The 72,089-nt window shown below is 44.0% G+C and overlaps 2 protein-coding genes and 1 pseudogene across 3 annotated transcripts in view; all 3 read right to left on the reverse strand.

Moving 5' to 3' along the window:
- Positions 1–3,367: 3,367 nt before the first annotated feature.
- LOC310783753 (solute carrier family 2, facilitated glucose transporter member 1-like) lies at positions 3,368–9,359 on the reverse strand (the record flags this gene model as incomplete). The annotated part of the gene is made up of 6 exons (XM_083644661.1): positions 3,368–3,930; positions 4,302–4,499; positions 5,195–5,296; positions 5,652–5,756; positions 8,662–8,800; positions 9,118–9,359. The coding sequence occupies 6 exons, from the start codon at positions 9,357–9,359 to the stop codon at positions 3,700–3,702; spliced, it is 1,017 nt and encodes a 338-aa protein (XP_083500787.1). The 3' UTR covers positions 3,368–3,699.
- A 13,055-nt stretch (positions 9,360–22,414) lies between these two features.
- Positions 22,415–40,776, reverse strand: LOC310783754 (protein-arginine deiminase type-2-like; the record flags this gene model as incomplete). The annotated part of the gene is made up of 8 exons (XM_083644662.1): positions 40,517–40,776; positions 38,235–38,406; positions 37,122–37,191; positions 36,313–36,374; positions 34,700–34,817; positions 30,946–31,098; positions 26,357–26,547; positions 22,415–22,513 (listed from the first exon to the last, which is right to left on the reverse strand). Exons 1-8 carry the CDS (start codon positions 40,696–40,698, stop codon positions 22,415–22,417), a joined length of 1,047 nt encoding a protein of 348 aa, XP_083500788.1. The 5' UTR covers positions 40,699–40,776.
- Positions 40,777–69,875: 29,099 nt separating this feature from the next.
- LOC310783755 (solute carrier family 2, facilitated glucose transporter member 1-like) overlaps positions 69,876–72,089 on the reverse strand; it is an 8,014-nt pseudogene continuing 5,800 nt past the window's right edge. The window contains exon 7 of the transcript in view: positions 69,876–70,004. The product of the transcript in view is annotated as a solute carrier family 2, facilitated glucose transporter member 1-like (transcript). The remainder of the gene's footprint in view (positions 70,005–72,089) is intronic.

Genomic DNA, 72,089 nt, shown 5'->3' on the forward strand with positions numbered 1-72,089 from the left:
ATGACTGATGTCCACCTCTACAAAAATACAACCATCTATTACTCTCCAGGCCTACGCTTGCCTACACAACATAGCCCATTCTTTGATTATTTTAAACAGTGCAATAATTCTTTACATAGGCTTATCAAATAAAAATAGACATACTGTACAAGAGAATAGATAACTACTATTAAGAATAGCTGAGTGGTTGCCAAAGTGGGGTTGGGACCCCGACTTTGGGGGGGGGGGGGGGGGGGGGGGGGGGGTCGCGGGACACTGATGGGTGGGTCGCAAGGACAGAATGTGTGAAGTACATGTCAATACATAATGTCAAAACTATTAAAAATAGCACATTTTAACCATAATTGTGAGGTTTTTGTTTGTTTTGTTGACTCTATTTGGTGCATGTGCGCACAAACGTTTGTATCCTTCAACAGCACCTCTGAGGATAGTGGGGGTCGCGAGCCTCTGGCACCGTTATTTGGGGGGTCGGGGACTGAAAAGTTTGGGAACCCTTGGAATAGATCACTACTACGCCCATAGGCTGCGCTATTAAAAGCCAAAATGATCACTGAAAAAAATCCTGATTTGCACTGTAGTGAGTAGTTGCTATATGGGGGTCTATGAGCCTAGCCTTTGAATTCGAGTCTGTAAGGGAGTTAAGGGTTCAGGTATGTAAGTGATGTGTGAGTAGGTCCTGGGTGTCTAGCTTAGGGTAGAGCTAGGGTCAAAGGTTAGGTTTAGGCAAGTCCTACAGTAGCAGTGGATTGGATTGGATTTATTTGATCATTATAAAAAGATAACATATACATCTGCCCAGCAGGAATACATACAGAATCATCGAGGTTAAAAAGACAATAAAGCCAAAAGGCTTACTTCCATTGTGCACCTCTGGGGATAGGGAGTGGGGTGGGGAGAAGGGAGTGGATGGGGTAAGATTGATTTAAGATTTTGTGTGTGGATTATTTGATTTATTATACTATCAATACAACTCATCTTTCATGACAACAAAACATATTGGCACTTTTATTTGACAAAGTTATTACACATCCCTCTTAAAGCATAGATTCATATTTTTGCCCTTTGTCTGCAGTAAACGACCCTTCTTTAACACATCATGCTCACTCAGGAAAGCATTGGCTCAGTATTGAGTAACTGTAAGTAAGTAGGCTACATGCACAGACCTTTACTGTTCAATGCATGAGCTGTCTCTGCAAAACAGGCCTGTAAACACTATAGATAAACTTCTGAAAAATATGATATAATACATCTATATCTCTTATGATTGTTACCCGTACAGTGTTTGTTTAGTAGGAAAAGAGAAGCAACTACAAAAGTACATTCTTCAAACAAAACCAAATCAGTGCACGGATGTTAGTGTGCAGGGTCAAATTCCATCCTTAACTCAAAGAATACATGATATCAATAATAGATTGGATTTATATATATAGCGCTTTTCTAAACACTCAAAGAAGCTTAATAAACACACCCCATAATAATCTCCTTTAGGTGCAGAAATATCAGTTGATTATATTAATACTTAATATGATAAACAGATTAAACCCTTTTCTGAAAATCTTACACTCCAGTGCCATTCAATATTGCACATGATTACCTGAATTAAAATAATAAATAATTCACAGGGATACTCATACCCAGGAATGTATTTAATTTTGTCACCCGCATATCTATATATATATATATATATATAAAGATGACTGACCACAGGAATCACACTGTTTGGATTCCATCAGTAGAGCCATGGTGAAGTCAGTGTTTCAGAACCAGTGTTGGGAGTAACTAGTTACTAAGTAACTAGTTACTGTAACTTAACTACTTTTTTCAGTAACTAGTAATCTAATTACTTTTTCAAATTCAGTAACTCAGTTACAGTTACTAAAATAGTAACTGGGCTAGTTACTAGTTACTTTAGGACATGAAAATAATGGACAACTTCAGAGGATTACCCAGTTTCTGATCCTCAGACCTAGTCCGGGGAGAGAGCTGCAGCCAGAGCCCCAGAGGCTAATGACCTTGATAGGCTATAAGCCTCCCCAATAAGCGAATGTTCAACGCCACACTGTGGCACAGCAACACTAACATAATGTGTGCATTAATAACAATCGAAGCAGACTTTTAAAAGTAACGCAAAAGTTACTTTCCCTAGTAACTAATTACTTTGAAGTAACTGGTAACTTTAAAGTAATTAAATTACCTTTTGAGAGAAGTAACTAGTAACTGTAACTAATTACCAATTTTCAGTAACTTTCCCAACACGGTTAAGAACCAGTATGTGAAAAACTGAGCTGAATTTAAAGAGTGACGATCGATCATCAATACCAGCTGAACAAATGCACTCGTGTTTCTCAGTAAAGTGACTAGATTATGAGGAGGCCATTCGGGACTTAATGACAAATGTGTCATTGGAATTTCTCACAACAGAAAATTAATGACAACCTAAGACAAGTTTACAAATTTGTGTCCTGTCATTAAGTGGACTACCTTATGAAACAAATAACTTAATAAATTGGTCACTACAAAATGATATATATCACCTTGATAGATGGTGATAATACGTTTAAAATTTCCTGAAATGTATTCATACATTTATGAATAGATTCATGTTGACAGTTCATATTATTGTTTCTTATTAGATGAATGTAAGATGGCATTTGTACAAGCCAAGTCAGGTAATAAAACATTTCATAAAGCAACAGAAAATACACTTAAAATAAATTATGTTTCTTAATCATTTAAAAGAACTGACACTGGAAATGTGGAATGTATATCTAAGCAAAAGACATTTTAGACTCTTACATAAACTTATTACAGCTGATTGATATAATTTATTTGAGGCAGATCTGAGGTAGTCTAGCTCAACTTCAAATTGAACACAGGCTAATTTTTGGTGAACCAAATCGTGATGAATAGCTCTCTATAAACAGTCTTGTGTCTACCTGAGACCAGGTGTGGCTCAAACAAAAACCTGGTGGACACTGGCCTTCGAGGACTGGAACTGACGATCACGGCACAAGGCATCAATGTTTCCAAAGGCCTATGATTGGTGTGGAAATCAGACTTCTTGGACTTCAAACTCCGCCCATAGGAAACAGTGACATCCTCAGTGCATACAATACACCTATTTTTACAATCCGTCAATAATATTTAAATGTAAAATGCCACTGTATCCATATGACAGAGCAAGGACACATTGCTGTACGCGGGTGTATGTGTGTTAAAGCCCCAATATGTAACTTTATGCTGCGCAGCACCAACAGCTGCCTCTGCTACCACAAGTGGTAATTACAGATGCTAATAATTACTACACTTCCACGTTTCTACGTTCAGATATCAGCCTTATTTGACTGTTTCTGCTTGTACTCTCTACCTTGTTCCCCTTTCTGCAGTTTTTAAACTGATTCGCTGCAAAGAAAGTAGCTCCAAATATCCCCAAATGTTGTTTCAATAAAACAAGTCACGCTAAAATCACGCTTTCACTTCCTATACGTTCTTCACAATAAAGCCTCCCGTTAGTTTGCTAGTGGAAAGCTTTTATTGTGATGGAGCCGCAGCAGGAAATGGACTTACATGCCGGCAACTTTCATGCTCTGGGACGGAGCCTCAAAGTTACATGGCGCAGTAACAGGCGTTCAGGGTGCAGAGTGGGAATGATAGAGGCGCCATTGTCCCTATTAGAAGTCAGTGTAGCATCAACATGATTTAAAAGCTGGTAAAACAAAAGTGACATAGTGGAGCTTTAAAGTGAGGAGTCGGCTCTTGTGAGGGTGTTGAACTCCTCAGGGGCAGAGTACTTGTCACAGAGGACTGACCGGCCGCCTGACGGAAGCCCGCTGAGATGTCGTCGAAGGTGCGGCCCCTGGTCTCTGGCACCTTGAAGTAGGTGAAGACGAAGAAGCCCAGCAGCAGGACGGTGAACAAGATGAACAGTTTCTACAGGCAAGGTCACAGGCAAAGGACAACCACTGTTACACTTTTGGGTAGGGCTGGGCAATATATCAATATGATATCAATATTGTGATATGAGACTCGATATTGTCTTAGATTTGGGATATTATCATATATGGTGATATGGCATAAATGTTGTCTTTTCCTCATTTTAAAAGCTGCATTACAGCAAAGTGTTGTAACCATTGTTCTAGCTGTTCTATTATTGGCCGTTACCCACTTAGTCATTATAATATCATTATATCCACAAAACAAGTTAGAGTACATGAGAATTAGAGTTGCAGTCCACCTGGTTATGATCAAATATATAAAAAAGATATACATATATTTCAGACTTGACCCTTGCGCCTCCTTACCTCAACGTACTGGAAGCCCATGCCCACTGTGAAGTTGGCAGAGCAGTTGGAGAAGCCAGCGAGTGCGATGGCTGCCGGCCGCGGGCCCTGGCTGAAGAGCTCGGCTACGATGAACCAGGGGATGGGGCCGATTTCAAAGAAGGCTATGAAGCAGAAGATGGCTACGATGCTGACGTAGGACATCCAACTGAACTGGTCCTGAGGAGGGCAGAAACAACAGTGATGCCTTCAGCCACTTGATATGAAGGGCTTGATTCAAATCAAAGTAGTTTGTATTTATCCATTTATTTGCGATAAATACTCGATGCTCAAAAAGGATATCGATAATTACATCCTTTAAAGCAGAGGTGTCCAAACTTTTTTTTGAATGGGGGACAGATTAGATCATGTGAAAATGCCGGGGGGCCAGGTGCTTCTCACATCATATGGGTTATAAATAAAATAAAATAAAAAATCACATACAAATGTACTCTTTAAAGATTGTGTTTACCATCTGAAAACATTAGTTCTGCATGTGCTGTTCCTACTTGGTGCTTGTTGTACAAACTGTATGATAGTGCTGTCATTGTTAGGTGAAGGGAGAAAATGCAAATTGAACTTGCTTGATTAACCAATACTGTGTGGAGGAGGAGCCACATAGAGTATATTTTGAGAGACAAGCCGAGGGCCACTTAAAATCTGTCCGTGGGCCGCAATTGGCCCCTGGGCCGGACTTTGGACATGCCTGATCTAAAGTGTTTGTAATTTGGAAAGTATATATACTAGCCCTCTAAGGGGAAATTCATGCTATATCATCTATTAGAGATTCACACGGCAGCAGCACAGTGTGACTTAATTTGATGCATATTTTGGCACATAATGCTGTCGTCTTACCTCCACTGTCACACACTTACCAACAATGCCAAGGCAACGGTCATGAGGACTGCTGACCCAGCCATTCCTAATAGACCAATGAGCTGGAGGGACCTCCTGCCTGCACGCTCCACCACAAACAACTGGACACACAGAGAGGGAGAAATTAGCATTTTAAAATGGAGAAGTGAAATGTTTAACGTATTTTATACCTCAAATGTCAACATCTTTTTTTGCCATGTTTTTAGCCGGGGGGGTTCCTATCTGGAGGAAACCCCAGGGGAGCACGGGGAGAACATGCAAACTCCACACAGAAAGACCCTTTTGACGAGCCCACCTGGGCAGTAGGCACTGAGGACATGGGGATGGGGACACATCCTCAGTGCCTACAGCATCCCAGGCGGGAATCGAACCCAGGACCTTCTTGCTGTGAGGCGACATCGCTACCACTGCGCCACCGTGCCCCTTAAATGTCAACATCTTCCTTCTTCGACTTACAGAAACCACAGTGAAGGCGATGTTGACCACGCCGAGCCCGATGGCGGCATAGACAGGCTGAGACACTCCTGCTCGCTCAAAGATCCCAGTGGAGTAGTAGATGACCTACAGCCGACCACAGAGACAACTCGTTTAGTTTCAGAACAAAACTGAAAGACTCAAACACGTTCTTGTGATTGTGTACATTGTCTGGCTCTCATTCATCTGGCATTGAAGATGTAACAGTTTCCAACCCTAGAGAGGCCATTTACACCTGGCATTAACATGCGTTTTCTGTCATCAGATTGCAATCTGATGGCAACACGAAGGCAGCTGGTTGCCTGCGGCTCACTGAGCTCCGCTCCTCTCGTCAAAAGGCTCTTCCCGAGGGGAGCGCCACACAACACACTGAATCCCACTCGATTTGGAGGCGGAACACGCCAGGATTGGCCAAAGCCCAATCCAGTCCCCAGAGTTGTCAAATAAAATCATCGACATGATACTATGACCCGCCTCTCAACCTGTCATCTTAGACAAACTATGTTTTCAGTCTGAAACGGACTCATTATGCACGTGATGAACAGGTTCAGTTCGACTTTAATATTTGATGATATATTTACCAGCCGTGACAGTGTGTGTCTGGTATTGTTTTCACCTTGTGAATCTGTGTGTGTGTATCTGTGTGTGTGTGTGTGTGTGTGTGTGTGTGTGTGTGTGTGTGTGTGTGTGTGTGTGTGATCGATCAGGGTAAAATGTGGTCCTGGAGATACCTGTAGTGGGAATGAACAGAAGCGGTTTTGAGTATTGTGCCAGGTGTTTATATGTCTCTCTCTCTGTCCATTTGTCTGTGGAGTGTGGACAGATTTGTTTTTAGCATGATAGCATCAAAACCGTGCAAGATGCAGTCACAAAACTAAGTCACGGCTGGTGTGATCCCATCGCAAGCTTCGCTAAGACTGGGAGCAGGGAAAAAAGTAAAAAACAAACACAGGATTTCAACATGGTCATAATCATAATGCCATAACACAGGTGTGTCGAACTCAATTTCATCCTGGGCCACATCAGCATTATGGTTGTCCTCAAAGGGCCGGTCGTAAATATAACGCGATATAATTGTATCTAGCCTACATATTTCATATTGCCTCTGATTCGATTATTATTGTTCATTAGTAATAACTGAATTAATTAATAACTTAAATTAATAACTTAACTCGCTTTAAAAGCAGAATTATAGGGAAAACAATGGCAAATGACAACTAGTAGCCTAAAATTTTATTTAATTTAATTTAACAATCGCTATTTTTAGCTGTATTGTGGAGAATTGTATTGTGCAAATTTCTGTGCAAAGCTCTCGCGGGCCACATAAAATGAGGTGCCGGGCCGGATTTGGCCCCCGGGCCTTGAGTTTGACACGTGCCATAACACAAGAACCAGAGTGGCCAGCTGCTCAGGTATAACAGCAAAGGGTGAATTTCTTAACACAGGTGCAAAACAGTTCTTGGTTGGTTGGTTCTCCTTCTGTTTGTGGGCTCACAATTACCTGTCCAATGTTCCCACACTTTTTCAGCTTGGGAGCTACTTTTAAAATGACCAAGTCAAAGTGATCTACCAAACATATTTATTTATATATATACACTGAGTATACAGTGAAAAACAGTGGAAACAGTGGAAAAACAGTGGAAACAGTGGAAAAACAGTAAAAAAAAAAAAAAAAAAAAATCCCCCTCAATGCCATGCGATCGACCACACTACATTCGTATTGGGCACCCCTGATGTGGTGTGTCCAAGTTGGTGGTCCTGTAGCACCTGGACTGGGTAGTGATTTCCTTCAATGACCTGCCCATGGATGAGGCTGGAGACCTAGCCTTGGTGCTGCATGGATTTGATCTGAACTCTTCTGGCCCTGTGACACTAAACCAGGCAGCTTCTCTCTGAGGCCATTTACACCTGGCGCTAACATGCATTTTCTGTGATCAGATTGCAATCAGATTGTATTTTATCACTTCAGCCTGATTCCATTTACACCTGGCGTTAACATGCATTTTCTGCAATCTGATTACAATCAGATTGCAGAAATGGTTGTCCTCTCAATTCGCATAAAGTTGCTGTATCCAGATTGAGAGGACACATTGCATGTGTTCAATGTGTACACAATGCATCCCTGACCACCTCCGGAGGTGGTTTGGCCGATCAGATTGCAATCCTTCTTCAATGCGTTTTGGGTGCGTTTACACCTGGCATTTCAAGTGATAAAACACAATCTGATTGCAATCTAATCACAGAAAACGCATGTTAGCGCCAGGTGTAAATGGCCTCTCTCTCTCCTCTCAGTCCAGTACTTTACAGTAGGGATGCACAATATTATATCCGATATGCTATTGCCAATATTTTCCAATGCTTTTCAAAGTGTACACATTCACTGGGCAAAGTAAGAAAACTACTTCAACTTAAGTTATGTAAAACATAATATATTTTTAATGTAAAAAAAAAGAAAAAAAGATTAAAGATTAAAAAACTAAGATTCAAGCATTGAGTCAAGCATCAAGCATTTGGGCATAATGAAAGAGTCATTTTATCAGCCTGTCATATCGGCAGAAACGTTCGTTTTGGGCCGATGCCGTCCGATATGTCATTTTAAAGCCTTTATTATCGGCCGATGTTAGTGTGAGAAAATGTAAGTGATACAGATCACTGACCTAGTTGGTGGTCATCATGTCATGCAAATATCTGATTGAACATGGACAAATGTTCAAATCCACCCAAGAATGTAAAGTCTGCCAAAAGCCCTCACAGCTTATGTGAATATTATTATTAACAATAATAATAATAATAATAATAATAATAATAATAATACATTTTAATTGTAATCTTTTCACAATTCTAAGCCACTTTACATAAACTGCACTACTACTGCACTACTAAATGCAAAATAAGAGTGAAGAAACAACTAAATAACTGATGAAGTGAATTGCAGATTAAAAGTAATGCTGCACAATTTATTTTTTATTTTTTATTGTTTTGTGAAGCTCACCTCACGGTACTTCACAGGCCGAGCCGTCTCTGCCAGGGCTTCTGGGATACACGCCTCCTCCTCCTCCTCCTCCTCCTCCTCGCACTCTTTCACCAGGGTGCGTTTTAATGCTGATACCCACAGCCAGGCCGCCCGCTGCCTTCAGAGATACAACAGGACACACATTATATCAGCTGTGAGTTCATTTCACCCCCTGGCTGATATGGCCGGGTGGGACGGCGTGGTGGACTCACCAGGTTGTCCAGTAGTCCCAGGCAGGACGGCGTGGTGGACTCACCAGGTTGTCCAGTAGTCCCAGGCAGGACGGCGTGGTGGACTCACCACCAGGTTGTCCAGTAGTCCCGGGTAGGTCTGCTTGGTGGACTCACCAGGTTGTCCAGTAGTCCCCGGTAGGTCTGCTTGGTGGACTCACCAGGTTGTCCAGTAGTCCCGGGCAGGACGGCGTGGTGGACTCACCAGGTTGTCCAGTCGTCCCGGGCAGGACGGCGTGGTGGACTCACCAGGTTGTCCAGTAGTCCCGGGTAGGTCTGCTTGGTGGACTCACCAGGTTGTCCAGTAGTCCCGGGTAGGTCTGCTTGGTGGAGGAGCACCGGGCCAGCCACATGCTGAGCTCCCCGCTCTCGTGCACACTGCACAGTGTATCCGTTGATGTGGACTCTGTACCGCTTCACCCCCAGAAAAGACCTGTTCAGTGGCATGACTGTTGGCTCACGCAACACTAACCAGGACAATATTGTGAGTGTACTTTATGTTCATAATCGGTACTAAGATACGTACTTGTGGCAGCTCTTTCCATCCACATCAAAGGAGGGTCACAGAACCTTGGCATTACTTCATATTTCTGCAAGCAGAGATTGTTGAAAGATGTCGATTGTAGTTGAGGTTATGCTTCACTTTGTTACAACTATCTTGCACGGTGACGATCAGGGTTGAACACTGGATAGAATTGAGAATGCAATGCAACGCAAATCCAATGACATTTCTGGAGTTGGAATTGGAATGTCACTCAAATGTAAGGAAACAAAATTGGGATTGAACTCGAATACGCTGTCATTCCAAATTCTATGAAATTACATTTCATAAGAGAGGTTGTCTTGACCATAAATCAAACATTATGAATCAAATAAAAGACAATCAAAGATCAAACACATTCAATCATAATGTATGTATTATGGAGCTTGCGGAGTTACGCCATGTTTGTTGAATACCCTATGCTGAGAATAGCCTGAGGGAGCCCCATATTTGTTGAATACCCGCCTATGCTGAGAGCAATGCATGACGCCAACTCTGCAAGCTCTATTACGTTATTATGATATGATTACGTTATATGCATAAAATACCAGCTGAACAGTACCTTTAAAGTCGAGCTGAACCCAAGAATTACTTTTCTTTTAGTTCAAATACCTGGGTATGCAGTGCACCTATTTAATAATGTATGCAAAACAAATCACAACAATCTAATTTCTTTAGTTTTTCACACTTTTTCACATCAAAAGTTCGTTTTTCAAGATTTCATTGATAACAGTAATTTACAGTTTGCTGACATCACCCAGGCCAGTACTATCAAATTTCTACCCCATTTCAACCAATCATATCACAAAATGCAGCTGTCAATCAAATCTTCATTTCAGGATAATTTTCTCTTCCAAATGAAGTAGAAAATGGCACCTAGTGCCTGTCATCTGGCAGAATTCCTATCCCATAAACTAACTACTAACTTGGCCAATTGTTAGAAACATGAACAAAAAACAAAAACTATAATCTCTAAGAATGCAAAGAAATATAACTGGCTCGTTAAAACGCGCATTCCAGGGATATCGTATCGTTACAGCAGCGATAATGGCGCGCGCATCCGAGAGCTTGGTTGTCAGGGGTCGCACTTCGGAGATTCCAGGCCGACGTGCTGCACTCTCCGCTCGGCAACACGAAGGCAGCTGGCTGCCTGCGGCTCACTGAGCTCCGCTCCTCTCGTCAAAAGGCTCTTCCCGAGGGGAGCGCCACACAACACACTGAATCCCACTCGATTTGGAGGCGGAACACGCCAGGATTGGCCAAAGCCCAATCCAGTCCCCAGAATTGTCAAATAAAATCAGCGACATGATACTATGACCCGCCTCTCAACCTGTCATCTTAGACAAACTATGTTTTCAGTCTGAAACGGACTCATTATGTACGTGACCAACAGGTTCAGTTCCACTTTAACATTTGATGATATATTTACCAGCCGTGACAGTGTGTGTCTGGTATTGTTTTCACCTTGTGAATCTGTGTGTGTGTGTGTGTGTGTGTGTGTGTGTGTGTGTGTGTGAGTGATCGATCAGGGTAAAATGTGGTCCTGGAGATACCTGTAGTGGGAATGAACAGAAGCGGTTTTGAGTATTGTGCCAGGTGTTTATATGTCTCTCTCTCTGTCCATTTGTCTGTGGAGTGTGGACAGATTTGTTTTTAGCATGATAGCATCAAAACCGTGCAAGATGCAGTCACAAAACTAAGTCACGGCTGGTGTGATCCCATCGCAAGATGGTCTCTAGTCAGTATTGATAATCTCAGATATGTATTAAAAACACAAAAATAATACACAGAATTAAATTAAACTTCCTGATATTCCTGTTCAATTCCAATTCTGTCTCCTGTAGACCCCCCCCCCCCCCACAAGTCCAAGTCATCTGTTTAAATTGATGAGTTCATTCATGAATTGCCTCCACCCCTGCATGCTGACCTCATCTCTCCATCCTCTGAGGCAGCTCTCAGTGAGGCTTCTTGTCTCACAGTCTGCAGCACAGCATCCACAGCCTCTGAAAGATGGGCCGAACACCAAACTGCAAACTGGGGAGGAATCCAACCCACTTGTCGTCCGGCGACCTCAAAGCGACAACAGCTGGCACGACAGGAGCCTGTGGAGAGTGACGGGCAGAACAGTTAAGGACAGACGCTAATCTTGTGACACTTACTCCTGTGTCTGTTTTATCTGTCTTGCTTTATGTGGTCGTGCTACAACACTCATTGGTACAAATTATATGTTCGATTTGATTGAACTGTAAAATGTATGAATGATCGGTGCATGAACAGCATCTCCCATATAAATGAGATGATATGAGAAATTACCTTTGATTATTTGATTCATTGTAGTTTGGAAACATTAACGTTTTCTCCAAAATGGTTATGGCTTCTAAGAATGAGTTTATGACTGTATAACAACCCAATAAAGAACACTATTGATCACTACTTAAAATGTGTAGTCTTGCTGTAGTGTTGTGACCACTATACAAACAATAGTAGGCTATCTAGTAAAGCAGTAGTGTTTTGACAGCTTCTTCCACTAACAACAAGCAGCAAAACTCTGCTTGAGTACTACTGGAAACTACTGTTTTGTGACAGAACTGTCATGAGTACCACAGGAGTAGCATACTTTTTAATGCGGGTGTCAGGCCTACATCCATCCGCCTACCTGGTGAATAGAAGTGATTCATTCTGCGGAGAAGTTGCAGCATCTTCTCTGACCAGACAAGCTGCTGGTCATTTGGACTGGCTGCTGCTGCAGGCAGACAACTGCTTATCTGTGAACAAGCGAGTTACTAGTCCAGAATTGCCCAATAAGTCCAAGTCAGTGGATGAGTTGACTCGACTGATAGTTACACACTGACACAACAAGAGCAAAAGCATCCCTCAGTATTTTATCGATCTCTGTTTTGCTAACGCTAGCTAGCTTCCTGCTCCAGTAATAAAATCCTTCCGGGTTCAGCTGACGTAAGACGTCTGGTCTGATCCGATTGGTCTGACCAGACGCGACTTATTGGTCGGTTCCCGCTCTGGTTTAAATGCCCCTCTCGCCGGTCCACTACAGGCATTCTACAGGACACCTGAAGGAGACAGTCGTGCGGACGTGCAAGCATCAAGTTTCAGCTCAGACGATATTTCAACGTTTATATCTGAAAAACCAACACTTTGTCATGGAGCAGGTGAGTGAGACACATGTGTAGCTGCATTTTGGACGTTTCAACACATCTAGACTAATTCAGAATCAGAACGAAGCTGCGGGCATTCTACTGTACATCTGGAGGCAGTTCGTGCAAGCAGCAAGATATATCTCGACGGTTAGACGATATTTCGACGTTTATATCTTTAAATATCAACACTTTCTCACGGAGCAGTTGCGTGATACACATGTTTAGCTGTATTTTGGGACGTTTCAACACATCTAACGCTAGACTAATTCAATTCTGGAAGTGCTCGCCCAGTATCATCATGCAAAGTGCATGGTTTTTGATTGGAGAATATCGTCAGGTTTGTTCAAAATGCAACTTTTCCACCTACCTCTACCAACCTTTTTGCGGCATTTTGAAGTTTTTCGGTTTTTGCAGCGTTTCTAGCAGGTTTTGTGTGCGCAATTTGAAGATGTGCATTAAACAGGTGGATGGGGGTTTTCCCCCAAAATGATAGCGGCTGCCCGCAGTGTCGGCCGGCGCCACGAGGGGGCAGTACCCGATCACTTCATTCAGCTATGTCTGTGTTTCAAAAGAGATGTTGACGCGTTATTTCGAATCCATGGTCACATACGTTCCAGTGTATTAACCAAATTACAACCAAAACCAAAAACAATCGATTTTTAAGCATAATAATCAGAGCTAGCTCAAAGTTCAGATCACACAGATTATAATGAACAAGTTCACATTCATAGCTCATATTTTGAGCTTTGAGCTATAACTCACAGTCCCCAAAAATGAGCGGCTCAGTTAATTTCAAGCTCAATTCTTACCCAGAGAAAAGGTACAGCACTGAACATGTAACAAGCAATCGTTTTTCAAACATCTTTATTTTAAAATATGAAAAAATCCAGGTGCTTTAGCCCCAAGCTTCAACAAGCAGACATTTTATCTCTCTAAAATCAAATATACAATTAATTAAAAAAAATCCAGTCCACAGTTTTTTCTACATTTTCCCCAGTCCAGGCAGCTGTTCTGTAATCCCTGTTCCAGTCCAGTAACGGCACACATGATAAGAATAGCCGTCTGGCATGGAGGCCTATCAAACACAAGAGTAAAAAAATGTAATCAAATGAAGTCAAATGAAGCATGTGCAAAAGACCAGCATAAACATGTGTGCTGTAGCGTAATGCAACCTACGATATTCTAAATTACATTTAAAATGTATTTACTTTATCTTGTGTACATATCAATATTGACATCATACTATTTAGCCTATAATATACCATTAGCCTTTTCCACTTCCCACCCAATTGACCCATTTTGTGTCTAAGATGCAAGCAAAACTCACGAGGTCCCTGCATGGCACTGGACCACCTGTGTTACACAAACTGAATGGGTGAATTGGGTGGGAAGTGAAAATGGCTAATTTATATATTCAAAGCAGACATTCAAAATGACTGTCAAGTGGACTTGCCTTTCATCTAAAAAAATCTTTTGTTCTTTGCTTGTTTCTCTTTTGAAAGATGGAGCAATGCAACAATGATGACATCCAGTGCTCCCTGGAGGAAAACATTGAGGTGGAGACTCTACAGAAATCTTCTGTCAGCGTACCTCAAACGCCAGACTCAACGTTCTGCACACCCAAACCTGGGTCAGTCAGGAAAGTCCCTGGAAAGCCAGATGCTTCCAAAACGGAGCCCCTACGAAGGACGTCACCAAGGAGCGAAGAGAAGAATCTCAAAACCCAGGATGTACTTCGTGAACCGGATGTTGCTCCTTTCAAAAATGGTAAATGGCACGCATTGTAATCTTTGTATTTTCACACACAATTTGAATTATGTTAAGTCACTAAATTAGTCTGTACATTACACTTATCCCAGCATGTTTGTTTAAAAGGCTTTTGCAGTGTTCAATAGCTCTTTTCCAACCTATCATTTGAAATGCTATTGCTTTATGCATCTTATGTCTTATTTAGTCTTAAATGGTATTGCAGTGTATTGATGTACAACATGTTTTCAATTCATTCTTCAGAAAAATGTGAGACAGCCAAAAAACGTAAGAGAAGTGGAGAACGTGGAGAAGTCGTGGCTAGTCCGCGACTGAAGAAGAAGCGGGTTTCATTTAGTGGTCACCTGAACCAACTGAAGAAGAAGCAGGCTTCATTTAGAGGTCACCTGAACCAACTGATGAAGAAGTACCTGAACCAACTGATGAAGAAGCAGGTTTCATTTAGAGGTCACCTGAACCAACTGAAGAAGAAGAAGATTTCATTTAGAGGTCACCTGAACCAACTGAAGAAGAAGCAGGTTTCATATAGAGGTCACCTGATCCCAGAGTGCCTCAGACCAGCATCTGCCATTGGCCTGATAACGGTAAGATTATGAAGGAGCATTGTTGGGTTTTACCTCTCATTATCATTATTTATTTATTTATATATTTATTTATGTATGTATGTATGTATGTATGTATGTATGTATGTATTTATTTATTTATTTATTTATTTATTTATTTATTTATTTATTTATTTATGTATTTATGTATTTATTTATTCATTTATTTTAATGGATTTTAATCTCCATAGGAATTTGAACTTGAGCATCCAGCCCTTGCCAGCAGCCCAAAGGTGAAAGGTCGGACCCCTTCTCTCAAGACTCCATCACCTGTGAAGATGTCCCCAAAAGGTACACAGCCTATAAAGCACACAGTGTCAGTGTTGTTAATTTAAAGAACTTAACATGAGCCTACTCAGCAAAGGCTTCAACTGAACTTTGTGCTCCCAACCTCCAAAACCGTAGAAATGTTTTAACATTTTCCCATTGGAAAAATGTGCAATGCTGTAAAACGCTTGCAATTTTATATTCTGGACATACTTTATATCCAATTCAATTATGAGAGAAAATCCTTGACTGTCAGCTGAAGTCAGTCCTGCTGTCAGTAGGGTCAAGTTATCCATGAGTGTCATTGCACTCAACTTCCCCTTTATATCTGAGTGTTGGACATTACATATCTCTGACAACTAAAATGTGAAGCATTTCAAACCTCTCTAGGCCAGTGGTTCTCAACTGGTGTAGCCTTAGGACCCACTATTTTCCTTGTCATGAAGTCGCGACCCAAATTTCAGATTTTTTTTAAACCCACTCAAATTTATTGCACAAAAAATAGCGCATTAATTTAATACACAATGCCTTCATGCACTGTCAAATGAACAAAAAAGTGCAACAGAAGTGCAACTAGGGCTAAAAACCAATTGAAATAAGGCAGACTTGAATTACAGGCCTATATGTTTTTAAATTTAAACAAGTCAAACTGGTCATGCTCAGAAAGTCTTATTTGAACTGTATGAAATATGAAATAAAATGCAGACTTATCTTGAATTACATGCCTATATGTTTTTAAACAAGTTAATAATAATAATAATAATAATAATAATAATAATAATAATAATAATAAAACAAGTTAACCTGGTCATGCTAATCCAGTTTCAATAGTCTGAATTTAACTAATATTAAATAAAAAGTCAGACTTTTCTTGAATCACAGGCAGGCTATATGCTTTTTAGTTAAACTGGTCATAACTTTTAATTAAACTGGGGCCATGCTAATCCAGTTTCAATCATCTGAATTGAACTAAAATTAAATATGAAATGAAAAGGCAGACTTCTCTTGAATTACAGGCAGAGCATATGCTTCAGCTTGTTAAACAAGTAAAACTGGTCAGGCTAATCCAGTTTCAATAATCTGAATTTACCTCAAATGAAATATGATTTTTTTTTTTTCTGGCCAATGTCCGCGACCCAATCAAAACGGCCCCGCGACCCATCTCTGTGTTTTGTTGTGGAGTTCAGTTGTATTAAAATGACTGTCAAGTAGACTTGCCTTTTGATCTAAAAAATAATAATTTGTTCTTGCTTGTTTCTAGACCCCCAGTTGAAAGATGGAACAACACAACGATGCAACAATGACAACATCCAGCGCCCCCTGGAGGAAAACATTGAGGTGGAGTCAAAGAAGGATGACCTACAAAGCAAGACCACCTCGCCATCCAGTGACCTATTCAGTGACCTCGTTCAAATGATGAAGCAAATGATCGCTCTACAGAAATCTTCTGTCAGCGTGCCTCAAACGCCAGCCTCAAGCTTCTGCACACCCAAACCTGGGTCCGTCAGCAAAGTCGCTGGAAAGCCGGTCGTTTCCACAGAAGCCAAGAGCACACCTAAAAAGGTGGAAGATGAAGCCTCTTGTGGAATCGCTGCGATTGAGGGCAATGCTGAAGATGAAAACAACAGTGTGGTGACTCCGAACTCGGCGAAGAAGCCGAGGAAGTCCGTCCAAGTTCCTACTTCTGAGAAGACTGGACTCGTCGCAGAAGAGAACAAGCCAACTGAACAGCCTGCCGAATCTGAAGCAACTTCAACAGCCCAGAGAAGACGTCATGCAACCGCCCAGAGGTTCACAGTGAGTGAGGTGGTTGAGCAAATCTCTGCTGAAAAGCCCCGGACTCCGACCAGGAGGAGCAAGAGAGCCACCCCCATCACACCTGCTCTGACTAAGGGACAAGAAGAGGTCACTGAGATCCAGCCAGATGCTTCCAAAACGGAGGCCCTACGAAGGACATCGCCAAGGAGCATAGAGAAGAATCTCACAACCCAGGATGTACTTCGTGAACCGGATGTTGCTCTTTTCAAAAATGGTAAACGGCACGCATTGTAATCGTTGTATTTCCACACACAATTTGAATTCTGTTAAGTGAGTTAACTCAATTAGTCTGTGCGTTACACGTATCCTAGCATGTTTGTTTCAAAGGCTTTTGCCGTGTTCAATAGCTCTTTTCCAACCTAGCATTTGAAATGCCATTGCTTTTATATGTATCCTATGTCTTATTTAGTCTTAAATGGTATTGCAGTGTATTGATGTACAACAATTATGTTTTCAATTCATTCTTCAGAACAATTTGAGACAGCCAAAAAACGTAAGAGAAGCGGAGAACGTGAAGAACTCTGGGCAAGTCCGCGACTGAAGAAGCGGCTTTCATTTGGAGGTCACCTGAGCCCAGAGTTGTCTGACAAACGTCTGCCTCCTGACTCTCCATCACGCAAAGGGGCCGCTCCACAACCAAGCCTGTGCCTCAGACCAGCATCTGCCATTGGCAAGGTAAGATTATGAAGGAGCATTGTTGGGTTTTACCTCTCCCATTGTAAATGTAATGCAGCATTTATTTATTTATTTATTTATATTAATGTATTTTGATCTCCATAGGAACTTGAACTTGAGCATCCAGCCCTTGCCAGCCCAAAGGCGAAAAGTCCAGCAAAAGCAACGACGCCGTCACCTAAGAGGTCCCCAAAAGCTAGGAGGACCCCTTCTCTCAAGACTCCATCACCTGGGAAGATGTCCCCAAAAGGTACACAGCCTATAAAGCACACAGTGTCAGTGTTGTTAATTTAAAAGAACTAACATTAGTCTACTCAGCACAGGCTTCAACTGAACTTTGTGCTCCCTACCTCCAAAACCTTAGAAATGCTTTAAATGTTTCCCATTGGAGAAAATGTGCAATGCTGTAAAACGCTTGCAATTTTATATTCTGGACATACTTTATATCCAACTCAGTTATGAGAGAAAATCCTGACTGTCAGCTCAGGTCAGTCCTGCTGTCAGTAGGGTCAACTGTTATCTGACACCAACACGAAGGTCGCAGGTTCGACCTTCCAGCTGCCTGTGTTTGCCATGCCTGGAAGAGTTGTGGAGATTGTCCATTTCCACAGATGTTTGGAGATGGAGTGAGAGTTTGTTGAATGTCATAGCTGTTAAAAATAGTATATGTTTTGCTCATATTAGATATACACTGTTTGGGGGGGCATGGTGGCTCAGTGGTAGAGCTGTCGCCTCACAGCTAGAAGGTCCTGGGTTTGATTCTCACCTGGGACGCTGTGAGCGCTGAAGGAATGCGTGCCCGTCCGGATGTCCTCGAGTGCCCGCCGCCCGGCTGGGGTCGTCAAAAGGACCCTTCTGTGTGGAGTTTGCATGTTCTCCCCATGCCCCCTGGGGGTTTCCTTCATATAGGAACCCCCTTCACCAAAACATGCAATATCCTGGTTGCTAATGTGGTTCCTCCTCTGGTCGTTAAGGGCGCCTGTTCGGAGGGAGGGGAACCGGTTGGAATAGCGTGAACCTCCCACGTGCTATGTCCTACCGGTGAAGCTTCCCCTGTCAGGTGAAAAGAAGCGGCTGGCTAACTGCCCATGCCTCGGAGGAAGCATGGAGCCAGTTTCGGCTCTCCCCAGATCGGCAGAGGGTGGAGCAGCAACCAGGATAAATAAATTAAATTAGCACTAATGGGGGATAAAAATGGGATAAAAAATCTGGAAAAAAGATATAAAAAAAAAAGATATACACTGTTTGAAAGAGAAATCATGCACAATGTCAGATAGATATTTAATTTTATTTCTGTAAAAATATGACACGTGGGGAAACAACACTAACGAAGGCTAATGTATATTATCAAAAAAATATCTGAACCCTGACTCAAGTATTTGACGAATCAATTATAATAATGCTCAAATAATAATGTTATTGTGTTCACTTTTCCACCATCTTTATTCCAGAAACGGAGGCTGATGAAATTGCCTGTGGTGACCACCAACTGGATGAAGTGCCCTGTGGTCACGCTGAAGATCGACCATCAGATGCCGCCATAGACACTAGCATTGAAGTGGACACAGCTAGCATTGAAGTGGACACAGCTAGCATTGAAGTGGACACAGCTAGCATTGAAGTGGACACAGCTAGCATTGAAGTGGACACTCAGGAGGAGGAGGAGGAAATGTGCTCCTTTAGCACATTTTCTATCATTCGCTCAACAAACAAACCAAACAAAGTGGGCCAAATGAGTCGAATGAGTGGGTACTGGATTAGTTTCTGATCCAGAGGGTGGTCCACAGTGATAGTGGTCCCAGCTCCCCCTCTGACGATGATGCCATCTCCAGAGCACAATTCATCACAAAAGCCATGAATGCCAAAAAGCCTTTTTTCTCCACACTTATGTTTTGTCCAGTTCCACTGTTCTCCGGTTCCTTTTCCACTTCCCTCTCTACCTTTCTACCCATACTTTTGGTGAGCCACCTGAGGAAGAAGTGGTGTTTACATCTGACATTACAGCTCCAGCGTGACATCTAGTGGGGGGGAAAAAACCGAAACAAAAAACACATATAGCTCCTTTAAAGTAATCGATTTATTTGATTATAAAAAATAGTTGATTGATTTTCTGTCAATCGACTCATCAACTAATCGTTGGAGCTCTACTGTAGGTGTTTGCATTAGATTTTTTGTCTTTAACATGCTGTGATTGACCCCACTGCTGCCACCAGTGTAGTGGGAATCAGCTAAATGCAGTTTAAAGTGCTGACATTGTACTTTGTTGTCGCTTGCACCTTATCTTTTTAGTGTTGGTACCACAGAATACTGTACCACGTGTACCCTGAGAGCTGACTGGTGGAATTTAAGGAAATGAACACTTTTATGTAGTGTAAACGCATCTCTGTTATGGATGTACACCCTATTCTCTGCGGAAAGCTACAGTAAAAGAGATTGTTAGAATTGTTCACACTCACAGCAACTGTTCAAAACCCTCAGCTTGACTGACTCATCTGTTAAATGGGGGGGGGGGGGGGGGCGTTTTGATTGAGGTGTACAACTTTGACTGTTTATGTAATCACAGTTAGCAGCGCTCATCGTGATGATGAAGTATTACAGCTTGCCGTTTGGGCAGGCGGCTACACAACATCATTGTCTAACTAGGCTACTGATTAGCCGGCCGGGGTGCAACAACCTATTTGTATAAAAAAAAGTATACGATGAGTAAAAGCATCACTTGCTGGAACTTCTCCGTGCCAAACTCATGGTGGTGGAGGACTCTCTCACTGCTTGTGTCAGACTACAGTAGTGCGATAAACAAGGATCATTGTGGCATTGTGCCGCATTCAACTCTGGGAACTGTGCAGAAGGTTGACGTGAGGTTATGATTTTCTGTCAATCGACTCATCAACTAATCGTTGGAGCTCTACTGTAGACGTTTGCATTAGATTTTTTGCTTTAACATGCTGTCTGACCTTTCTGTCTGTCTTCTCAATTACCCTCCCTTTCCTGCCCCAGGTTCCCCATTTATAAAAAAGAAAAAACCTGACAGTGGCCATCCTCCTACTTTAAACAGTGTAGTCAGAGAAGAGAATACGCTATATATGCAGACAGTACATCAAGCACTTAGGTCCAGTTCCAACACATACAGTAGAATGAGTAGATGGTAGTCTATGTTTCATTTAGGAATCGTGTGTTGTTCCACTGCTCGGTTGTAAGATTTGTGTTTTGTACCTCTTCCAGGATAGGATAGGATCACATGAATTAGCATTTCCAGATTGAACTACAATGTGTTAAGCCACTACACTACATAAACAGCAAGAGAAACAAGGTACCTGTGGCTTCAAACTGCAAAGATGACTAACTAACCCTCAGATTTGTTTAGTGATAACTTTTGTACTGTTATCAAATAACTATGTCTCACCTCGCCTAATCATTTTGTACCCACACCCTCCTCCCTCCCATTAATTATATTTTCTTGTATTATAATAGTATCAGAATAGTGTTGGTTCACTTTAACCACTTTTTCCAAAAATAAATCACTCAATATCCCAAACGTTGTCTGTCTCATATTGTGTCAGCTATACTGTGAGCCACTCATGTAAACCCAACCCAATAAAATGCTGCTATTTATTTTTCTGCAAACAATTCTGTTCAATATCAATGTTTGTGAAGCAAAAATGTGTTACGGCACATTTCAACAAGTCCTCCAACCACAGGAGCGTTTCCAACGTAGATTTGAAAACGTTGCTGCGTCGGAGCTGCGTCTGCGATGCCATCAGTGGTGTCACTCGAGCAACTGATGTCATAAGTGATGTCACTCAAGCAGTTGTGATGTCATTAGTGATGTCGTCAATTCTGCCAGGCTGAGGTTATAAGTAGGACTGGCATACTTAAGTTGAGTTGCACTGTGTTATTGGACTTTTTTTAAGTACAAGATTGCTCAACTGCGCATGCTAAGAGAGCCAGTGGATGTCCGGACCTGATTCGACAGACATGCTGTAGTCCAGAGTTCATGTGCTGACAGTGGCTATGGTGTAGCATAGCTTTAGTGGAGAAGAGTTACCATTCACTAACTTCAAACAGCCAACAGACATTAGCAGAAAACTAATAAACTCAAATATAATCACTTGATAGAACTGTGAACAGATGTCAAAACGTTTGACCTGCACACTCCTGTGTTACACCTCAATTCAGCTGCTTTGGTTCTTGCTGTAAAACCTCTCACCTCTGCGTGTTGCAGTAAGTTGGTTTAACAACGGTTCACATAAATATGCTGCTGCTCCTCAACCATCTACGGGACCTTGATTTGAATGAAAAAGAACTGGTCTATCTATCCATGTTCATCAATCATCATCGTTATTAAACTTTTTCCCACAGGTTGAACAAAATGGGGTCTCAACAGCAGTTGCAGATCCGGCGGATACAGAAACAGTTTGTGCTCCAAAAAAAACAATCCCGCTCTGAAAACATGCCATGGCATCATAGTGAACTAATGTGATGGGAGTTATCTGCTATGTAGCTATAATACACAAACATAAAATGAACTAAGGCCATACAAAACCATCTTTCTATGGGGGAATGATAATACGTTCACGGCATGTGGTGCGGATCGGCTAAAACTGGCGGAACAGACTTGCGGCCATGTTAATAGATGGGCAAATACATGTGGCATGAAAAAAATATGCACCTGCAATTCTATCTTTGTCTGATCCCGCATGTGTCTGACAGATGTATGCGGGTGTGGGTCTGTTCAGGCAGCTGCACGGAGCCGTACCGCAGCCAGTGGACACAGGCCTTCACCATAACACAAACATGCAGGAGATTCACCAGATCTGGGGCGGTTCTTTAAGACCAGAAGGCAGAGGAGCCACTAACAGATACCACGCTCTTATCCTGAGAGACCCTGGTGACGCGACATTGTGTAAGACCCGTTACCTCCAAAGCACAAGGTACCTGGGTGCGATACCTCCAAAGCACAAGGTACCTGGGTGCGTTATCTCCAAAGCACAAGGTACCTGGGTGCGTTACCTCCAAAGCACAAGGTACCTGGGTGCGTTACCTCCAAAGCACAAGGTACCTGGGTGCGTTACCTCCAAAGCACAAGGTACCTGGGTGTGTTACCTCCAACGCACAAGGTACCTGGGTGTGTTACCTCCAACGCACAAGGTACCTGGGTGCGTTACCTCCAAAGCACAAGGTACCTGGGTGCGTTACCTCCAAAGCACAAGGTACCTGGGTGCGTTACCTCCAATGCACAAGGTACCTGGGTGCGTTACCTCCAACGCACAAGGTACCTGGGTGCGTTACCTCCAACGCACAAGGTACCTGGGTGCGTTACCTCCAAAGCAAAAGGCGTGTGACAAAGTGGGGAAATAGTACGACTTTGGATTGAGAACGTGTTGAATTGTAAGATCATGTAAAGTTGTAGAGTTAAGAACCCCCCCCCCCCCCACAGTGATTAAATTGGTCAATGGGGAAATGATAGCAAAGAATATTGTGTAATAACTGTGTGTAGCGCAGTGGTAGCACTGTCGCCTCACAGCAAAAAGGTCCTGGGTTCCATTCCCACCTGCATGGACGCTGTGGGCGCTGAGGGTGTCCCCAAAGACGATGCAATGCTTGCCAAGTTGCCTAACCTTTTCCTACATTGTAGAAAAAGTCTAGGCAACTTGGCAAGTCATGTTTATTTGTAAAGCACATTTCATACACCGAGGCGACTCAAACAAAGTGTTTTTAGATGAAAGAAAAGAGCAAAGAGAAAAACAAGACTACAAAGTGAAAAAGATCAAATTCATGTCAAAGAAGAAGATTCATCACGTGTATTGTCACTCCGTTTGTACAAGTCCACTCGTGTGAAATTCTGAGACCAGGAAGCTCGACACATGAATATGAGCAAAAGCAACACGATATGAAACATAGCAGCATAAGATCAGAACAACAAGAGCAATAAAAATATAAATTGAAAAGAGAAAAACGACAATAATCAATAATAAGCAGTAATAATATAAATACGGTAAAACTTCACTTATTAGCCCAGGTGTTTATTTACCAAAATGTGGAGGCAGACTCCACATCTCTTTGGAACCTGTGTCAATTTGGGACCTGTGTTTAATTCTTTTTGCACAAAATTCTTGCTCAGCAACGATTGGGTTAGGGTTAACCCCCCCCCCCCCCAGCAATGATTGGGTTAGGGTTAACCCCCCCCCCCCCCCCCCCCCCCAATATATGCATGGGACTTGATTAAAGAGGAGAGTGAATTATGAGAAAATAATGCAGCCAAAATTGAGATCTGAAGACTTTGCAGCACATGCTAAATGTTTATTTAAAAGTTACTTACCTGTCAAGAATAGCCTACCTCTACAACCCTAACCCCACATCAAGCATTACCATATAATCAATTCAACTCATGTTTATTCATATATATTCCTTTTTTAAGCAACAGCATATAGCCCTGACTCACTCATAAAGCCAGCAACCAGCTGAGAACTAAAGAAATGTGTGATGTCATTCAAATGTGTGATCAAATAGCCTATAAAGTCTTAAAAAAAAAATCCAAATCCTATGAAAACCTTATAGGCAGGAGAGACAAGTACACACTTCCTGTACCCCCCCCCCCCCCCTTTGTGTGTGTGATTGAATCTTATATTAAAGGGAGTAAGTGGGTTCTGCGATCTTGGTCACGTTTTTGGTTATTTTGTGATGTCATCATGTCCTATGACATCATCAGTGATGTTACTCGAGCACTCGATTTTGCCATCAGTAATGGTAGCCTAAGTGGGCTCTGTCTGCGATTTTGGTCCGCGATCTCGAGCAATTGTGATGTCACTGATGATGTCACAATGTCGGGCAATTGTGATGTCATCAGTGAGTGATGTCATCAGTGATGTGAAGTTGAGCAAATGTGCGCTGCGCAGCTGAGAGCGGGCGAGGCCGCGCAGAGGCTCAGCTGAGATGCTTATCAAAATGTTCTATTGATATTAAATTGGTATTATTTTTTATTGTTATCACTACTATTAGGGTTTCTTTAATTGATTGTCGAATGTTTTACTTTGGCAGCAGATAGTATTAATTAATACCAATAAAATCCATTTGAATTTTAATAAATCTGGATCTTCAGAACCGTCAACACTATCATTATTATTCAAATGTACCCATAATGTCATGATGTGAAAGCATGTTATGGTATAAAACAGGCCAAATGACCCTCTTACCACATGAGAATAATTTCCAAGTTCTGCAAAACTTTGGAAGTGTGAAGTTCTTTGATATGACTACAAAAACACATTGGGACAGAAATCCAATGAAATTTGTGCAAATGTTTGACAGGCATGAATGCAGACCAATAGGAGAACTGGGAAGGGGTGGGATCTTAGGATATCCTATGTCATCAAAGCGAGGCGCTTTGTTGTTCTTTCCAAGATACTAGTCGTAGAAAAATAACGTTTCATTCGTGACAAATCGCTCGATTTAAAGGTAGATTACATTTCATTGGGTTCGATACCAACTGAATCCAATCTGACACGGAGTTATATCGCCATCGTTTGTAGGAAAACGGTGTTATTTGAGGACGCAAATCAGATCAGCGGTAAGCTACTAGCGTTAGCCTCTTTTGGGAGTGTGTCCAGATTGGAGCGGAAGGAATTTCAGCACTGGGAAGAAGAAGAAGAAGAAGGAGAGAGAGAGAGAGGAGAAAATCACTGCTGGGATGCCTCGCGCAAGTTGGAAAACATGCATTTTACAGTCCTACCATGAACCATGCCCCAAAGTATGTGTTTATTTGACCGCTATTAAATTGTAGGCACAATCTGACGGTGTTTTTTGTAACTGTTACCGTGCCACTTAGCGAGTTAGCCACGTAGCTAGCCCAACGATAGGAAGACATTTAAAATGGCGGAAGGCTGGCTCGTTCCTTCGGCCTTCTTCGTCTTCATGTTATTCAGTGTGAGTGCTGCTGGCGCACTGCTGGAATCCTGTCCGGCTCCATGCTCGTGTTCAAGAGGACAGGTTGCTGCAGGTCTTACCGGAGAGACGGGCTCTAACAGACTGAGGTTGCTGCAGGTCTTACCGGAGAGACGGGCTCTAACAGACTGAGGTTGCTGCAGGTCTTACCGAAGAGACGGGCTCTAACAGACTGAGGTTGCTGCAGGTCTTACCGGAGAGACGGGCTCTAACAGACTGAGGTTGCTGCAGGTCTTACCGGAGAGACGGGCTCTAACAGACTGAGGTTGCTGCAGGTCTTACCGGAGAGACGGGCTCTAACAGACTGAGGTTGCTGCAGGTCTTACCGGAGAGACGGGCTCTAACAGACTGAGGTTGCTGCAGGTCTTACCGGAGAGACAGGCTCTAACAGACTGAGGTTGCTGCAGGTCTTACCGGAGAGACGGGCTCTAACAGACTGAGGTTGCTGCAGGTCTTACTGGAGAGACGGGCTCTAACAGACTGAGGTTGCTGCAGGTCTTACCGGAGAGACGGGCTCTAACAGACTGAGGTTGCTGCAGGTCTTACCGGAGAGACGGGCTCTAACAGACTGAGGTTGCTGCAGGTCTTACCGGAGAGACGGGCTCTAACAGACTGAGGTTGCTGCAGGTCTTACCGGAGAGACGGGCTCTAACAGACTGAGGTTGCTGCAGGTCTTACCGGAGAGACGGGCTCTAACAGACTGAGGTTGATGCTGACGAGCCCATCAAAGTCTTTGTCGGGGAACCTGAGACCCTCCACATAGAAGTTCATCTCTGCAGCGCCCCCTAGGTACGGCACCTCCTGGGACAGCACCTTGCTGCTCAGCACCAGAGGGAAGTCCTTCACAAACGCATTATAGAGCAGCTTGGCTGCAGAAGGAAGACAACTTTTGATATAAACAAGGGTCAAAAATAAATAAATAAATAATAATAAATAAATTAGGGATGGGAGGATATGTTGGGATTCAATATATCACAATACAAAAATGTGAGCAGAAACACCAATCGCAATATTAGCTTGATTCTATTCTGCTGTAGTCACCACAAATGAGACAGCTTGCTCATCACAATTTCACAAACTCTCCATCCAAATATTCTTTGCTCTTTGTAATGACATTTTTAAAATGTTTACATTCTACCAAGTCGGTGTCATTGTTAGAACGATGTGCGTCTCAGAAATAATAAACATAATTTTGCACAGACAGACTTATAGTTGTCATTCAAGAACTTTCATTTATTGCACCTTATGTAATAAAAGAAAAGTTGTATAAATGAAACATGGACCCCACAGCGGGTAGCGAATCATATTGCGAGATAAGCATATCGTCCCATCCCTAGTATAGAGTAAATGCACTGATTTTGAAATATGTCCAGAAAAAGATGTCATACATAACAGTGTAACTTTTCACAATATATTAAAATTCATATGAACCAGTTGCAGATGGCTATAAAGCAGCTTAAGACCTTAGCTAACATAAAAGCAGAATTACAGGCATATTACATGATGGGTTTTAGGGACTGTCCTAATGCAGAGAGAGTGTTTACTCACTCAGGGGATGCTTTGTAGGGACTGTCCTAATGCAGAGAGTGTTTACTCACTCAGGGGATGCTTTGTAGGGACTGTCCTAATGCAGAGAGAGTGTTTACTCACTCAGGGGATGCTTTGTAGGGACTGTCCTAATGCAGAGAGAGTGTTTACTCACTCAGGGGATGCTTTGTAGGGACTGTCCTAATGCAGAGAGAGTGTTTACTCACTCAGGGGATGCTTTGTAGGGACTGTCCTAATGCAGAGAGAGTGTTTACTCACTCAGGGGGGATGCTTTGTAGGGACTGTCCTAATGCAGAGAGAGTGTTTACTCACTCAGGGGATGCTTTGTAGGGACTGTCCTAATGTAGAGAGAGTGTTTACTCACTCAGGGGGGATGCTTTGTAGGGACTGTCCTAATGCAGAGAGAGTGTTTACTCACTCAGGGGATGCTTTGTGGGGACTGTCCTAATGCAGAGAGAGTGTTTACTCACTCAGGGGATGCTTTGTAGGGACTGTCCTAATGCAGAGAGAGTGTTTACTCACTCAGGGGGGATGCTTTGTAGGGACTGTCCTAATGCAGAGAGAGTGTTTACTCACTCAGGGGGGATGCTTTGTAGGGACTGTCCTAATGCACAGAGAGTGTTTACTCACTCAGGGGGGATGCTTTGTAGGGACTGTCCTAATGCAGAGAGAGTGTTTACTCACTCAGGGGATGCTTTGTGGGGACTGTCCTAATGCAGAGAGAGTGTTTACTCACTCAGGGGATGCTTTGTAGGGACTGTCCTAATGCAGAGAGAGTGTTTACTCACTCAGGGGGGATGCTTTGTAGGGACTGTCCTAATGCAGAGAGAGTGTTTACTCACTCAGGGGGGATGCTTTGTAGGGACTGTCCTAATGCAGAGAGAGTGTTTACTCACTCAGGGGATGCTTTGTAGGGACTGTCCTAATGCAGAGAGAGTGTTTACTCACTCAGGGGATGCTTTGTAGGGACTGTCCTAATGCAGAGAGAGTGTTTACTCACTCAGGTGATGCTTTGTAGGGACTGTCCTAATGCAGAGAGTGTGTTTACTCACTCAGGGGATGCTTTGTAGGGACTGTCCTAATGCACAGAGAGTGTTTACTCACTCAGGGGGGATGCTTTGTAGGGACTGTCCTAATGCAGAGAGAGTGTTTACTCACTCAGGGGATGCTTTGTAGGGACTGTCCTAATGCAGAGAGAGTGTTTACTCACTCAGGGGGGATGCTTTGTAGGGACTGTCCTAATGCAGAGAGAGTGTTTACTCACTCAGGGGGGATGCTTTGTAGGGACTGTCCTAATGCACAGAGAGTGTTTACTCACTCAGGGGGGATGCTTTGTAGGGACTGTCCTAATGCAGAGAGAGTGTTTACTCACTCAGGGGATGCTTTGTGGGGACTGTCCTAATGCAGAGAGAGTGTTTACTCACTCAGGGGATGCTTTGTAGGGACTGTCCTAATGCAGAGAGAGTGTTTACTCACTCAGGGGGGATGCTTTGTAGGGACTGTCCTAATGCAGAGAGAGTGTTTACTCACTCAGGGGGGATGCTTTGTAGGGACTGTCCTAATGCAGAGAGAGTGTTTACTCACTCAGGGGATGCTTTGTAGGGACTGTCCTAATGCAGAGAGAGTGTTTACTCACTCAGGGGATGCTTTGTAGGGACTGTCCTAATGCAGAGAGAGTGTTTACTCACTCAGGTGATGCTTTGTAGGGACTGTCCTAATGCAGAGAGTGTGTTTACTCACTCAGGGGATGCTTTGTAGGGACTGTCCTAATGCAGAGAGTGTGTTTACTCACTCAGGGGATGCTTTGTAGGGACTGTTCTGATGCAGAGAGAGTGTTTACTCACTCAGGGGGGATGCTTTGTAGGGACTGTCCTAATGCAGAGAGAGTGTTTACTCACTCAGGTGATGCTTTGTAGGGACTGTCCTAATGCAGAGAGTGTGTTTACTCACTCAGGGGATGCTTTGTAGGGACTGTTCTGATGCAGAGAGAGTGTTTACTCACTCAGGGGGGATGCTTTGTAGGGACTGTCCTAATGCAGAGAGAGTGTTTACTCACTCAGGGGATGCTTTGTAGGGACTGTCCTAATGCAGAGAGAGTGTTTACTCACTCAGGGGATGCTTTGTAGGGACTGTCCTAATGCAGAGAGAGGGTTTACTCACTCAGGGGATGCTTTGTAGGGGCTGTCCTAATGCAGAGAGAGTGTTTACTCACTCAGGGGATGCTTTGTAGGGACTGTCCTAATGCAGAGAGAGTGTTTACTCACTCAGTGGATGCTTTGTAGGGACTGTCCTAATGCAGAGAGAGTGTTTACTCACTCAGGGGATGCTTTGTAGGGACTGTCCTAATGCAGAGAGAGTGTTTACTCACTCAGGGGATGCTTTGTAGGGACTGTCCTAATGCAGAGAGAGTGTTTACTCACTCAGGGGATGCTTTGTAGGGACTGTCCTAATGCAGAGAGAGTGTTTACTCACTCAGGGGATGCTTTGTAGGGGCTGTCCTAATGCAGAGAGAGTGTTTACTCACTCAGGGGATGCTTTGTAGGGGCTGTCCTAATGCAGAGAGAGTGTTTACTCACTCAGGGGATGCTTTGTAGGGACTGTTCTGATGCAGAGAGAGTGTTTACTCACTCAGGGGATGCTTTGTAGGGCTGTCCTAATGCAGAGAGAGTGTTTACTCACTCAGGGGATGCTTTGTAGGGACTGTCCTAATGTAGAGAGAGTGTTTACTCACTCAGGGGATGCTTTGTAGGGACTGTCTTAATGCAGAGAGAGTGTTTACTCACTCAGGGGATGCTTTGTGGGGACTGTCCTAATGCACAGAGAGTGTTTACTCACTCAGGGGATGCTTTGTAGGGACTGTCCTAATGCAGAGAGAGTGTTTACTCACTCAGGGGATGCTTTGTAGGGACTGTCCTAATGTAGAGAGAGTGTTTACTCACTCAGGGGATGCTTTGTAGGGACTGTCCTAATGCAGAGAGAGTGTTTACTCACTCAGGGGATGCTTTGTAGGGACTGTCCTAATGCACAGAGAGTGTTTACTCACTCAGGGGATGCTTTGTAGGGACTGTCCTAATGCAGAGAGAGTGTTTACTCACTCAGGGGATGCTTTGTAGGGACTGTCCTAATGCACAGAGAGTGTTTACTCACTCAGGGGATGCTTTGTAGGGACTGTCCTAATGCACAGAGAGTGTTTACTCACTCAGGGGATGCTTTGTAGGGACTGTCCTAATGCAGAGAGAGTGTTTACTCACTCAGGGGATGCTTTGTAGGGACTGTCCTAATGCAGAGAGAGTGTTTACTCACTCAGGGGATGCTTTGTAGGGACTGTCCTAATGCAGAGAGAGTGTTTACTCACTCAGGGGATGCTTTGTGGGGACTGTCCTAATGCAGAGAGAGTGTTTACTCACTCAGGGGATGCTTTGTAGGGACTGTCCTAATGCAGAGAGAGTGTTTACTCACTCAGGGGATGCTTTGTAGGGACTGTCCTAATGCAGAGAGAGTGTTTACTCACTCAGGGGATGCTTTGTGGGGACTGTCCTAATGCAGAGAGGGTGTTTACTCACTCAGGGGATGCTTTGTGGGGACTGTCCTAATGCAGAGAGAGTGTTTACTCACTCAGGGGATGCTTTGTGGGGACTGTCCTAATGCAGAGAGAGTGTTTACTCACTCAGGGGATGCTTTGTAGGGACTGTCCTAATGCAGAGAGAGTGTTTACTCACTCAGGGGATGCTTTGTGAGTTCAGGGCTCTTGGTCCTGAAGATGCGAAGGCTCTCTGCGTGGCCCTGGGAGATGTGCATGGCCAGCTTGTATCCCTCTGGCAGCTTGGCTGGGCCTCTGGTCCGCAGCACCATGAGAAACATGTCCTTCAGATCTGGAAACCCACAAATACTCATGTTACTATTGGGAGAGCCAGTCATTCCATTAGTATCTCCATACATCAGCTTTCTATTTTGGTCTTAGACTTTGTTCACACCGTACGCCAAAGCCACGCTTTAAAGGCACGCTGAAGCTGAGCTCACGCTTAACCGCTCACAAAAGAAGCACTCTCTTTTCCTCGGCGCCTCGCTCGGCACGCCTTGACCCCGCCCACAACTTCCATTGACTTCATGCCTGGCAGCTTCTTACTTACTTACTTACTTAATCCTCTTCGTGCTCGATAGCACATAAGGTCTTTAGCAACGAACGCCAAAGCTGCCTGTCTGCTGCCCAATGCTGCACTTGGCCCCAGGTCCATCCCACTTGTTTCATTTCCTTTTCCACAGATCTTCTCCATGTCTCTTTGGGTCGGCCTCGTTTTCTTTTTCCAGGTGGTGTCCATCTCATGGCCACTCTTGGGATAGCACTTGGGTCCATTCTGCAAACATGTCCGATCCATATCCACCTTCTGTTTTTGATCACATTTGACAGTGGGGTCGTGCCCGTTCTCCTGTAAAGGTCTGCATTTGAGATTGTCCTAGGCCAAAATATCCTCAGTATCCTCCTAAGGCTTCTTGTCTGGAATACATCTAGCTTGTGACAGATGGTCTTTGTCACTTTCCATGATTCTGCACCATACAGGAGAACCCCAAGGACGTTGCTCTTAAATATCCTCAACTTTGTCTTTGTGCTTATCTTGGATGCCTTCCATATGTTTCTTAGTGCTGCAAAAGCTCCCCTTGCCTTAGAGATCCTGCCCTGGACATCTGCCCCTGAATCTCCGTCTGTTGTTACCTTTTCCAAGCTTCACGCTTGGAAAATAGGACTGAATCCTGAACGATCCCTTGAGCGTGGCTTGAGTGTGGCTTCTTCGCCTGTTAACAAGGACGCCAAAATGAAACTTGTGGGTTCAGCGTAGGTTGAGCATTGCTTCGGCGTATGGTGTGAACGTGCCCTTAAAGTGGAGCTCAAATGAAAAAGGATTTTTAACTATTTTAGATTATATGCCAGAAAAAGTCCCCCCAAATAATTTCTTCGTATTCTCATATCAAAAATCACGCATTTTCTTCCTGTAAAATAAAATATGCAATGTGCTTACGTAAGCATGTACTAACCAATTTCAACCAATAATATCATGACATTCACCTGCCAATCAACCTTCAGGACTAGAAGAACATGGCCACATGGGTTAACACATTGCTAGCCCATCAATGTTAATATCTCTCTGCAAATAACCATGCAAAAAGGAGGAAAATAAAAAAGGGGGGATATCTTAATTTAATGTAAATGCAAAGGACTATGTGTCTGTATCCTGTTTGACAGAGATATGATATGTCATGAGACGGGATTTAGATTGGACTTTTAACTGTAATGGAGCATTCACAAAATAATTTTGAAAACCTCCTTCTGAAAGTAAAGTGAGCATTCACTCTTATGCATAATAGTGTTTTTGTTTTTATACATGAATCTGGATTCAAATACGATTGACAAATCTTTGTTTCTTTGTTTGTGAACAGTGTGTGTTGTTTCTTTGTTTGTGTGTGTTGGAGTCTGTGTTGGAGGGGAAGCACATGACTGCTTATGTGAGGCATGAGTAGGCAGCCAGGCCTTTGATTATGATCTTTGATATTTCCCTTTGTTCAGTGCAGGACAAGCAAACAAAGGTTTTATGTAAATAGCCTAATAATGGAATATGGTTTGATTATTTGATTGTTATATTCTCTATTGCATTCAATATTGGATCATTCTGTTATGCATAATTATTGGTAAATTGACTAACAACATTGGTGTAGAATGGGGGAAAGGGGCACCTGATCTTAATTATGTTGTTACAGAGACCTGACCTGATTGGCTGGTTTGGCTCAGAGAAGCTATATAGGATTCAAACCCAAGCAGCGTGGACCACGGAGAGCAGGGTTGGAAATGAACAGGGACTCGGCGCAAAATGCCTGCAAAGAAAATCTAAATTTGCCCTAGGAATTGAGATGACGGAGGCTTTTAAATGCTCAAACGTTACTATTGCAAAGCGTGACTTGAAAATGGCCAGCTAGGCATCCGTACCTCCACAAGCCCCGCCTCCTCCTACTAGTGTTATTTGCCTCAGTGACAGACAGCACAAGCTAGCTGAGCAGCTACATCACTAGCTAACGTTAACTTAAGAACATGGAGCCTTTTTTAATACACAAACAAACCACCCGCTTAGTCACAAGCAGTGGGCAAGCCCACCCCCTTCCCTCTGAGGATGCGGAAATGAATTGAAAATCTGTAGTTCCTCGAATGGCCACTAGGCGTCGGGGGCAGTCGGCATTCCCCCCATGTTAAAATGCCCGACTTTGTAACATGATTAAACATCTTTCCAGTTAGGGGCGAAACACGGTTTTGGTCTATATAGCTAATTTCACCTTTTCATAACAACTGTAGGGGGGTCAATTTTTATATTACTCGCCCGTTTGGAGTAAAATAGATGATAGAAGAGGGGTTGATTGACAGATCGCCTGTCCAGTGATCACGCAGCTTGCCGATCACGGACCAATAGCAGGCGGAGCTGCGGCTCTGGGAAACTCCCCTCTCACGTGAGGTGCGGAAGGACTCAACCCATTCCCTCCCACTCTGCTGACGAAAAATCAAGATGGTGACACCCACCGTTTGAACGCCGCCAGGAAAACAAAGTTTAATGGGATAGATACGTCCATATTATTTATGTCTATGGTCACAACTAGAAACAGATCGAAATGAAATAGAAAAAGTTGCTGACCCTCTCCCGCTCTGCCCAGGGCCTAAAAAAAAGTTGTTTGTTTTTGTTATAAGAGTCTGCTATTGCGAGTCTGGGCCTTGGAGGGATGACTGGATAACGACATGTATTGTATACAGTACATCTGGAGACACTTTACTATACTCCCAGCCAGACCTGTGTCAAGAGGCCTGAGAAGTACATTACATAACAAGCCAGACAATCAACAGTGTTGTAGAGATGATAGGACATGAATTTTAGAAACAAAATATGCAACTTCTTAGTTACTCAGGTATCCCCCAACATTTGATGCACCTGAGAGATGCTCTCTGAGTGCTCTTACATGCTTCAGCTCTACCTGAGTCACTTCCTACTCTGCGAGTCCCTTTTTCCTGTGTATGTAGTATGTGTGTAGTAGGAGCGAGGTTTTGCTCACTGCACAGCGCCACCTGCTGGCCACACATACAGTACATGGAAAACACAAACACAAGACTGCAGTATGAATAGTGACTGTGTGGCCTATATGATTAGATTGTATTTCACACATGGAGACCTCGTGCACATGTTGCGATCTCATTTCAGCTCTAAGTAGTTTCTCTCCTGGGAAGAAAGGGGAGGAGTCTACTTATTCAACCCAGCCACCACATCACTCACACACACCACTGTTATCAAACCAGTTTCCCCATATCACTGCTTGGATCTGCTGACTTTGCCCAGGCAAATCCAGGCTGCGTCTTGGTGGACAACATCCAGGAGCAAACTCATGGAAGAGAGGGAGAGAGAGAGATAACAAGAGAGCGAGGAGACCAAGAGACTATTGTTTTACCTGAGACCCTGGAGATGGTGTCCTGCTCACTGTCCGGTTTCTTCCAGTAGGTGCGCTCTGAGTCACAGTTGACCAACAGGACGGCTCCATGCCCACTGGGACCCCATGTCCAGGATCCCTAAGGAGGGTTGAGCAAGCCAGATCCACCAATAAGAAGAGCTTTCTCCACTCTGCCATAGCAACATGGAACAGCCTTTTCCCCGGCGGTTGTTGGAGACATTACATCAAGCAGTGTTGATGCCTTCAAGAAGAGACACCTCCTCAGCACCAGACCCTACAACTCAAGGACTTCTATTCATCATACTTAATCAGTCTCACATATATTTATGAGTAGCAGCAGATCAATGCTAGGCTCTCTGAATGTTGTTCATGAAGCCTGTATCTGTAATAGCACAATAACAAAAAGAAAAGAAAAAAGAAAAAGGCTTGTATCAACACGTGTGTGTGTGTGTGTGTGTGTGTGTGTGTGTGTGTGTGTGTGTGTGTGTGTGTGTGTGTGTGTGTGTGTGTGTGTGTGTGTGTGTGTGTGTGTGTGTGTGTGAATCTGATAAGACTGGCAAGTCACCGGAAAATCAAAATGTTTTTTGTTTTTTTTGGTCAACCAGCTTGGAGGTTAGAAGGCACAGTTTGTTTATTTGCACATATAAAACTGTTGAAACACAGAAGGAACAGAGACACATTTCAGTTCACCTCTGAAGGAGAAAAACAAGGCGAGGTCGGAACCTAGCATATCGGCCAGCGCGATAAAGCGTTCACGAGGATCGGCACTCAATTCGGCACTCAAATTGGACTGGACAAAGCCAGATCTAGGGCCCGCTTGCACCGGCCAAAAAGGGGAGGGGGGTCGAAATGAAACAGTGTCAACTAAATGGCAACAACGAAAGTCAAACAAGGCAACAGGCCATCTGTCTGTTGGTGGTTTTTACAGAGACAACCTCAGCTGGTGTGGACTGTTACATCCTGTCGTCTAAACAGACAGGAATCTGTGGTCGCTAGTGTCCTCTTTTATGCTGTGGTGTGCTGGGGAGGCAATGTCAAAGTGAGAGATGCGATGCGGCTGGACAAGCTGATCAGGCGAGCGCGCTCCGTGATCGGTGGAGAGATGGACTCTCTGGTGAAGGTGGCGGAGAGAAGGTCTCTCAACAAACTGCTGTCCATCATGGACAATGACAGTCACCCACTACACACCACCATAGTAGGACAGAGGAGCTTGTTCGGTGGCAGGCTGCTGTCACTGAGCTGCTCTACAGACAGACTAAAGAAATCATTTGTCCCCAGAGCCGTTCCACTTTTTAACTCTTCCCAGCGGGGGAAGTGAGGTCATGTATGCCTTCGCTCTGTTGTCTCTGCTGCGTGTGTTGTTGTTGTTTTTTAGCCCTGCCTGTTTTTATTTTTTATTTATTAAATGTTCTCTATTAGGCACTCGGTCACTTTTGGTTTTGGCTTGGCACACGGTCTGTTAGTATCTTTTCTATATATTTTTTTTACTGTGTTTTTCTAATGTTGTCTACTGTGTGTTTTTATTAACTGTATGTGAGCTGCTGGTACATGAATTTCCTTCGGGATAAATAAAGTATCTACCTACCTACCTACCTAGACCTGTTTGAGCTCACCTTGTTAGCGTTGTTCCTCTCCACACGGCCGTCTCTGTCAGCATCCACATCCAGAGAGATCTCTGTATGAGAGACACATGTTGGACAGAGAGATCTCTGTATGAGAGACACATGTTGGACAGAGAGATCTCTGTATGAGAGACACATGTTGGACAGAGAGATCTCTGTATGAGAGACACATGTTGGACACATCCAGAGAGATCTCTGTATGAGAGACACATGTTGGACAGAGAGATCTCTGTATGAGAGACACATGTTGGACAGAGAGATCTCTGTATGAAAGACACATGTTGGACAGAGAGATCTCTGTATGAAAGACACATGTTGGACACATCCAGAGAGATCTCTGTATGAGAGACACATGTTGGACAGAGAGATCTCTGTATGAGAGACACATGTTGGACAGAGAGATCTCTGTATGAAAGACACATGTTGGACACCACCCAGTGTGTTTGCATTGGCAAAGTATTCCCCATAGTCTATGTGTTTGTGTTGTTAGTATCCATGGTCATATCGTGGAAGCTGAGCTGACAGAACCATCCAGCTTATACACCTCCTATCATGCCTGGATTGATCAGAATTGTGATAAGAGCTGATTGAAAACTGAATGTGATGCTTAAACAAATGGATTTAAAAGCAGTCCTTCAGTATCACAAATCATGTTGGCAATTTGGTGTGCATTTAAACACGCCCTTGATACTACTACTACTAATAATACTAATAATTATGATATAATTTTATGCTGGACAAAGAACAGCGTGTAAAAATGTTAAAATATAAGCATGCTGTTTCATCAGACTGTAACATACCAACAGCTGTCAGGTGCAGGATTGCTCTCCCCAAGACCTCTGTCTTCTCCCCATAGTACTGGACAGATAGCTTCAAACAATAACAACAACAATCACTTAGTGTATTACACACAATTATACATGACATGTCTTCTTGTTCAAAGAAGGGTAATAACTGCATCAAATAAAGCTTTTACGCCACTAGATTAGAAAGATCATAAAGGGGATATAGAATCCAGCACTGATGGTCATTGTCGTTAACACATTTCCAGTAAAAGAAAATCCCACCAAAATGGTCAAATCTACTATGAAATCCAAAAGGTCCAATAAGTTGTTTGGTTTCTAGGTTTGAAAGAGAATTGTTCATGTCGAAAATATTTATGAATCTGCAATTTTCTTGGAATAATATCATTCTGTTCAGATTGTGGCTCATCCATTTTTTCCAAACAATTCTCCTTCTGATATGATGACGGTTTGAAGGTCAGGTATCTGTACATTGACCAATCAGGTTTGAATGTCAGGTATCTGTACATTGACCAATCAGGTTTGAAGGTCAGGTATCTGTACATTGACCAATCAGGTTTGAATGTCAGGTATCTGTACATTGACCAATCAGGTTTGAATGTCAGGTATCTGTACATTGACCAATCAGGTTTGAATGTCAGGTATCTGTACATTGACCAATCAGGTTTGAATGTCAGGTATCTGTACATTGACCAATCAGGTTTGAAGGTCAGGTATCTGTACATTGACCAATCAATGTGTTGCTTTTGTAAATGACACTCTGTTATCCTAGCCACAAAAAGACCCATCAGCACATCATGACTTCACCTGAGTAACGAATCGCGATACATTATTTAGTGTTTGTTGACAGGATTTTACGGCAGAATCATATGTGCAGCAGCCAGGTGGGCTTTCAGCTGCACCATCTTCAGGATCAAACTATGACATCCAAATAAAAACCTTCAAGCAGATACTGGTCCAGTATCTGCTTGAAGGTTTTTATTTTGGATGTGTGCTCTTTTGAAAAGACCATAATGTATCAGGACCATATTGTTGCCTACTAGCAGCAAGTAGAATTCAGTTGACTGTGATGTCAGGTCCGAAGGCCGGCCATGTCTACTCTAATGTTACCTTGCTGTCATTTTCAAATTGACTGGCGTGGTCCATGCTGATGAGAAGTACCGAGTTCCCATTGAGAGGGCTGGGAGAGAGCGGGGCGGTCTCCTGGCCCGCCGGGCTGATCCGGTACTGGACACTGGGGCTGCACTTCACAGAGAAGAAGTTGGAGCTGGGAGGGGCGCTCCTGAGAACAAGACAAACAGCACATTGTGACTCATGCGAGGGCCCTGTTTAAACAAAGCAGATGTATGATATATGAAACATTTGGCATCTCAAAGCAGCTGAGTGTTGTTGGGCACTGACAGTGTATGCAAGCTCCTATTTCAACAGGCAACAGGTGGCAAGTTAGCTCTAAAGTTACAGTTACAGTCAGAATAAAGCGCAGTGCTAGTACAGAGAAGAGCAGGGCGTTGATTTAAATATAAGTTTCATGAAAACAACCAATTAGGATAATAAGTGCTTAATAAATCGACTTAGTTCAAATGCCAACTGCAGAGCATCTATGATTCAAATAGAAATTAGACAAAATAGGACATGATTTAGAACAATGGATGTTTGTTTATTGTAATCATCCACTCCTCTGTGTTTGACTCTATCCTGGCAGAGACAGGGTCATGTGACATCTTTGGACATCTTTGGGACAACAAAGGCTGCTCTGTTGGACAGCAGCAACAATGGACTAATGTTGAGTCTCTCCTCTGTCCTCTGGACAAAGACCATGAGGTCTGCCACCACCAGGACCGGAATACTAATCATGGCATCCACCCAGTCCAGCCTGTGCTGTGGATGTGGGCTGACAAGGCCATTCTTCTTGCAGTAGACTAGCTCACACACAAAAACCAACCAGCAATGTGGTCACATCTAAAGCTGCAAAGTCCAATTATGAATCAAGAGAAACTATTGATGACTAGGCTTTATACTTATATTATAGCCTATAAACCGGCTACATGTACGTTGTTTTTCTTGTCAAGTCCAACAAAAACAAGGTATGGTACTCAGATGGATAACAACAGTTCCAACTCAAATGCCCAAAATTGTGCGAGTCACCCACAACAAAGCCGAAATCCAGCACATCCCACGCATCCTACAGTAGCCCACCTGCTGATACAGTAGCCTACCTGCTGATACAGTAGCCTACCTGCTGATACAGTAGCCTACGTGCTGATACAGTAGCCTACCTGCTGATGTTGGCGTTAAGCTCCGTGCCGACCACGCAGATGACTTTAGTCGTTTTCCCATACTCTAATCTGAGCGTCCGGGGGTGAAGCATGGCTGCTGCCACCAGCTACACTGCAGTAACTGTACTAGTATATGCTAATATACAGTCTATGCTACACTGTGTCGCGCCGCAGATCGTGTGTCAGACAGAGCTGCTGTAGGTCAGTAGGCTAAATACCACCAGGCTGCGACAGCCAGCACCGTCTAACCGGAAAGCAACGCGTCCGACCGTGTCCAAGCAGCTGATTATGATCGCTGCAGGTGCTTAGCCTCGAGATGGTGATTGGCCAGACAACTGAGAACTGACCCCCCCCCCCCTCCTCTCTCTCTCTCCCTCTCTCTCTCTCTCTCTCTCTCTCTCTCTCTGTCTCTCTCTCTGTCTCTCTCTCTTTCTCTCTCTCTCTCTCTCTCTCTCTCTCTCTCGCTCCCTCTCTCTCTCTCTCTGTCTCTCTCTCTTTCTCTCTCTCTCTCTCTCTGTCTCCCTCCCTCTCTCTCTCTCTCTCTGTCTCTCTCTCTCTCTCTCTCTCTCTCTCTCTCTCTCTCTCTCTCCTCCCTCCCTCCCTCTCTCTCTCTCTCTGTCTCTCTGTCTCTCTCTCTGTCTCCCCCCTCCCCTCTCCCAGATCCTAGCAAAAATAAATACACGAATAAAAATACATAGCCGTTTTATAACGTTTATATCCTTATTATAATAGACAATAATAAGCCTAACTATTTCTAGCCTACTTTATTGTAACCTAACGGTGGATGTAGACTAATAATCTAACATTCCCGTGCTGGGAATTATAGGCTAGTTTTGCTGTGGGTGCGTTTGTAAAATCCACTCTTGACGCTCTACTGACATGAGAGAGCGAAGGTACGGTACATTACAACGGCGCTCCCAATTTACGAACGCTCCAGTGTGCGCTCTGGGCGCTCCGAGTGCTATTTCCGAACGCACCCTGTTATAACGAACACGCACGCACAGTAGCTTTTACCAGGATGACAGTCTCTAAAAACAACAGTCGACATGGGATGGGAGTCGAGATAAAGACCCGAGAAGAAAAGACGTCGGGTTTTTGTGTAGTTTGCTTTCCTACCTGTTGAGGTTCACCTTCGAAACGGTGCCAACCACATGGAGCGCACGCACGGCTTTCTCTGTGTCCAGAGTCAGACGCAGTGTCCGCTGGTAGACATGTTGCATGTCGAATATCTTTCTTTTCTTTTGTAAAACCTCCGTCGCCGCCTCTGTCTCTGTCTCTGAGACCTGCTCTTGAAACATGGTGATAGTTTGCTGGAGAGTGCAAAATGAGATGTGCTTTTTCCTGTTTGTAATTTGAGACAGAATAGCCTATAATACCCTGGCGGCCTCCGAGGCGATCGAAGCTTGTTCAAGCATGCACCTTATTTTGCAGTTTGCACTAAAAGAGCGGATTCTGATCGGATCCCCTGGGAGAGTTAGTTCACCCACGCCCAGGTGAGGAGGGGTGTGGTGAAGAGGCGTCTAGAATTCCCAAGACCCCCAAGCATGTACAGTCAAGTCTGTGTGTAATGTGTATATGGGTCCAGGCTACAGTAGCCTCAGTCACATGCAGACATTCTGAGCGCACCCATTTCATAATTATTTATTATAAAAAATAAAGTTATATAGCCTACAGTATGTAGCCTACATTTATTTTAAAACCACAAAAGCAAATTATTTCTAAAGGTTAGTAGAGGGAGAACCTCGTAAACGCTCTCACTGCCCGATATGAAAAGACAACAATCACTGTCTTCTGAAACTCTACAGTAGTACAGAGTACAGATTACAAAAGACAGGGGAGATCACATAACATTTCACTCGGACCAAAACATAAAATAAAAAAATCTATGTTTTTTTTGTGGTTTTGGTCCAAGTGAAAGTTGTTCTATGGTCTCTCCCAATTCTAAATATAGCTGAACCGTTTGGTTTGACCAAGTAAAACTCTTTTTATAAGCATTTTACGAAATGTCTATGGGAAAATAAATTGCGGAAGAAAATCTCTGGTACAGTGCTGAAGCAGGAAGTGACGTTCACTTTGCCTCTCTATTTGGATGCACAATAATATTATAATATTTGCTCCTTCGTAGTCCCCTGTGTGAGTCAGTGCATGCAAAGTAAAGGTCAGGCAGTGCTGTATAGCATTCTTCCAGCAGGAGGCAGTGCTGTATAGCATTCTTCCAGTGGCCAAGGTCTGTGAATACCTGTGCTGGAACACCACCACCACCAAGTGCCTGTGATCTGTATAGTACATCCTGTACTGACTTGGTTAGAAAGACTACTGTGCTGACATATGTGATGTATAGGTTAGAAAATTGAGACTTCCTCAATGTTTGGTTAATGTAAGTGTTGTGAAAATATGAATTAAAGTCCATAAACAGAAATACCCTCAAACTATTGCTGTGCGAAGTCTACAAACAAGCCAGCCGTCCACTGGGGGTGAGTGTTGGGAAAACAGAAATAATAAATGCAGTATGCTGCTGCTGCTGTGATTATTAATTTATGGTTCACAAATTATTATTTTTTACCATGAGTGACATGAAAACACACAAAAACCTGTTGGTACTCCTACTTTTACAAGACCAAAAGACAAAAGGCTATTTCATATTACAGTAGTGCTCCAGGCACATGAAAGGCAGTATATAAAAATACAAAACAATAAAGCAGATATTTGTTCACATTTATAATACATTTTGTATTGCATACATGTGCTCAGCCAATAGAGCCTCATTTAGTGCTCCACCTGTGATCACAGTAATGTTTTTGAATTCAACATGAATTTTAATAGGCGCTTGGACATCAAACACATAGTATTTGCATAATTTAGTGCTTCTGATCTGTTTTTCTTGGCATACTGTAAGTATACTTCTTCACAATCCCTGTCAGCAGAGCAACAATGAAATGTATTTACAGAGACATGGAGCCACATAAAGTCAGAGACATTACGTGATATATGACATGACAGGTATGCTGCAGACTGACAGAGAAGAACTATGGGCAAACACTCCCAGCATGCACAAAACCGTTAGTCGTCTGTTTTATGGCAATTACTGAATGACTTCCACAATGGCGGTTAGTGCAAAAAGTTGTTGACAGCAAGACATCATTCATGGTTGGTGAGCTCATAAACCTGTTATGTTTCACCAAAGGAACAATGCATTTCCCTTTGTATAACATAGACCAATATACACACTGTCCCACAAGACAAAAGATTCAGAAGGTGTGACACAGGTGCACAGCAGTAGCATTGCCACTGGCAGAATGTGACATTAGAGAATGGTTAAAGGTTTGTCTTCTGGAGGTACGGTGATGCAGTGGTAAGCACTATCGCCTCACAGCTCGAAGGTCGTGGGTTCGATTCCCACCTGGGGACGAGGTGAACGCTGAAGGAATGCGTGCCCGTCCGCATGTCCTCGAGTGCCCACCGCCCGGGTGGGGTCGGCAAAATGGCCTTTCTGTGTGGAGTTTGCATGTTCTCCCCGTGCCTCCCGGGGGTTTCCTTCATATAGGAACCCCCTTCACAAAAACATGCAATATCCTGGTTGCTAATGTGGTTCCTCCTCTGATCGTTAAGGGCGCCTGTTCAGAGGGAGGGGAACTGGTTGGAATAGCATGAACCTCCCACGTGCTATGTCCTACCGGTGAAGCTTCCTCTGTCAGGTGAAAAGAAGCGGCTGGCTGACTGCCCATGTCTCGGAGGAAGCATGGAGCCAGTCTCGGCTCTCCCCAGATCGGCAGAGGATGGAGTAGCAACCAGGATTGAGAAATCAAATGAGCACTAATGGGGGATAAAATGGGATAAAAAATCGAGAAAAAAAAAAAAAAAAAAAAAAAAAGTTTGTCTTCTCTTACAACAGACATGGTCTTCTCAAAGAGCCTTTAGGTGTGATAAGAGAATCCAAAAGTAAACTGCTCTCACCATAAAACAATATAAGAGATGCTTTGTTTACATAATATAGATTCAATGGTTCATTCTGAGTGACCATGTGACACTTTCTACAATGATGTCCAAACTGAAAGCCATCCTGTTTGGCAAGTTGAGACTAATAGGCTTTAGATGTTATTAGTTATTAGAACAGGGCGTTGACAGACTTCAACACAAAAACATATTTTCATTCTGATGATGACAAGGAGCAACAAGAATATTTTTTGGAACAGACAAAAAAGGCACTCTAAAGTCCATTATGAAATACAAGTCCTTTCATTTACGTTAACTGCAGCCTTCGATATAGGAAGAACAGCGTGCCATTGCTTCCACAGTTCTGCACAGAATGAAAACGCCACCCGACCATGTGAACCTCGACCACTTTGAGACAGAAAATACAGTTGAGTTCCCCCTCAAGACAGACCTGCCATTCAGCCATGAAGGCAGAGAGGCCTACAAGTAGCTGGACACTGTGATAGCAAATTACAACACTGGCTTTCGGTTGGCAAATGTGTCCAGAGACCTGGAAGCTCGAGTGAGTCTGACTTGACCCATTCATTTACCATTTACCACTACTGCTGCGTACAACCTATTGAAGGCAGAGACATTTGCAGAAATTATTATCGTCTCTTCTGGAAACTTGAACTTGAAACTTGAACGTGAAACTTGAACGTGAAACTTGAACGTGAAACTTGAACTTGAAACTTGAACTGGAAACTTGAAACTTGAACTTGAAACTTGAACGTCAAACTTGAATGTCAAAGTTGAACTTGAAACTTAAACGTGAAACGTGAACTGGAAACTTGAAACTTGAACGTGAAACTTGAACTTGAAACTTGAACTGGAAACTTGAACTTGAAACTTGAACGTCAAACTTGAATGTCAAAGTTGAACTTGAAACTTAAACGTGAAACGTGAAACTTGAACGTGAAACTTGAACGTCAAACTTGAATGTCAAAGTTGAACTTGAAACTTAAACGTGAAACTTGAACGTGAAACTTGACCTTTCATGCTCTTTAACATAGGAGCGTTTTTGAACATGCCCGGTAGGATCAGGAGGCTCTACATCTTGCTGTAGACCTGCTCCAGCTGTGCCATCCGACCATCGTGATAAGTCACTGTGCTGTTGTATATTTGGCAGTTAATGTTGTCCTTGGCCTCGATGAGTTTGCCCCTGTACACCTCTCCAGTGTTGGTCTCACAGGTCACCATGTGTCCTCCTGCAAGACCTCGATGGGGTATACAAATTAATAATTACGGATAATAATTATTAATTTGCATCCGTATGTATGGGCAACTGGTGATTTCCCTTTCAAAATCAGCCAAGATGTCCCTTCTGTGCAGGTGGGAGAGCAGGTTTGGTCTGGACAGCTGTAGGGAGAAACAGAAAACATACATGTAGGAAGGTTCTCAAATAAAAATGTCACTCTTAGCAGGAACAGGAAAAAGAAAGAGGCACTGAAACAAAGACAGAGGTACTCACGTCGGCCTCTCGTTTGCGCCGTTTAGCTGCCATCTCTCTTTGCACCAGGTATTGTGGTGGAGGATGGCGTTGCGTGGTCACAGGCAGCACGTCAAACCGGGGACGTTTGGCTCCTCTGTCTGGACCTGGGAGGCTAGAAGGAGAATTTTCTTCAATTACTAAACTTGGGAGAGAGAAATTTGCTTCTGCCTTTCAGAGCTTTCTTTCAAAAACTCTGGGTTGGGCAAAGCCCAACCCAGAGTTTTTAACTATTGATTTACCTTTCATTACTTTGTGCACTTTACTGGCCATTTGTGCACTTTATTCTACTACCTCACTTTACCGGTCGCTGCGTGTCTGCACTTTACTGATCGCTGTGCACTTTACGGATCGCTGTGCACTTTACGGATCGCTGTGCACTTTACCGATCGCTGTGCACTTTACCGATCGCTGTGCACTTTACCGATTGCTGTGCACTTTACCGATCGCTGTGCACTTTACGGATCGCTGTGCACTTTACCGATTGCTGTGCACTTTAATGCTACCTTGCACATTATCGGCCATTGTGTGCCACAAACAAGGTCCTTGATGTTTTATTTAGCCTTTTATTTATTTTAACTATATGCATGTAACATGTTTAACATGCTACTTGTGTTGTTTCTTGTTAATGTTCTTATTTGTATGTCTATATGCTGCAACGCAATTTGCCCTTTGGGACACTAATAAACTTGAACTTGAACTTGAAGCCAAATGGGTCAAGTCAGTCATGATTGTTCAGTGTCTACAGGCTGATTTAGACGATGTTCCAGATAACACAATCCACATCCATACAGCTAGTCTTCCTGTGCCTTCACATTATACTGATGACTTGAATATCAGAATCCTTGGGCCTGACCAATATTGTCAGAATCAGAATCAGCTTTATTGGCCAAGTATGAACACATACAAGGAATGTGACTGGGGTTTGCTTTGCTCTCATAGTACTCCCATAGCAAAAAAGAACGAACGTTATGCACAAGTTAAAAACAGGCAGGGCAAAAGGTACATTTAGACATTAGCAAAGTTTTACAGTAACTACTATTCACCTTATGTTGCCACGCCCACTTTTTCTCTTCCATGTAAGACACAATTGTATTTGTTCATCTGGTTCAGCGTTAGTTAAACATCGATAAACTGTAAACTATGAATGAAGTTTGGCAACATTCAGCAGCTACACTGCGGCCAACTTCAGACATGCTCATAGCCAGAGGTTCTCAAATGTTTTCAGCCAAGGACCCCTTACAAGATGGAAAATACAGTATACCGGGGACCCCCTCATTCTGATTTGTGATTTTGGGCTAAGCTTAATTGTTTCCATGGTAACGTGCTTGACTTTTAAATAGGTTTGTTAGATTAGAATGTAATCCATGAACCATTTTACATTTAAAGCATGCAATATTTTCATTGGACTATGAAGCTTTTGCAAAAAAGTTTGTATTTTTACTTTCCTGAAAACTCTCTGCGGACCCCCTGGCAAAGTGCCACGGACCCCTGGGGGTCCCCGTACCTCCATTTGAGAACCACTGCTCATAGCGTTACTGCTGCGAGGAGCCGGTGGCTATACCCGGTCGGCATTTAACGTTTAGTTACAAAAGCATGTCGACAGTGTTTTCTCACTGCCAGTAGCCTACAGTAGGGGTTGACAGATACTAGCTAGTCTGACTGGTCACACAGCCAGCGCTCCTCGCTGCTCGTTAACAATGTCCAAATAGGCATTATTCTGATAAACTGGTCACATATTTGGAATGTTATGTTCTCATCCGATTTTTTTGTTGTTGTACTTAATCAACAACAAAAAAACAGCTTTTTGGCAAGTCTAAAAATGATACAGGTGGGAGTAATCTACTTCCGGGTCTAAAACGGAAAGACGATTACCAAATGACGTTATGCGGAAGCGTCCTTATATGATATGTAAAGTGTCCGTTTTATATATGTATATATGAGAGAATGTACATGTAATATAAAAACGAGCCGCACAGGATTGAAAACAAAGGCTTATACAGATATGTCTCCAGATATTGCATATATATATACATATATGCCGTTCAATGTGATTTTCCGTGAGCCAATCACTGATCCTGGCCATTTACTAACTTCACCAAGAAGGGAATTTTTTGACAAAAATATTGTCTTAGAGAAAATATATTGGTATATAAACGGTTCAAGCTTAGTCGTGAACCACAAGGGCGCCGGTTGGCCTGATCACCCCCGCCCCCAATCTGGAGGTCGCCTTTGAATAGAGCAACACCAGACCCCCAGTCACTCAGCCTAATCTGAAGTGGGCGGGTTGTGATTCAGGAGTCTGGAGCCAGGCCAGTCGGCAAGCTTTCACAACATGTGGATTCAGGATGCACAACAGGCCCTTTCTCTGGAAATACCTTTTCTGTGCAGGACCCTCCACCTCCCATCTCCTCTTCACTGCTTGACCACGGTCTGGTTGGATGGTTGAGGGCCTGAATGGTGCTGACCTGCACATTAGATACAATGACACATTTCAGCAAACAAGTCAGGGGTGGCATTTTAATTACAATGTATTCATAAATCTATTAAAACACTAATTAGCTTGTCATACACAACTGTCAACTGGAGGACTCACACAAAGGTAGGGATGGGTACCGAGACCCGGTACCAAACGGGCCCCGGGGCCGTATTTCGGGATACCGGAGGATCGATAAGCTTTCACGTTAATGGTTCTCTTATCGGTACTGGAGTGGAGAAATTAAGAAAATAGATTTCCTATAGGCTATATAATTGCTAAATAAACGTTACGCTATCCTGCACATTTTATCTGACCAACTCTGTAAGACAGGCATATGATGTGTTTTTTGCGATTTCCTAACAAGAAAAGGGATAATCTTTTCCGCGTTGCGCTCTCCGTCAGACAAGAGAGACACACAGCTGCTGCCTGCAGCCAAGATGAGAGGAGTGGAGGACTGAGGACTGAGAGAGGGGAGGGGCTGCTGGGCGTGCCTTACAGCACACACACCACACATGCAGGGAACGGGGAAGGCAGGCAGGCAGATAGACATGCAACTGAGCAGAGCACACGTTAAGAATGGCTGAAAGAACAACGCGATCTAAAGTGTGGTTGTACTTCACTCGAGTCGATGGTGACAATTCACGTTGTCACAAGTGCAATAAAACCTTCGCTAGTAAAGGTGGAAACACGAGCAATTTATCTAAACACAGCCAAAGTGCATCAAATTCAAACAGAGAAATGCCGTTTTTGACAAGCTAGCTCGCCCTCCATCATCTGTCAATGATGCCACGGTTGCGTTACCCAGTCTACCTCATCAGGTAACTATGTGAACGTGGTAATGATTAAGACGAGAGTAGTAAATATTTCTCCGCTGTTTGGGTGTGTTCATCATCATAAATACAGTCTGATATAAATCGTCAGGTGACGGTCATCATCATCTCAGTTGTCGTTCAGAAATGTTACTTTCAGAGCAGGGGGTGATTTTTCTTTAGTGATTTGGGAGGAAGTACAGCAGACAGATACTGTCTTGCTTTATTTTTATTATGCTTTCCCTAGCTGAATGTTGCTATTGGCACAGTGTGGTAGAAGGATATTTTAGGATATTTAAATTAATAATAAAAACGCACCCATTAAGATTTTGCAACTTCTTTTTTGTTAAAGCTGAGCCTGCAGCTACAATGAACCAGCCCAGTCCCACTCCCACCCCTCCTCCCTCTACTGCTGGTCCAAACACAAACCCCTTCACCATGGCAGCTAGTGGGAGAATGACTGAGGAAAGGATAAATGAGTGCCACCTAACTGTGACCAGGTTCATTTGTCTCTTTCCCCCCCCCTTTCTCCTCTTAAAAATAACAAAAAGAACCGATAACAACCAGTCCCATTTGTTTCAGGGTTTTTTTCTCTTAAAAATAACAAAAAGTACCGATAAGAGTACCGTTAAAGTACCGGATCGATAAGCAGTATCGATAAGAGTACTAGTATCGTTAATTCCTTAACGATACCCATCCCTACACAAAGGTGAACTTGAAATTAGACTCAACTTTCAATTCTGACAGTGCTGCATCAGTGCAAATATAACTGTCATTTCTATTGTTAAAGATGGCACCTTTTAGAGAGTTATTACATAAATCCTAATCTGAAATGTGAAAATGTTGCCATTGGGATCAGTGTGTAAGTAGCCTGACTCAGATGAACTCAGTGATGTGTGAATTCAGGATGCACATCAGGCCGTTTCTCTGCAAATACCTTTTAGGTTCAGGACCGTCCTCTCCACCCAACTCCACTCGTCTCCTCTTCTGCGCTCTTTCAACTCCACGTGCCTGCACTGGAGTGTCCTGCAGAGGGGACAGCAGTGGCTGAAAGGAGAGATTGCAGATTTTAGCATTTTGTAACTTCTTCAGGCTGATGTTGCATAAAGAGATACGGTATGCAAATAACTCAGACGTTCATCATGTCAGTTTTAACATTTGATGTCAGTATAACGTGATACTGTAACATTGAACTGGATAAGACCATAATATGGAGATCCATTACTCAAGTATTGAAGTAACTACTGAACTATCATTACATTTAGTCACATGACTCTAGCTTTCCATGTACTTGTGTAGTCATTTTACTTTCACTCCAGCATGTTTTTGCTGCAGTTACATGTAGGGCTCTTCACTAACCTTTTTCCCCATCCTCCCCGAACTGTCGTGAAATACAATCTAAGCTGTCCCAAAATGAATGTGGCCCCTCCCAAATTTAAAATCTTCAATATCATTAGTTAAAATAATTCAAAGTGACCTTTCACTTTTTCTTTTGACCCTATATAAAAGATACCATACAAAGAATAATCATATCTGTATTACTAGTTCTGATACCCAATGGAGCACACCATCACCGTCTATCTGTCAGTGCGTTTGTGTGTGTGACTGCTGGCTACTGTGGGTATAGTGCTATGACTAATTGGCCATTTAATCAGCCATAATGACCTCAATTAAAATCATAATAATAACCTAATTAAAAATTCTGGCCGTGTCACCGTCTGCTTGGGACCTCTGCTAGTACCCGTGCCAAATATGAATGCTGTCAGGCCCGACTCTGTCCAAGGACGGACAGACAGACAGACTCGTTTGCCTATAAGGCACATGTGTTGTGTGCTCCTCGAGCAAACGAGGAAGTAACTTTGGTCACAGGGTGAACCCTCTTGGAACCCTCTTTGTTAGTTCTCGCTATGGATTTACTTTGAAAATGACCGTTTCCAGTAACGTTGGATTATTATTTCACCGCCTGGTGAGTAACACATGTACATGTGAGTGTTTCTGACGCTGTTGGAATGTGTCTTTTGGGCGACTGAACAGGAGTAGGTAAAAGTAGCAGTAGTTGTAGTGCTAAGCTAAGCTAAGTAGCCGTGAGGGCTGTACGAGATGCACAGTGACCATAAAGGCATCCATATTCTACATTTAATATCAGCAAATAGGCAACTCTCAAAAATGTTGGCGTATCCCTTTAAGGCCCAGTTCAGATGCAGCAGTCGCACTGTACAAAATGTTGTAATGCACATTTTAATGTCACAGACAATAGACGCTTTTCACGGGGGCCATTTTGTGTCGAAAAGGCAGAGTAAACACAGGTGCAAGCAAAACACTAATGAGGGTTTCCAAATTACAATCATGGAAGTTGGAAACCCTCATTAGTGTTTTGCTCGCACCTGTGTTTACCCTGCCTTTTCGACACAAAATGGCCCCCGTGAGAAGGGTCTATTGATAGTATTCTGTTACATCACCACACGGCCATCTTGGTAGGAAAATAGCAGGTGATTGTAATCAATTAATAGGTGATTACAATCAAGTGACACAACCAGCCAATGAGCTGTGTGTATTGTAGCGCCATATTGGTAGGAAAATGCTTGTGCCGTCATGGGAATACTATGAATAGTGTACTAAAAGTTTCATCAGAAGTACCTTCAGCGGGTTGGCAGTGAAGCGGTCCAGCACAATTTGTGCAGGGGATGTCAGGGGGGATAATAGTGGACGCACGTTAGCCATTTCCTTGGCTAACAGTGCATGCCACGCAGAGTACGGCGACATCCCCCCTTTGATGAGTGCAGACCATGCTGGAGGCTCATCTGCTGAAGGAATTAAGTAAGTTACCTTTCACACAATATGTGAGGAGCGCATCAGTAAAACACAGTTACAGAGAGACATTGTCAAAATATTGATAAACCACACACAGGTGAATTGAATTGTTGCCTCACTTGTGGAAGCACTGAAGCGGAGATGAAATCATACTGGTATGTAAATAAGGGTATTGAATTCTCACCGTTTGACTCAGTCCTGACAGCGCGCTCAACACCACCCTGCTGCACTCCTTTGCCTTTTCCTGTGGGATGACAGAGAAAAATGCCAAGTCAAGAAGAGATGGATTTAATGAAACTCATCATCTAGGGACGGCTTTAGCTCAGGAGGTAGAGCGGGTCGGCCAATGACGCAAGGGTTGGCGGTTCGATCCCCGCTCCCTCCCAGCTGCTGTCGTTGTGTCCTTGGGCAAGACACTTAACCCCAAATTGCTCCCGATGGTGTGTAGGCACCCTGCGTGGCAGCCTGCCGCCATTGGTGTATGAATGGGTGAATGTAGACTATCTACTCATTGTAAAGCGCTTTGGATAAAAGCGCTATATAAATGCAGACCATTTACCATTTACCATTTATCATCTAAAAAGATGCATTTGTTCAAAGAGGAAAGCTTGAAGGAAATAGAGGTCAACAGGCACGTGACTTTACTTTTTCCTGATCGTCATTTGCCCCAGAAGTAAGTTCCCCATTCATTTTCTCCAGAGACATTTAGAGAAATCCTTATCTAAAGAGTTTTAAGACTGGAACCAAGCCAACCTGTGACCTACTGAATCCTGAGTGATCATGAAACATTCGGTTTGGAGCAAAAAAACACACAACAACAACAACGGGGGCGGGGTAGGGGGGTGGTTTAAAATATATATATATATATATATATATATATATATATATATATATATATATATATATATATTTATACCAAAACAGACAAGGTCGCAGTGTTTTATCTCAGATCAACGTGCAAAGATGATCTTAATCCCCCCCCAAAATGTTGTCCTAGTACCGTAAATTCCGGACTATAAGCCGCGGCTTTTTTCCCGTTTTTTGGCCCCTGCGGCTTATATAACGGTGCGTCTTATCTATGGATTTTTTCAGAAAAAAAAAAAAAAGAAAAAAAAATCTCTCTTTTTTAGCACTCTTTCTAACTATAAATCCACTTCTGTTTTAATTTCCTCTCTTGCCCTCTTTTCACCACACCGCGGACACTGTGTGCACTGTAAAAATAAACAACGGTGGTGTTGTGTTATGTTGTTTTGTTGAAATGTTGTAATACGGTAAATGGGAGCTTCCTCAAACAGCCATCTCTTCCCGACAATCCCCTCTGTGCGTGACCACTTACATATGGTAATTACGGTAAGCAAACGGCCACTCGGGCAACAACTCCCTCCCCCGACTACCAGGAGAAAATCACAAACTTCGGCGAATTCACACAAAGGAAGATCAAGGAATATTCACAACAAGACGAGCAGTAGAAGCAACACTCTCACTTACCATGGGGAAGGTACGCAGAAATTCACACGAGGCAGCTTTCAAGTTGAAAGCAGTCAATCTCGCATTAAAAGAGAGCAGCCGCCGATCAAACAGAGCAGCCGCGCGTAACCTGGGCAAAAGGGACTGTCCGTCCGGGGGAGAACTACTGAACAACTCCCTCCCGACTATCAGGAGAAAATCACAAACTTCGGCGAATTCACACAAAGGAAGATCACGGAATATTATAGGAGTGTGAAAACATCCACAATTACCAACGGGTTCCAAAACGCTGGACTGCTGCGGGATGAAGAGGATGACGCCACGGGGACTGCCCCCTAGTCCGATACCTCACGAGTCCGATACCTCACGAGTCCGACACCTCATGGTTTTGGGTTAGGGTCTGGGGGAGGTTAGGTTTAGGCGTGGGGGTGGGAGAGGTTAGGTTTTGGGTTAGGGTCTGGGGGATGTTAGGTTTAGGCGTGGGGGTGGGAGAGGTTAGGTTTTGGGTTAGGGTCTGGGGGAAGTTAGCCTCTTTTTTCGGACTCGTGAGGTGTCGGACTCGTGAGGTATCGGACTCGTGCCATGGCACCTGAAGGAGAGAGGAGAGTGGTTGACGAAGCCACCCTGAACCTGTTCGTTTCCGACACTGAAGATGAGGACTTTGGTGGTTTCAGTACGCAGGAAGAAGAGGAAGACGAGGATTAGTGACTTGACTTCTCTGGTTACAGGTTTGCTGCACATATACGGTAGCCTATTGTTGTGTGATTTTGTCTGGGGATTAGTGACCTGACTTTTGTTTTGTTTTGTTGAAATGTTAATAAATGGGAGCTTCCCCAAACAGCGATCTCTTTCCCGACATTCCTCTCTGTGCACGAACCCTTTCATATGGTAATTAAACATCAAAACACCCGCGGCTTATAGTCCGGTGCGGCTTATAGAAGAAAAAAATAGTCAATTTTGGTCCCGCGGCTTATACACCGGTGCGTCTTATAGTCCGGAATTTACGGTAATTACAATTTACCTTTCTTCACAGCCGTGCTTCGGACATGTTCCTTCTGACGCTGTGGAGAAAAGCAACAAAGCACAGGTCAGATTTTAAATAACAGTGAGAGGAGGTTTGAGAAGATCTGGGAGAATGTGTGATATCTTCTGCACTTGCTGAAGCAAATCTCTGTAGATACACATTTCTCTCAATCTAAAAAATCACACTTTTATAAAGGTATGAACTGGTCTAATGACGAGTCCTCTCTCACCTCATTTTCTCGGACGCGTGAGGCGACAAGTGGCAGAGGGGCAAACAGCGATGTGTCCGTCGGGTGATATAGCCCCGTCCTGAACACTTTCTTTTTTGTTTGTTTGTTCTCCTTCTCCTTCCCCCGTGCCTGGGTGAGTCCCTGCAGTTGGTCATCAAGTGCCTTTAACTGAAAAGGCAGCCATTAATGAGATGAGGCAATTAAGCAAAAGAGTCAAGTGGTGAGTAAACTCTCAAAAGGGCTTTTCACTTTTACAGACACAAACACCAACCTGTTGTTTTAGATCGGCCACCTGAGCAGCCAGACTTTTGGACGAACTCTGCAGATCAGAGGAGCTTTCTCTGTCCGTAGTCGCTGTGGTTGAGCGACTTCCAGGTCCACCGCCTTTTCCCTTCTCAACTCGCTGAACAGGCAGGGAGCGACTCTGTGGTTCTTCTGGGAGCGTTGAATATTTGGCCTCAAACACAACCTGGCAGTGCAAACAACACATTTTTTTAAACAATATACTAGCTGTAATATTTCTACCGTACTATAGTACAGTACTAGCTGTAATATTACTACAGTACTAAGCCCCAAGATGTCGTGGTTTGCACTGATTTTACAACAGCTACAGTAAGCTATTTTTTATTTTATTGCATTATTCGTGCAGATTATTCGCTTTTGGACTGACCACCACCACCAGCAGTGTGACCATTTAATTCCCATTTTAAATATTTACTGTTGAACATAATTAATGCAAGAAATATATTTTTTTAAACAATATAGATGAAAGTATACCTGCAGTCGTCTTGCCTTTAAGACAACATCGTCCGAAGGTGCGTTGTATTTGTAGCAGTTGGCAAACATCAGTCGGACGTCAGCAGCAAACTGTTTGGCGTTTGCATACTTTCGGCGATGCATTTTTTTCTGAGGAAACATGTTAACATGTCATGATGTAAATATTGCCACATTTGAATATAGCAGAATGTCAAACTCTCCATTTAGATGATCATCATCAGCAGCATCTTACCTTTATGGTGCTCAAATCCATGGGCTGCCGGATGATGTCATGGTAGTCGTGCAAGCCCAAAGCAACGACATCAACAGGGTAGTGGAAGGGCCACGCATACTCTATGTGCCTCCTTTCACGCATCTCCTTCAGGATGTCTTCGCAGTACCTGAGCTGCACAGAAGGTTTGGCCTTCGTGGCCAAACTCTTAAGAGGTTGTTTCGTCTGAAAATAAAGAAAACAACTTGTTTGTTTCTGATCAAACAAGCAAATTCCACCGCACACATTGTCACTATTGAGTCAGACATCTAGCACAGTCAAGTGGCTATGAAGCACGAGTGCAGGCTATGGTATCGGTGCTGTGTTTAACATTAGCATTTGGGATGGGAAGAGGAGAGCAGAACAGAGGCAGTCAGGCCAACAGCAAAGAGTGAGACACTTCATTACTCTATATCAGTGATGCGTGGGCCGCAGTTCTAACCGCACTGAGCGCAGATATCCTAAATCATAAAGCATAAACCATAAGTATGTTACGTCTCCCCAAAGCAAGACTCACTCCTTTATAGCGTTTATTGGGGGCGCAGATCTATGAATATTAGGAAATAATTTGTGTGGATTTATGGGCGGGCAGACTGCTCCGAGCAGACTGCTCTTCATCAGTCTGCTCTTCATCAGTCTGCTCGAAACATCACCAGCAACGGTGCAACACATATTTTCACTGGAGCCCATGCAGTGTGCGAGCTGTTTTATTTATTCACTGTTCCAGCCTCTCTCCAGCTCTGCACCCGGCCCGGATTCCACCTGGATGTGCGTGTTTTTAACTTTTCTAAAATGTTTCAGATCAGAATCAGAATCAGAAAGACTTTAATGATCCCCGGGGGGAAATTGGGACATATTGGGACATTTCACATACCATGTTGCTCATGGCTCAATGACTTTAGTGAGTGAGTAGAGTAGTTATGAGGACTGACCTTCCTGGGAGGGGTTTCCTCCAGGATGGAGGCTCGTGTTCCGGCTCCACTCTGCTGTCTCCTGGTGGAGAGAGGGTGGAACTGGCCACCAGGCTTACGATGCATCACAAGCTGATGAAGAGGGGAATAATGTAATTCAAATTAATGACTAATAACACACACACACACACACACACACACACACACACACACACACACACACACACACACGCAGATTTGAATTAATGATTTATGTCCACATGAATACAAGTATGCCAAGGACATAAACCCTAATAATGCAATCAGATATTGGGAGTCATAAGTGTCCAATCCGCAACCACAATAATGCATGCATAGCAATACACAGGACAATGGCAGGTCGACAAATACAGTTATACTGTAAGACAAGATACTGTAATGGTCAGTATCCACTTCATGGGTACAAAAAGCAGCGTCTCCTACATATTGAGCGGTTATAGCAGATATTGAACAATACCTCGCTAACTGCTTGGCCCTTCTCTTTGGGAGAGCAGCCATCTGAAGGCCTCTCACAACCAGCTTATGTACGTGACAAAGGCTGCCAAATATGAAATCCCTTTGTATGCAGGGCAACCATTTAATGTGAGACATGGTTTCAGTTATCTGTTCATGACCATGACGTAAGCCAGATGGAAAGATGGAGCTTGGTTGGTAAAACCTCCAGTCTAGCTTTTATAGTGAAGAAGATGACAATGTTCTCATCAAGAGCTACACTTTTAAATAGTGCATGACAGACAGTGACCTGCTGCAGGGAGACATGTAAGCTTCAACTCTGTCCAGTCAGTGTTGTCGTTGTCTTTGTTGTTGTGCCCTCATGAGGTGACCTCAGTCATTAATTATTGGAAGTTGATGATCTGCACCACAGATATTCACAGTTGCTCTCTCAGAGATACTGGCTACATGTCAAAATGTAGGCAGGTGTGTTTACAACCAGACAGCACCTATAGGCCTGTGTCTGACTGACAGATCAGCTGGCCCCCACACTAGTCAACTCGGACACTTTCTGAACTAAGTCAGCAATTTGAGCTTGTTGTTGCTTCAGCGTCCTCTCAACAAGGGCTTTCTGCTGCTTTACATTTTTGCAGAATTAAAACTGGGTCTGGTTCTGGAAGCCCAGCAGCCGTGGCCCGTGACCGTTTGATGCAACAACAGCCTCGGCCCCCAATTCCCACACGGTGGCTACCCGCCGCCTCTGACCTCCCCCTGCCTGCCTGTCTGCCTGCCTGCCTGCCTGCCTGCCTCTGACCTCCCCCTGCCTGCCTGGCTCTGACCTCCCCCTGCCTGCCTGGCTGTCTATCTTCCCCACACACACAGCAGCGCCTCTCTGACCTCCCCCTGCCTGCCTGCCTGCCTGCCTGGCTGTCTTCCCCACACAGCAGCGCCTCGTTACCCGCCGGCTCTGACCTCCCCCTGCCTGCCTGCCTGCCTGCCTGCCTGCCTGCCTGGCTCTGACCTCCCCCTGCCTGCCTGGCTCTGACCTCCCCCTGCCTGCCTGCCTGCCTGGCTCTGACCTCCCCCTGCCTGCCTGGCTCTGACCTCCCCCTGCCTGCCTGGCTCTGACCTCCCCCTGCCTGCCTGGCTCTGACCTCCCCCTGCCTGCCTGGCTCTGACCTCCCCCTGCCTGCCTGCTTGGCTCTGACCTCCCCCTGCCTGCCTGGCTCTGACCTCCCCCTGCCTGCCTGCCTGGCTCTGACCTCCCCCTGCCTGCCTGCCTGCCTGGCTCTGACCTCCCCCTGCCTGCCTGCCTGCCTGGCTCTGACCTCCCCCTGCCTGCCTGGCTCTGACCTCCCCCTGCCTGCCTGCCTGCCTGGCTCTGACCTCCCCCTGCCTGCCTGGCTCTGACCTCCCCCTGCCTGCCTGCCTGCCTGCCTGCCTGCCTGCCTGGCTCTGACCTCCCCCTGCCTGCCTGCCTGCCTGCCTGCCTGCCTGGCTGGCTGTCTTCCCCACACACACAGCAGCGCCTCGTTCGTAAATGGAAGAAAGTGATGATGACAGACACGACGGACAAGCCTTTTTCTGCGCAGCGCTAAATCATCAAGCTGCACATTCTCTGCAAATTGGTCACGTAAAGCAAAGCCCGAAAAGCAAAGCCCTCAGTCAAAAGTAAGAAAAAGAAAAACGTCAGTTAGCCATGAAACGGGAAAGTTTGGTTAACGCTAGTTAACCAAAGTGCTGAAGTGGAGATTGGCAAAACGCCATCTTTACCATTTCGTTGTTTGCATAAAGACACTTTTTGAGCTAAGTCAGCAATTTGAGCCTGCTGTTGCTAAGTGCTCTCAACAAGGGTTTTCTCTTTTCTGCCGCTTTACATTTTGCAGAATTTTCTGCTAAAAACTGGACCGCGTTCGGTGCAACAACAGCCAGCCTACAGTTCACACACGGTGGCTACAAGCGCCCGTAAAGAAGCGCCCCGGCTCTGATCTCCCCCGGCCGCCATTTCCCCACAGCAGCGCCCCCGTCCGTAAATCCAAGAAAGAGATTTTAGACGACGGTTATCCCTTTTTAACTCCCTGCCAGCGCTAAATCACGCTGCACATTCTCGGCAAATTCGACACGTAAAAACATTGCCCGAAAAACAGTCCCGAAAGCGGCTACTCTTCCCCCGTCCATCTTTACCGAGCAACTAGCTAACGGTAACGGCAGGTGACTGCTCGCTGCTCGCTAGCTGAACCCAACAAGAAAAAGCAGTTAGCTAAACTAGTTGCATCTGAAAATGACAACATGAACAATATTTGCCTTACCTCTTGCAGCTCCATAACACAATCGTACATTAAATCCCAGAGCAATCTTCTTATCTAAACTAGCGTACAAGAAGAAAAAAAACGACAGGTCCTGGGCAGGTCTAGTCGTCTCCTGGGCAGCTGTGTCGTCAGTCTCTCCTTCACTCAATTCAAATCTCGGGTGATGCGCGTGCATGAGTTGATTGGTTCTCACGCACAGATGCCGTGACGCCGCCGTGACGCAACTTCCTGTATGGATTTGCGCTGTGGTTCGCACACCGCAGAGTCCACCCGAAGTCGGATTTGTTGTCGTGTCATTTGATTGTAATCACTTGATAATCGATTACAATCACCTGTTATTTTCCTACCAAGATGGCCGTGTGGTGATGTATATATCAATAGCCTATTTTGTACATTAGTATCAATGTTTAAGTCGTTAGAAGTGCAAGACTAAACTCAATAAAGCTTTGTGAATGTCAATTATAAGCCAAATACAACTCCATCCATCAATCATTGCACATGTGAGCAAATGTGAGGCGTCTCCCCTCGTTGCACGCACACACATAAATACTTTTATTTGGATCTAGAGTACAGCAAATATTACAGACCCAAACATTTTAGAAGAAGGCCGCAGTACAGTACATTTATATTGAACCAGACACTGATGCATGTACTTCTTAAGCACAGGAAAATACATTGCAGCAAGATGATGACTTAAATATAATGTATGCAAACTAACATATGTAAGCATGTTTAGCACTCAAGGATATACAAAGCATCGCCTTCTCCAGATAAAGAGACTGCCTATTATGGCTGAGATGGAGCAGTATTTTGCTAATTTTTTTGCATCAGGCTTTAGCAGCCTGCCTAGTTGCAGTCCACGGAGCACGAGTTTGTGGACATGCCCCAGACTCCCAAACACAAGCACAATGAGTTGACAGCTGTAGCCTAGAGTTGTAATATATTCTACCAAGGGCTGATATTTCATGAGTTTGGTTGTGAAACAGGTGTCCATGTACAGATCAAAAGAGCAGGCGATTTCAATGATGGTGACTGACTTTCTGCTTTCATTGATGAAAACAATGTCTGGGGTATTTGGGATATTGTGCAGTGTGTTGTTGTCGGTGGTGTCTAATGACACACACACACACACACACACACACACACTGCCAGGCCCAGCTTGGCAGTGCTTCACACACTTCACAAAATGTAGGTTCGCTTATAGCTACAGACTAAGCCTAAATTATCTTTATGATTGATTAATAGCTTTCATATTTTTTTGAATAGGGTTGTTGTAATGTATTGTTTTGATAGATTTCTCACAAAAAGTTTGAAGGGAAAACTTCGATTTATGAATGTGATTTTGAAAAAAGCAGAAAAGATTGTCTATAGCCGAGGAGGTCAGCAGAAAAGATTGTCTAAAAAAGTGTATTTGTAGTCTCAGGTTAAAGCATTGACTGTATCGTTAAAGTGATATCTCACTTTGGTTGGGCATGTTCTACCACCAATACTGGCTGCTCTGGGTCTAGTGTCTGAATGCAGCTGAAGTCATGTGTTCACAGGAAATGCCCAGGGTCTCTGTGGCGATGATGAAGAGTAAAATGGTTATATCAACAACAAAGATCACTTCAACACTAAAGTTGATACAGAATGGGCGGGCCATTGAATTCATATAGAATGTTTGATCAACGTGAGCTGCGTTTGATTCTGTGAACGTGATTCATTTCTGTCATTCCCAGTATTTTGCAAAGACAAATCAAGTGCATGAATCATAACCGATAGAGGTGCTGTTAGCTGCTGTTCTAGTGTGTCTTGTTGTTCTCTGTTTGAGGATCTGTCTCGGCTGGCAGCAGACAGGAAGGTGAGCGAGTCGGACCTCAGCAGCACCGTGGACCTGCAGGATGGGACAGGTGAGACTCACTGGGATTGACCAAAACACATGGACAAATACACAGCTGTTCACAGTAGAATCACCTGCTCCATGCTCTGTGCTTTAACACTGGAGCCAAACACATTACTTACAGTACTGTTATTTTTTAATATTGATTCATAACTCTACTATATGAGAGCAAATGTTGTGGAAACTGTGGAATATCTGTTTTGGCATTATCTACCTAATGATTAAATCCAGTAGTACTGCTTTGTTTGTTGTCTGTTAACTCATCTATTTCACTAGAGAATAAGTTTTTCTGTGCTTGCTTTTCACCTCCTGTCCTTCAACACCATTCCCACGCTTGACTCTGTGCCTCCACCCCCCCCCCCCCCCCCCCTCCACACACCACCCCCCCCCCCCCCCCCCCCCCCATCAGGAGGCCATCCTACCGTCCCGGCCAAAGTCCAGCAGCTGGTGGAGTCTCTGCAGCAGATCTCAGGTCAGCTCAGCACCGTGCTGAGTGCGTGTCCAGCAGCTGGTGGAGTCCCTGCAGCAGATCTCAGGTCAGCTCAGCACCGTGCTGAGTGCGTGTCCAGCAGCTGGTGGAGTCCCTGCAGCAGATCTCAGGTCAGCTCAGCACCGTGCTGAGTGCGTGTCCAGCAGCTGGTGGAGTCCCTGCAGCAGATCTCAGGTCAGCTCAGCACCGTGCTGAGTGCGTGTCCAGCAGCTGGTGGAGTCCCTGCAGCAGATCTCAGGTCAGCTCAGCACCGTGCTGAGTGCGTGTCCAGCAGCTGGTGGAGTCCCTGCAGCAGATCTCAGGTCAGCTCAGCACCGTGCTGAGTGCGTGTCCAGCAGCTGGTGGAGTCCCTGCAGCAGATCTCAGGTCAGCTCAGCACCGTGCTGAGTGCGTGTCCAGCAGCTGGTGGAGTCCCTGCAGCAGATCTCAGGTCAGCTCAGCACCGTGCTGAGTGCGTGTCCAGCAGCTGGTGGAGTCCCTGCAGCAGATCTCAGGTCAGCTCAGTACCGTGCTGAGTGCGTGTCCAGCAGCTGGTGGAGTCCCTGCAGCAGATCTCAGGTCAGCTCAGCACCGTGCTGAGCGCGTTGGGTTCTCTGGCCCAGAAGCAGGGCGCCGCACCGTACCCCCGGCTTCCTTCTGCCTCTGTCTCAGCCCCGCTCCATCCCGCCAGCCACCGCCTCCACCCCCCCAGAGTCAGACCTCAGGGCCCAGCGCCTCCGCCGCACCTCCCCCCCACCTCGGGCTCTCGGGGCTGTCCTGGGTGTGTGGGGGTCCCACGGAGGCTCGGCGGCCACCCCCTCTCTTCACCACCTCCATCTCTGGTGCATCTCTGGGCCTCTGAGGACCTCGCCAACAGCCGCTGGGCCCAGCTCTTCCCCCGGTAATCAATAACAACCTGTGCTGTCAAACTGATCGGGGGCTTTATATTGAGTGTGTGAATAACAGTTTGTAATATGTGTGTTATGTTGCTATTCTGCAGGGGCCGCGATGGACCCAGTCGCCTCCAGCACCATGAGGGCCAGTTCAGCTTACTCAGCATAACACTCCTGTTAGGTATCCAGCAATACATGTTTCATAGCAGCATCGCTATCATGATGCCTTTTACATCTGCCATTGGCTCAAACCTGCTCATAACAATACTAAAGTGTTGTGTGTGTGTGTGTGTGTGTGTGTGTGTGTGTGACAGTTGATCCACCTGTAGCCTGCAGGAGTCGGTGGAGGTGGACGTCCAGAGGCTGCAGGGGCTGATCGATGGCAACAAGAGGTTAAGTTAAGTTAAGTTATCCTTTATTTATCCCCTTGGGGAAATTCATCATTTGACCCATCCTCTACTAGGAACCTTCCTAGAACTAGGAGCAGTGGGCAGCCACTGTGCAGCGCCCGGGGACCAACTCCAGTTCTTTTGCCAGTACCTTGGTCAGGAGCACTGACAGGAGTATTAACCCTAACATACATGTCTTTCTTGATGGTGGGAGGAAACCGGAGCACCCGGATAAAACCCACACGGACACGGGGAGAACATGCAAACTCCACACAGAAAGGACGTGGGACGGACCGGGGTTCGAACCCGGGACCTTCTTGCTGTGAGGCAACAGTGTTAACCACTGAGCCACCGTGGCTCCAGGTGGCTGGAGATGAGCAGGAAAGACACCAGCATGTATCCTTATCATGCTGTGATCAAGCGGCGATCTCCGTCTCGAGAAAATGAAGCCAAAAACTGCCGTTCCACTTGAGGCTGGCTCCAAAAGCCAGTCATTCCCCATCAACCCCCGTTTTAAAATGCCCAACTTTACAGCCGCGTACAAAGAAAAATAGGTTTTGGTCTCTATAGCTAATTTCACCGTTCATGACAACTGTATGTTTTCATTTCTATATAACTCAGCCATTTATACAGTGATGGCTGCAACAAGAAGTCTGATTGTGTAGAAGTCATATGGAAAAAGGACTCTACTTCTCACTTGATTTATTACCCAGGTAAACACTTTCTGTTCTATTTTTAGAATCACCTGTCAGGATCGAAAATCTCTCTGTGACCCATCTCCTCGTCTTTATCTCTACTTCCTGATTGAAGTGGATTGGTCAGTCTATTTCATGGAAAACGTTATAAACGACATACCTTTCTCATGTCCTTCTAACTTGCTGTAGTTTAAACCGATATAGCTAACCACCCCCCCCCCCAATATCTAATCATTGTACTGTATTAAGAGACTGATGCATTCATACAGTGTTGTTCATGGTCCTTAACACTGCTTGCCTATGCCTAGACCTCTGTTCACTCGCTATCGGACTCCGGCTATGAACGGACTGGTCCAGCTGGGCCTGGATGACAACAACCAGATCAAAGTCTATCATTACTGAAGACACGACGGACCAGGCTGCACTGTAGTGCGCCGTCCAGGTCCAATCTCCAGGTGAGATTTGAACCCTCAGCCCCAAAATTGTTAAATTGTAAGTCTGGTTCTCTAACACCTGGGCTAACCAGCCTGTTAGTTGGTAGAGCCATACTATGGATATGTAGAGCCAGAGACCAAGTATTTGAATTAAGTTACCCAATTCAGTTATGGTTGTGCTGTACAGTACAGTGCACGTGCACGTGCACACACACACACACACACACACACACACACACACACACACACACACACACACACACACACACACACACACACACACACAACAGGGGATCTCACAGACAGAAATCTTAAAGCATAAAGCTTCACACAACACTTCACAAAAAATGTAGGTTAGCTTATAGCTACAGACAGCCTACATTATCTTTATGATTGATTCATAGCTTTCATGCTTTTTTTGAATAGGGGTGTTGTAATGTATTGTTTTGATTGATTTCTTACAAAAAGTGTGTGTGTGTGTGTGTGTGTGTGTGTGTGTGTGTGTGTGTGTGTGTGTGTGTGTGTGTGTGTGTGTGTGTGTGTGTGTGTGTGTGTGTGTGTGTGTGTGTGTGTGTGCTCTCTAAAAGTAATGTTTTAAGCAGAGGTGGAAAATACGCAAATACAAGTAGGCTACTCAAGTACAAGTTTACATTTTGGTTTTATTACAATATCAAAACAGCATTTATAGGTGCACATATCCAACTCAATAAAAGGGATACAATCGATGCATTTTTGGCTGTTTTTTGCATGCTTATAAAACATTTATAAAATGATTAATCTTCATCTTTACAAGTTACTTTCAAAATGTAATATACTACATATTACTAGTTACTTTAATTTGGAAGTAATACAATACTTTACAATATTACCGTCTGTGTAGAGTAACTTGTTACACTACTTTTGCATTACTTTCACCGTAATAACAGCATCCAAAATTGTAAATGTTATCCTTTTCCTTTGTTATTGTCATCTATAGTGTTTTTATTTGCATAAAAACACACAATTTGATTCGGAAATGATTGTATCTTTATTTAAAATATGTGCTTTGATTCTTTTTTTAAATATCTCAATGTGTAACTTGTGTTACTTGACAAAGTAACTGGTATAATATTACTGGAATCCTATTGGTAATAAGTTATATTACTGAGTTACTGCTAAAAGTAATATATTACATGTAATATGTTACTTTTGTAATGAGTTACCCCCCACACTGTATACAAATTACATCCAAGGCACACCAAATTATCGATGGCTTACAGAGGACTAGTCTAGTATGATCATGCATCCCAGCAAAGCTGCCGACCGTGGCACAAATTCCAGTCAAGTACAGGGATCTGTCTGGAGGTGACATCATGGACCTACATATAGGCTACTGTGCAAAGTGACAGTGCAAGACAGACTTGGGCAGCAGACTATACATATACATAGGCCTACGAATCCAGATAATATTCAAGTGAGTGTAGCTTCTAGGTAGCTGGTGAGTGTCCCTTTTCAAAAGGAAAATTCCATCCTAAACGTAGTCTCTCCCCTCCCCAGACTCAAATGTTACGTTGAATCGCTGCGCTCTGCATAATACATAAATGAGAGAGAGAGAGCCCTAAAGCACCACAAGACTAAGACTAAACTACAAAAACAAAATAAAAAAACAGCTCAATTTGAAATGTACATTTTTTGTACAGGCTCACGGTGAGAGGGGAGGAGGAGTGCATGTAGAGTTCATTATACCATCTTCTATAGCGCTCCTGTGAGGTCGGTCACAGCTCCTGCAGCCGCCAGGTCCCTCAAGAAGAGCTTCTCAGCACTGACGTCATGCACCACCTGGTCATCAGTACAGGAAGTCATGCACCACCTGGTCATCAGTACAGGAAGTTGTGCACCACCTGGTCATCAGTACAGGAAGTCAACCCATAGAACCAATACATGAGGTTGTTGCCCCATCTTAAATGGACAGTTTACCACAAAAATCAAAAATACATATTTTTCCTCTTACCTGTAGTGCTCCATTCTAGATCGTTTTGGTGCGCGTTGCCGAGTTTAGGAGATATCGGCCGTAGAGATGTATAGATTACAACAGATAATCCACAGATCTTGTTTTGAGCAGTTTCATGTATAGGAACTATTTTCTTTTTAAATCAAATCACCTGCTACTAAGTTATCCTTTATTTATCTCCATGGGGAAATTCATCCTCTGCATTTGACTCATCCTCTAGTCTACTAGGAACCTTCCTAGAACTAGGAGCAGTGGGCAGCCACAGTGCAGCGCCTGGGGACCAACTCCAGTTCTTTTGCCAGTGCCTTGGTCAGGAGCACTGACAGGAGTCTTAACCCTAACATACATGTCTTTGATGGTGGGAGGAAACCGGAGCACTCAGAGAAAACCCACATGAACACGGGTAGAACATGCAAACTCCACACAGACAGGACCTGGGACGGACCGGGGTTCGAACCCGGGACCTTCTTGCTGTGAGGCAACAGTACTAACCACTGAGCCACCTTATACTGTATTGGTTGGAACAGGGTCAGGGTGTGTGTGTGTGTGTGTGTGTGTGTGTGTGCGCGTGCGTGTGCGTGTGCGTGCGTGTGTTTTTAACACACTGCCTATTACAGGCCATGTTTACCACTGCTTCAGTGTGAGAGCCAACCACTTCAAACCAATCATCTATCTTGGAAATTGAGAGAGAGAGAAACGGGCAGCTAACCTTCACCTAGTCTCTTAGAACAGACGAGTTGGCTTCCGCAATTTTCAAATGCTCTCGCCATACCGTCTGTACGTTAGACCCCCAGAACATGCACAAGGAAGTAGTGAAAAAAAACCTTCAGACCGGAAGGAAGTTCGACGGAATCTGACCAATCACGACACGCGTGTCCACGAAAAATATGTTCCCCCCGGAAACTTAAACCGATGCAGGTTGCTAATGCTAGCAGTGCTTTAGAATTACCATGGAAGCTACGCCGACGAAACCGGTGAAATAAGACCCTGATAGACGTAAACGATGTATCCGCGGCTTGGAGGAACCTCGTGCAAGACGTGCACTTATTCCAGAGTTAAACGAAAGTGATGAGGTAAGTTGCTAACGTTACTGAGCTTATCGTTCGTCTTACTAATCAGCGTTAGCTAACGATAGCTACAGCAGTATACAGCTAGTTAGCTAATGTTAAATTCTGATTGGACGAATGAGCGGAAGTCCCGCCTTTCAACTTCCTCTTCCGTTTGGTGCATGATTCTCCCCCACGAAGTACAGACTGTATATAGCTGCATCTGCCGGATGTAGATAAGACAGTCTGTTTTAAGAGACTAACCTTCACCAGTCATTTTGGAAATGGGGGGGGGGGGGGGGGGGTGATTTTGCTGTTGAATGTTTGCTTTGACATTTAAGGCAAGTCACTCAAGAAACATGTCAGAGAAATGTCAAAGTAAGTGCAAATATGAACACAAACACTTTGGCGTAGCCAGAGAAAAATACACTGTGTGTGCCACAGAAAAACTGTGTGCCACATTGAATTGTCTCTAGCCTACAACACATAGCCTTGACTAGACTGATGACTGATGTCCACCTCCACAAAAATACAACCATCTATTACTCTCCAGGCCTACGCTTGCCTACACAACATAGCCCATTCTTTGATTATTTTAAACAGTGCAATAATTCTTTACATAGGCTTATCAAATAAAAATAGACATACTGTACAAGAGAATAGATAACTACTATTAAGAATAGCTCAGTGGGGTTGGGACCCCCACTTTGGGGGGGGGGGGGGTCGCAAGGAGAATGTGTGAAGTACATGTCAATACATAATGTCAAAACTATTAAAAATAGTACATTTTAACCATAATTGTGCGGTTTTTGTTTGTTTGGTTGACTCTATTTAGTGCATGTGCAACGTTTGTATCCTTCAACAGCACCTCTGAGGATAGTGGGGGTCGCGAGCCTCTGGCACCGTTATTTGGGGGGTCGGGGACTGAAAAGTTTGGGAACCCTTGGAATAGATCACTCCTACGCCCATAGGCTGCGCTATTAAAAGCCAAAATGATCACTGAAAAAGTTCCTGATTTGCACTGTAGTGAGTAGTTGCTATATGGGGGTCTATGAGCCTAGCCTTTGAATTCGAGTCTGTAAGGGAGTTAAGGGTTCAGGTATGTAAGTGATGTGTGAGTAGGTCCTGGGTGTCTAGCTTAGGGTAGAGCTAGGGTCAAAGGTTAGGTTTAGGCAAGTCCTACAGTAGCAGTGGATTGGATTGGATTTATTTGATCATTATAAAAAGATAACATATACATCTGCCCAGCAGGAATACATACAGAATCATCAAGGTTAAAAAGACAAAGCCAAAAGGTTTACTTCCATTGTGCACCTCTGGGGATAGGGAGTGGGGTGGGGAGAAGGGAGTGGATGGGGTAAGATTGATTTAGGATTTTGTGTGTGGATTCTTTTATTTATTATGCCATCAATACAACTCATCTTTCATGACAAAACATATTGGCACTTTTATTTGACAAAGTTATTACACATCCCTCTTAAAGCATAGATTCATATTTTTGCCCTTTGTCTGCAGTAAACGACCCTTCTTTAACACATCATGCTCACTCAGGAAAGCATTGGCTCAGTATTGAGTAACTGTAAGTAGGCTACATGCACAGACCTTTAGTGTTCAATGCATGAGCTGTCTCTGCAAAACAGCCCTGTAAACACTATAGATAAACTTCTGAAAAATATGATATAATACATCTATAATATCTCTTATGATTGTTACCCGTACAGTGTTTGTTTAGTAGGAAAAGAGAAGCAACTACAAAAGTACATTCTTCAAACAAAACCAAATCAGTGCACGGATTTGAGTGTGCAGGGTCAAATTCCATCTTTAACTCAAAGAATAGATGATATCAATAATAATAGATTGGATTTATATAGCGCTTTTCTAAACTCAAAGACGCTTAATAAACACACCCCATAATAATCTCCTTTAGGTGCAGACATACCAGTCAATTATATTAATACTTAATATGATAAACACTCCAGTGCCATTCAATATTGCACATGATTACCTGAATTAAAATAATAAATAATTCACAGGGATACTCATACCCAGGAATGTATTTAATTTTGTCACCCGCATATCTATATATATATAAAGATGACTGACCACAGGAATCACACTGTTTGGATTCCATCAGTAGAGCCATGGTGAAGTCAGTGTTTCAGAACCAGTATGTGAAAAACTGACCTGAATTTAAAGAGTGACGATCGATCATCAATACCAGCTGAACAAATACACTCGTGTTTCTCAGTAAAGTGAATAGATTATGACGAGGCCATTCGGGACTTAATGACAAATGTGTCATTGGAATTTCTCACAACAGAAAAATAATGACAACCTAAGACAAGTTTACAAATTTGTGTCCTGTCATTAAGTGGACTACCTTATGAAACAAATAACTTAATACATTGGTCACTACAAAATGATATATCACCTTGATAGATGGTGATAATACGTTTAAAATTTCCTGAAATGTATTCATACATTTATGAATAGATTCATGTTGACAGTTCATATTATTGTTTCTTATTAGATGAATGTAAGATGGCATTTGTACAAGCCAAGTCAGGTAATAAAACATTTCATAAAGCAACAGAAAATACACTTAAAATAAATTATGTTTCTTAATCATTTAAAAGAACTGACACTGGAAATGTGGAATGTATATCTAAGCAAAATACATTTTAGACTCTTAAATAAACTTATTACAGCTGATTGATATAATTTATTTGAGGCAGATCTGAGGTAGTCTAGCTCAACTTCAAAGTGAACACAGGCTAATTTTTTGTTAACCAAATCGTGATGAATAGCTCTCTATAAACAGTCTTGTGTCTACATGAGACCAGGTGTGGCTCAAACAAAAACCTGGTGGACACTGGCCTTCGAGGACTGGAACTGACGATCACGGCACAAAGCATCAATGTTTCCAAAGGCCTATGATTGGTGTGGAAATAAGACTTCTTGGACTTCAAACTCCGCCCATAGGAAACAGTGACATCGTCAGTGCATACAATACACCTATTTTTACAATCCATCAAAAAGATTTAAATGTAAAATGCCACTGTATCCATATGACAGAGCAAGGACACATTGCTGTACGCGGGTGTATGTGTGTTAAAGCCCCAATATGTAACTTGATGCTGAGCAGCACCAACAGCTGCCTCTGCTACCACAAGTGGTAATTACAGATGCTAATAATTACTACACTTGCACATTTCTACGTTCAGATATCAGCCTGACTGTTTCTGCTTGTACTCTCTACTCCTACTTTCTGCAGTTTTTAAACTGATTCGATGCAAAGAAAGTAGCTCCAAATATCCCCAAATGTTGTTTCAATAAAACAAGTCACGCTAAAATCACACTTTCACTTCCTATACGTTCTTCACAATAAAGCCTCCTGTTAGTTTGCTAGCGGAAAGCTTTTATTGTGATGGAGCCGCAGCAGGAAATGGATTTACATGCCGCCAACTTTCATGCTCTGGGACGGAGCCTCAAAGTTACATGGCGCAGTAACAGGCGTTCAGGGTGCAGAGTGGGAATGATAGAGGTGCCATTGTCCCTATTAGAAGTCAGTGTAGCATCAACATGATTTAAAAGCTGGTAAAACAAAAGTGACATAGCGGAGCTTTAAAGTGAGGAGTCGGCTCTTGTGAGGGTGTTGAACTCCTCAGGGGCAGAGTACTTGTCACAGACCGACCGCCTGACGGAAGCCCGCTGAGATGTCGTCGAAGGTGCGCCCCCTGGTCTCTGGCCCCTTGAAGTAGGTGAAGACGAAGAAGCCCAGCAGCAGGACGGTGAACAAGATGAACAGTTTCTACAGGCAAGGTCACAGGCAAAGGACAACCACTGTTACACCTTTGGGTAGGGCTGGGCAATATATCAATATGATATCAATATTGTGATATGAAACTCGATATTGTCTTAGATTTGGGATATTATCATTTCAATCATGAGAGACTCTTAATATAATTTTAACAAACTTTATTGAATCAGAATAGTATGGCGTATGACTCCATGATGTGACGCTCCTCTTGCTTATGAGAGAGGGCGTCGGTGCTGTAAGAGATATGACTCCATGATGTGACGCTCCTCTTGCTTATGAGAGAGGGCGTCGGTGCTGTAAGAGATATGACTCCATGATGTGACGCTCCTCTTGCTTATGAGAGAGGGCGTCGGTGCTGTAAGAGATAGGACATCCCCCCTGAGGGGATCTGTTTCCAACGGGAGTCATAACATTGGTGGTGATCTGGGGGAGGTGGTGGGATGAAGCTTCTTGCCTGGAGATGCTGGATGGATGCGTGATGCTGACACAAGGTGAGTGATGACTGCACGAGTGTGATTTAAGCTGTGGTGATGGGGGCCTTATATAGTACTGGGAGAAGGGCATTTATGATGTCATAACTGACGTCATTTGGGCAACTGACGTCACGCTGCAAAGGTGACGTCATAGAGAAGGTGACGTCGGAGATGGTGACGTCATTTAGTGACGTCATTTGGGCTGAGGGTTATGACAGCATGGGGTGCTCTATTAATGCCTTATTTGGTCTTCCATGATTGAACTTCAGTCTGCGACTACACTTCAATCATGAGAGACTCTTAATATAATTTTAACAAACTTTATTGAATCAGAATAGTATGGCGTATGACTCCATGATGTGACGCTCCTCTTGCTTATGAGAGAGGGCGTCGGTGCTGTAAGAGATAGGACATCCCCCCAAAGGAATTTAAAGTTATTTCAGGAACAGGGAGAGTGAAAACGGGGGTCATCATCCCCCAAAGGAATTTAAAGTTATTTCAGGAACTGGGAGAGTGAAAACGGGGGTCATGGAGCTCGCCTGGGGTATGCTTTTAGTCAGGTCGTGGGCTGACGGGGGAAAATTTATGCATGTCGGGAGATGAGGGGCTGACCGGGGTTTTTTAAGGCAAAGCGGGGATGCAAGGGAGTGGATGTGGATAGCCCGGGCATGGGCACATCGATGAGAAAAGGAGAGTTTGATCACCACCAACGAAGTGCTTGCTGCCTCTTTAGTCATGGAAGAAGGGATCTCTGGGCTGATAGTATGGCGTCTTGCTCTGGTCGAATGTAGGATGCATAGGCGGTTGAGGACCAGCGCCCCAGTTGTTGAAGGGAGGCGGAGGACACCCCCTGCGTGGCTGCTGATGTGGCTGCTCCGATCCTGAAGGAGTGGCTGGAATAGTTCTCCGCAGGGATGTTGCATTTCTGGAGTGTGGTCTTGAAGTGGAGGATGAACCAGGATCTCGTCATGTGATGATGGGGAGAGATGAGGAAAAGGGGGGCCGAGGGACTAGTTGGGGGCCTGACTTTAAGGTATCGAATCATGGCCGAGAAGGGGCAGAAGGGAGATTGGATGCGAGCAATGATTATAGGGCAAGCTCCGCCTACTTTGGTATGTTTCAGGGAGATGCTATAGTGGTCGGGGTGGAATTTTAAATCGGAGAGAGTTATGTCGCGTGAGGGTTGAAACGTGGCGGGGGATGTAAACTCGCTGATTCTGAGGAACCCATAAAAGGCCAGGGAAAATACGCACTCTAAGAGGCTGTCTAAGAAGGTGGAGTGAATGCCTTGTCTGAGGCTGGTTAACATGTGCCGTAATATGGGGAGAGTAATGGGACGCCGGGAGTCGGGGGCCGACGGAAAAGCTTTTGAAATGCCTTTTAATAGTAGTTTAACAACTGGATTTGTAAATAGACTGGGAAAAGCCGGGTCGAGGCCCCTGGCGTAAAATTGGATGCCTGCCACTAGGCTGCGGATGTAAGGAGGGCGGAGGTGGCGGACATCTACGCAGAAAGAAATGAAGGCGCATACTGTGGGAATTAGAACGGGGTGAACGGGCTGGTTGACGGAGAGGCAGAACATGGCAAACATTCGCCAAGCCGC

Source organism: Poromitra crassiceps (assembly GCF_964638095.1).
Source record: "Poromitra crassiceps genome assembly, chromosome: 10".
Taxonomy (NCBI): domain Eukaryota; kingdom Metazoa; phylum Chordata; class Actinopteri; order Beryciformes; family Melamphaidae; genus Poromitra; species Poromitra crassiceps.